The sequence below is a fragment of the Lactuca sativa genome, chromosome 2 (assembly GCF_002870075.4).
Source record: "Lactuca sativa cultivar Salinas chromosome 2, Lsat_Salinas_v11, whole genome shotgun sequence".
NCBI classification, from domain to species: domain Eukaryota; kingdom Viridiplantae; phylum Streptophyta; class Magnoliopsida; order Asterales; family Asteraceae; genus Lactuca; species Lactuca sativa.
The window spans coordinates 32,142,676-32,214,764 of NC_056624.2; the positions used below are offsets into that span (position 1 = coordinate 32,142,676).

General features: G+C 38.3%; 2 protein-coding genes across 2 annotated transcripts; one reads left to right on the forward strand and one right to left on the reverse strand.

Moving 5' to 3' along the window:
- Nucleotides 1-16,187: 16,187 nt before the first annotated feature.
- On the reverse strand, nucleotides 16,188-16,676 carry LOC111909018 (pathogenesis-related protein 1B). Its single transcript, XM_023904814.2, has one exon. The coding sequence runs from the start codon at nucleotides 16,674-16,676 to the stop codon at nucleotides 16,188-16,190; it is 489 nt and encodes a 162-aa protein (XP_023760582.1).
- A 26,926-nt stretch (nucleotides 16,677-43,602) lies between these two features.
- LOC111909020 (VQ motif-containing protein 20) lies at nucleotides 43,603-44,262 on the forward strand. The gene has a single exon (XM_023904815.1). The coding sequence runs from the start codon at nucleotides 43,603-43,605 to the stop codon at nucleotides 44,260-44,262; it is 660 nt and encodes a 219-aa protein (XP_023760583.1).
- Nucleotides 44,263-72,089: the final 27,827 nt, after the last annotated feature.

Consider the following 72,089-nt stretch of genomic DNA (forward strand, 5'->3'; position numbering starts at 1 on the left):
TTTTATGAAATGCTTCGGTAAACATTGTTTTATCATGTTTTGTTTTTGGGAACAAATTCCGCAACTCTTTCAAATCAAAAGGATTTACTCTGAAAATATTTAAAAGCATAAATGAAAATCGGTCTTTTCTGGCCGAGATTTTGGGGATGTCACACGCCTTACATCTCCCACGAATGTCATTGTTGGAAATCCTAGTCGGTTCACTTTGTTGCCTACTCCACAACTGCCATTCTCCACCATATCTACCTCAACTATGGCCTCCCTCCATTCTAATTTTCCTGCTTTCTTTGAAGAATGTACGCCTTAATCTTTTTGGTATTAATCTAGGAATTAAATCCATTTTTCTTATGGGAGCAAAACAGGGTAGGTTTCAACACACCATTTGTAGGTTGCATAAAATGCCTATTGTGAATCAAGTATCAACACACTACCATGTCCATTGTAGGTTGCATAAATTCTAGAAAATGTTTGCTTTTAAATCCAACTTATGTTTCTGGTCTATTATTACTAAAGTTAATTTTTTTTTCTGCAAGTTTATGCTTATGGAATAGTTCGGGTTCCATGTATAGGTACAATATATATTGTTTCACATATAACCAATTTAGTATCTTGCAACTAAATTTGCTTAAGTGGTTGGAAAGAAAAGCTTAATCCAAGGATTCTATTTGCATTTGGGTAAGATCAAGTAAACTTTTTTGTAACTCCTATGCATCTATGAGTTAGATTTTCAGTAATGTATTGGTCAATAGCCTTAGGTCATGCTATTATTTTATGATTTCTGTAATTACCATGAACTATTTTAAATTCAGTATATTTTGCCTCTCAAATGCAAGATATACATGTTTATTATAACATCTTACTTATAGCGTTGTACTTTCAAAATTGTTCCCAATTATGTAGGGATGTCAACGGGGGCAAACGGGGCGGGGATTGCATTCCCCACCCCCACCCCCGAAATTTTCCTGTTCCCCACCCCCGCCCCCGCCCCCGAAATTTCTAGCCTCCCCATCCCCGCCCCCGCCCTCGAATCCCAAGATTACCCCCGCCCCCGCCCCCGTTTCCCCGCCCCCGTTTGGGTTGATTTTTTTTTTGGCGAATGAAGGTGTTGTTTATGCTAAAAGAAGTTATTTTTTGAGCTAAAAGAAACCATTTTGGATAAAAATAGTTATGTATAGCATAAGTTTATATATTTAAAATAAAAATATTATAACATCTTAAAAATGTTATACTATAAGCTTAAAAACATGATATTTAATTGAATTTTGGAAGTTCAAAATCATTACTATTATTTATTATATTTTTATAATTAATATATATTAATATAAATAATCTATTAACGGGATCCCCATTGGGGGTTCGGGACGGGACTACCCACCCCCGCCCCGCCCCCGAAACTAAAACGGGGGTTAACATTGCCCCCACCCCCGCCCCCGTCCCCGGTTTTTTAAACAAATATTCCTCATTCGGAATCGGGGCCGCACGGGTTCGGGGTCCCACGGGACTTTTTGACATCCCTACAATTATGGCTATAATAAACAAATAAATAAAAGTACATTGCTATATTTGTATTTTTTTGTGATCACTTATAATGATGTGTTGAAACAGGAACAATTGGTGGCCTTTGATTAAAAGCTCAAATTGAAGAACCCTTGTCAGCCTTTATCGATAATTTAATCCACCAAGTAATTCTCAATTTTATGTTTGTAAGCACTTAGTTAAACATTTGTAGTTGACATTTTTAATGTGTATTATAAGACATATTTAATGTATTATTAGACAATGTTTATTAGTAATATGTTTTGTATTTGATACTTTTTTAGGTTTATTAGTTTTATTATAGTGTTATTTGTTTTGTAGTTGAATTTCAATATTATTATAAATTTAATGTAATGGGTTTTTTTCAATATTTTCGATAAAAAAACTGGATTTTTTTTATAATTTTTTACTGTTTTTTTTAAAATAAAAAGTAATTAGCTACGGATTACCTACAGAAAATCCGTAGCTATTCTGTAGCTATCTACTTCTATAGCTATTCCGTAGCTATTAAGTTCCGTAGCTATTCTGTAAGAAATCCATAGCTATTTATTTCCGTAGCTATTCCGTAGCGATTCCATAGCTAATATGTAGCTATAATTTAGCCATGGGCCATTATGCTACATGCATTTTTCCGTAGCAGTTATGTAGCTATAAGCTTATAGCTACGGATTGTGTTGTAGATATTGCACCAATTTTCTAGTAGTATAACAAGTAGAGCGATAGATAAACCCCGTTAAGAAACTATTTGCCGCCCCACATTAGGTCACTACGGACCTACCTATAAACTGTCCGCTTAAGGAAGTATTAGGAACACAAAAGTCCGCCAACAGGTCGAAACCAAAAGAAAACTAATTGTGCATGGAAGCTGTTAACAAAAAAAAAACAATATGTCGTCGCTGCATCACATACAAAATGATAATCAATATCAATGTATTTAACTTGTGTATGTGAAATTTGATTTTGACTTGGAAAAAGAACACTAAGATTGTCACATATATACTACACAATAGACCTTCACCCACGAAAATTACCCACTGACCAAATCTGTGGGTAATTACCCACACATTTGCCACCGATTTTCCACGACTTAAAAAACCATAATTTATAAACTACTTCTCACGAATTACATACAGATTATCCACAGAAAGAAATCTGTGGAAAATCCGTGGGAACAATATTGCCATCACCCATGTCTTACCCACGTATTTTGGAAAATGGGACACATTTCTGGTCTGCGGGTAAAGTGTGGGTGATTTTCCACAGATTACCCACAGAAAAAGACTGTTTTTTTCATTTTCATCCCTTAAACGTTGTTTTTTAGTTCCATATTTCTATCGTTTTACTAAATCAATGATTTCTTTATTAAAACAAATAAATACATTGATTTATTAAACATTATAAATGATAAAACAAAGACAATAGCGTTAATTGGTCAAAAATGGAAACATTATTTATTGTTGTGGGAAATATGTGGGTAATCATCCACAGATTAGCCACATATCATAATCGTTTTTTTTTTCCGACCCTCAAGCATTGTATTTTCGTTCTATGTTTAACATAACTTAATACATCATTGTATTTCTTTATTTGTTCAATTTATTAGATACATATCATACACATGAATGTATCGGTTTACTAAGTTGATGAAAAAAAGAAGTATATTGAAATATGAAGTATGTATGCATGTATAAAAGTATTTATGTATGTTTAATTTTATTTGTGAAATAAGTTGAACAAACAAGTCAATACATCAATTGATTATGTTTTGTAAAAGATTGGACGAATATAACAATATTTAATGGTCAAAAATTGAAAAAATGATTCTGGTCTGTGGATAATCTGTGGGTGATTTGCCACGGATTACCCACAAAACAAAATCATTTTTCCATTTTCGATCCTTCAACGTTGTTTTTTCGTTCCATATTTATATCAATTTACTAAATAATTGCATTTCTTTGTTTCATCAACTTCTTATACCCATACTCGTACATATGTATGTGAATAATAAGTTGATAAAACAAAAAATACATTTATATATTAAGTATGTATGCATGTATGTTTGTAATATGGTGATAAAACAAATAAATACATCGATTTATTATACATTATAAAGGATAAAAACAAATACAACAACGTTAAATGGTCAAAAATGGAAAAATTCTTCATTGATGTGAGAAATCTGTGGGTAATCATTACCCACACACCAAAATTGTTTTTTCATTTTTTGACCATTAAACATTTTTTTTTTCGTTTCATGCTTAACATAACTTAATAAATCATTGTATTTCTTTGTTTTATCAATTTAATAGATACATATACATACACATGCATGTATGAGTTTACTAAGTTGACAAATTAATGGAGTGTACTGAATTAACTGTTATGTATACATGTATAAAGGTATTTTTGTATGCTTAAGTGTATTTGTGAAATAAGTTGAACAAACAAGTCAACACATTAATTTATTAAGTTTTGTAAAAGATTAGATGAATAGAACAACATTTAATGGTCAAAAATTGAAAAAAAGTTTCTGGTCCGTGGATAATCGGTGGGTGATTTGCCACGGATTACCCACAAAACAAAATCGTTTTTCCATTTTCGATCCTTCAATGTTATTTTTTCGTTCAATATTTATATCAATTTTACTAAATCAATGCATTTCTTTGTTTCGTCAACTTATTATACCCATAAACATACATATGTACATGAATAATAAGTTAATAAAATAGAAGATTCATTTTATATTAAGTATCTATGCATGTATCTTTGTAATATGGTGATAAAACAAAGAAATACATCGATTTATTATATATCATAAATGATAAAACAAAGACAACAACGTTAAATGGTCAAAAATAGAAAAACTTTTCACTATTGTGGGAAATCTATGGGTGATTATCCACAGATTACCCACATACCAAAAAAAATTTTCATTTTTTTTGACCCTTAAACGTTGTTTTTTCGTTTCATGCTTAACATAACTTAATAAATCATTGTATTTCTTTGTTATATCAATTTAGTAGATACATATACATACACATGCATGTATGAGTTTACTAAGTTGATAAATTAAAGGAGTATAGTGGATTATCTGGTATTTATACATGTATAAAAGTATTTTTATATGTTTAAGTGTATTTGTGAAATAAGTTGAACAAACAAGTCAACACATTAATTGATTAAGTTTTGTAAAAGATTAGATGAATACAACAACATTTAATGGTCAAAAATTGAAAAAAAAGTTTCTGGTCCGTGGATAATCGGTGGGTGATTTGCCACAGATTACCCACAAAACAAAATCGTTTTTCCATTTTCGATCCTTCAATGTTGTTTTTTCGTTCCATATTTATATCAATTTATTAAATCAATGCATTTTTTTGTTTCATCAACTTCTTATACCTATAAATGTATATATGTATGTGAGTAATAAGTTGATAAAACAAAAGATACTTTTATATATTAAGTATGTATGCATGTATGTTTGTAATATGGTGATAAAACGAAGAATACATTGATTTATTATACATTATAAAGGATAAAACAAAGACAACAATGTTAAAAATTATCAAAAAAAAATGAAAATTATATTTATGATATTAATAATGCATCGTTTTCTTTTATATTTATGATATTAAATAATGAATTGTTTTCTTTTAAATCAAAATGAAAATTAAAGGCTCATATCTAATCAAATAATAATAAAAAAACATAAAACAATAATTGAAGTATATGGTGAAGTTGATTAAACGGACAAAACAAAAAAAAAACAAAAAAAAAAAAAACAGCTGCACATTTTACTCTTTTATTTCCGATCAATAAAAAAGGATAAAAAAGAAAAAAAGAAAATTAAATAGCCACAGAATATTTTTACTTATATATGTAAAGTATTAAATGTAATAAATATGACAGTAAACTGCAATTAATATTTGTTCATTCCTTATTTCAAAATTTTATTTTAAAAAATACATTCTATTTAAATTTTAATATTTAATTTTTTTAATCAACCCGTATAATATACGAGTCTTACACCTACTATATATATATATATATATATATATATATATATATATATATATATATATATATTCCTGTGTATTAAGTAAAAAGAGTAAACCTTATTGCTCCTAAGGATAAAAATACATATTGGTATTATGGTTAGAAAATGTAAGTATGGTGCTATTAGGGTGATATGTTTTGTTTAGTTAAAATTTTAAATTTGTATGTCTAGAGTTTATTAAGTTATTAAAGTGGTACATTTTTATTTGTTATTATATTGTTCATATATATGTTTTGGTTGTTTAAATAGTTATAGTGGTATGTTTAGGATTTGTGAAATTGTTAACGTGGTTGAAATTAATATGTTTAGCTTTGTTAAATTAACTTGGTGATGTGTTATGAGAAAAGTATGTTGTTAGATATAAGTAGGTAGTTATTACTGATAGAAAATGTAAATATGTTGTCATTATGGATAATAAAGGTAAATATGTTTCCTATATTTGGTAAAAATAGTAAACTATGTTGCTATTATGGATAATATTGTTTGATTTACCATTTTTTTAAATACGGGACTTGCAAACCCGACTCGATGAGTCCAAAGCCCGCCATCAACAAGAGTTGGAACAATTTCGGAAAGAACGTGAGGAATCCAAAGCACGTCAAGAAACTATGGAAAAACGTATGGAAGAACTTTGGAGTAAATTCATGCCAAACAATTAGTGTGTAGGGTTTAGTATTTGTAGGTCTTGGTATTTGAAACTGTTGGATTAATGTCTAAGTCCATAACTATAACTGGTAAGACTTGACCCGACCCGGCATGGTCCATTTGGGTTGCAAACCTTCATGCACTTGGATAGACTATAATGAGAGAAATAAGACACTTATGGTTATTAATATATTATAAGTTCTAGTATATTAATAATAAGAATAATAAGATTGTTTAATTAGTATTGATCAAGAATTAATCTAGGATTAATTAAGTGATCAAAAGAAGACTAATTAAATATATGGGTTGATTGTGTAAATCATCCATACTTATATAGTGGGCTAATGCTCCATGGATAATCAAGTTGGGCTAAAACCCATAGGATGGTCCATGGATGCTCCATGGTGTATTTGAACCCATGGATCCATGGAAATGGAAAGCCATGACAATTAAGGATTTACCCTAATTGCAACACTATATAAAGATCTTATTCTTGACAAAAATCGGCCACTAGTGAGAGAAACAAAGGGCTAGCCGATTTCATGAAGTGTAGAACTCTCTCAAGTTATTCTAAGTGTTTTGATAACTGTGATTCCATTTGAGGCTTCCACACTATTGGGGCTAGGCACTCAAACTTCATGAAGACTTTCTACATCAAAGAGGTATGTATTCTATCTTGTTACACTCATTGTTTTGTATGCTAGATTAGGATAATACCTTGGATATTCTTATTTGCATGTATAATAGAGAAAACATAGATCCAAGGTATTTAGGGTTGCATGTACACTTAGGAGTGTTAGAATGCTCAAAACCCAACAGTGGTATCAGAGCCTAGGCTTGTTTTCTTGTTATACTTGCAAATGGAGCTGAAAAATCGAGTTTTGATGCTGTCAGCCCAGCAGACTCGCCGAGTCCATGAAGGGACTCGATGAGTCCAAGGCAAAATGCATCTAACTCGCCGAGTTTTGTTCATGCACTCGACGAGTTGGATCCCAGACAGCATATTTTCGAGGTTTTTGGCTAGAAATGGACTAGGAACATTACCCTAAGTTGTTTTTGAACTTATAAACTTGTTTTTTTAATGTGGTAATGTTCATGCTAATCCATTTTCAAAGATAATTGTCAATAGATTCATGTTTTGTGTTAGTTTAAGGTTTAGACTAATTACATGAGAAAGTTTGATTTGAATTATCTTGTTCTTATGAGTTGCTTAGATTAAAAAGAAAAGTTAATTGAAATAGTTGTTTTCAATCCATTTTAATCTAAAAGTTGAGTATAAAATGTGTTTGTGTAACTTGTCCTCAAGTTACATGAAGAGTCACATTAAAGACTCATAAAACTCATAAAAGTTGGTAATGGTTACAAAATGAAGAGTCTTGTGTCATTGAATATTTTTTTATGACTCCATAACTTGTCCTCAAGTTATGGAAATTCAAGAATCACTTCATTAATAAATAAATAAATAAAGTGTAACCTTAATTAATTCCATAAGTTATAAAAATAAAGAAAAGTTAATTCTTTTATTAGTTTAAAGTCTTCCATAAGTTATGGAACTTGAAGAGTTTTTTGGATTAAAACTACTTTAAACACATAAGTTATGGAATTAATTAGTTTTGAATAGTTTCAAAACTTACCCTCAAGTTTTGGAATTTGAAAAGTTTTCTCTTATGAATACTTTAATTCCAAGTTAGCCCTTAGAATTCTAAAGAGTTAAAATTCAACACTTATACTATTTATAACATTAACGGTTAATTATTATATATATGTATAAGAACAAGTCATTTTACCGTTAGTAGGCCTCATTCACGAAACCGGTCTATAAGGTGGGTATAAGGTTGTTGCCTATAAAATGGCGACTTAATGGGTGTATACTCTCACCCACCGCTTGCTTGATCGGTGGAGGGTCGTTAGCCGAACGGGTAGGACAATGACTTTAAATTCTCCCTTCATTAAAAGTATTAATGATAAATACTAAGTAACTAAAATCTTAATAATTCCCAATCTTAATTACTTTAGGAAAAATGTGAATTTGGTGCTAGCCCATGGAATTCACACTTTGTACCTTACCAATTCGTTGGTGGAGCGTGTGTAGTTAACCGGCACACTAACTTGGACTAGTAAGGACCACGAAGGGTGACTTAATGTTTGTCATAGATCAATGGAGCGTGTGTGGTTAACCGGCACATTGATTAGGTGATAATATTAAGGGTACCAAGTGAATTGGTATGGTTATTCACACCTTGTTTTGTGATCCTCGGCATCCCAGTCACAAAATTTGAGAGGGCACACTCGAGATTGAAACATGCCATTGAAAAGTTCAATGAATCTCAAAAGATCTAGGAATTTCAAATCCAATTAAAACCTAATAAATTATTTCGTTTTTCATGGTGGAAATTGGTGAATCGTCATTCGCCTACCTTCAAATATTTTATAGCTTGGATTACAGCATCCCTCTTCCAAATTATAAAATATTGTGTTGGGTCCTAGCCTTAATATTTCATATTGGGTGTCATATTAAGGACTTTAAATCAACTATCTTGAATATCTCCCAAAACATGTCTGGTTTAGACATTTACGATCTTCCCAAATCTCTTGAAGATGATGTTCCTCAACATCATGCTTCACTTCCTCTATCTCCTCCAATTATTCTCCCTCACCCACAAGTTCTTGAAAAGTTTAAAGTCACTCGAGCCCTATTGGCAAGGCAAGGTCTAGGTGTGGTCACATCTTGGAGATGTAGTCACATATTGACAAGCCGGGAGAGTTGGGTGTCAAAGTCTTGAGAAAGTTGGTGGTTCAATCACTTTCTAAGTCACATAGTGAGTTCCTTTGGGACACCTATGAAACAGACTATGACATGATCCTTAATGATCTTATCTATTTGTTAAGATCAACTTCCTTAAAACTTGATGGACATTGACAATAGGGACACAGGAAATCCAAAAAAAAAAGCATTCTCTTCCCAATGGAAAGGGATCGACTATAGTCAATTCGGTTGACCAAATGGTAAAGAGAAAAACTAAGTCTATGATAGTCCCGTGTACCATTATCAAAGGGTCCATATGTTTATATTGCCAAAGAAAGGGGCATTGGTTGCAAAGCTGCCATAATTTACCTAAGGATGTAAAAGTCGATAAGTTTGACTCCACTTCAGGTAAAGTCCACTATCTAACTCTGCTAAGTTTCTATTTGGAGATTCTTATTACATAATGTGAATGGGTCACATGCTGATGTCTTTTAAGAGTCAAAGAAAAGGTAAAGAAACTTAGAATATGCCGAATCTGATCGCGTAGATGGATTTCTATCGCGTAGTTTGAAGATCGGATTCTTGAGCTACTTCTTAGGAGTTATAATATATTGCTTGTGAATAAATAACAACAAGGTTTTCATGTGGATTGTAAGGATAAGTTTTTCCGCAAAGTTTTAAAAAAAAAAGAAAAAAAAAGGGTTTTAATTTTATTTATTTTAAAAAAATATCCTTACAATGGCATCTATGGAAAATTGTTTCTTATATGTTTCCAGTAATAGCAATATTAGAAAGTGGATTTGATTCTTTCATTTGTGGTAGTGTCTGAATTTACCAAATGAAGAAAGTTTTTCATCACCCAAGTTTCAATTGGACAGAAACTTGGAATCATACAAGTTGTATTGTATGATGAATGAGAATTTTCATCTTTGAAAATTAAGACTAATTCTTTGATCACATGTATATGTGAGTCAATTGAAGGACTACGAAATTAGGTACACTAGGTGTGCGCTGGTGAAGGTCCACCACAAAGATTGATTTTTCATGATTTACTAAAGATTAGTAAATATGATTATACTTATAAGGTTAAGTATAACTCTGTAACATTGAAAAGGTTCCAATGTATGGCAGAGCGAATAAGAAGAATCAAATTAGGCAGTAGGATAAAAGTTTCTCAAATCTGAAAAGATGGGAGAGTACTTTAGTATCAGTTTTATGATCATCTTAATGATTTAGAAACCATATCAAAAATTCATACTCTAAGGACGTCTTAGTGCATTGTTATGGCTAAGAAGAGAGGTCATGAATTGTTGGATTGGTTCAAATCAAGAAGATGACTCATACTTCGTTCCAAAACAATTCTTAGAGCCATACTCCAAGATTGTAACATTGAGTGACATAAAGTAAGGTTTAAAACACTTATCAAATGTAGTGTGAAATGTTTCTACTCTTGTACATTTGAGATTGGTAAGTTGTGATGTCTTGGATGAGACAAAGACCAACTAAGACCAATTGTGTGAGGTGTTAGTCTTGATAAGAATCCGCACTATCCCTTGAATATTTGTTTTGTCAAGGAATGGTTCTTGACTGGGGAAACTTATATGTCAAGAGGACAGTGGGAGCCTTAAAGATCCTGAAAGAGTTTCAAGATTTAATCAAGAGTAAAACCTGTAATTTATCACTAGCACACGACTTAAGGTTTGCAACCTATCGTGTTGACATGATTCTTATTTCTGTACCTACTTCAAATAAGTTGAGTTTGCATGTGAGTTATCGGAGTTCAACTTGGAAGCATTGGTGGGCCTTGTGCTACCAAGGTGACAAGAAACTAAGATTCAACAAGTTTAATCCATGTAAGGCTGAATTTGTCACTAACCTTATCTTGTGATTATGGTTTTGACATATTCACATGGATAGGAACTCATACACTATAAAATCTAAGTTTCATAAGGTTTCTCTCCGATTCATGAAAATGATGGTGAGGAAACGCTTTCACTAAGTAGATTTTACATAGATAGCAATTGTGTTATTTGCATTTTCAAAAGTCGTTAGTGGAGCGCGTGTGGTTAACCGGCACACTAACATGGACTTGTGAGAAATGACAAATGCCTAAGCAATTGAGACTATGATTACGGCATCCCTTTTCATAGTTCTTGAAATTGCTTAGACACACAGCTGAGCTATCTACGGAAAGGTGTATGAATCTAAATTTCAGAAGTCCAGCAGATTTCTAAAAATATGTCAGAGCTAGTGGGAGCATAAGTCTTATGCTGATAATCATCATGTTAGTGGGAGCATGATTATTATGATTAGTGTTGCAAGCTAGAAATGTTAATTATAGAAAACAAAGTTTCAATTCGTGAAGTTGTAGGGGTTAAAAAGTTGTTTTGCTATAATTAAGGGAGAGGAAATTATACTTCATTTCAATTCTAAAGCTTAGATTGAGATTTTAATCATCTTTAGTCAAGAATATATATGAATTTTGTGTTGGAATGGTTCAACTTGAAGAAATTCTATATATATTGCGTTTTCAAATTTGATTATGATTATGGCATCCCTATTCATAGTTAAATTTTGAAAAACATGGCAAATAAAAATATTGTAGCAAAAGACTGGTCTAGTATCATGCCTTTATGTCAAACATCATGAATTGTATCCCATATGCTTCGGATATAGGATCGATTTCATGTGCTATAATATTCATCATTTCTAAATTTTCCAAATGCTCAGGGCATTTAGAAGGGAAAAGTCTAGAACTGGATATGACTAAAGTGATTAAGCAATTGTCGAGGAAAATCTGAGGTTTGCCAAAGATTGGTTGCTCAAGGACATTTGGAAGTATAATGTTAATTTTAGCAGGACCATATTGACATTTTCTGAAAAGAAGTAACTCTTGTTCGGAAGTGATACTCAAAATGGGACTATGGAAATGTCTCCATAGGTGGAAGTTATTCAATCTTTGTTAGATTAGAAAACCTTAATGCAAGAAGGATGTTCAAAGCAATGTACTTTGAATATGAGACTTTCGTTCCATAGAAGTTGACCTTCTTTGGAATACTCTGTAATGACTAGTGACAAGGTTTTGGTGACTTTGTGAATAATCATTACAAGAGGAACATTGCATATAAGTTTAAAGTCTAACAGATTTTTGGTAAATGGTAGAAACTAGAAATTCTTACATTTACAATAAGGATTTGGGATTGTGAAATGAGTATCATTGGAATCATATTCAATTGATCTACATCACAATGTAAGGATCATAGACAAACATAGTGGGCATACTTGGGGTATGACATAACTATTGTTTAGAAAACAAAGTGTACATGCTAGGAGCATGGGACGACTGTTGTTTTTTTATTCAAGTCTTAAGTTGATTATTTGAAACATTGAATAATGTGTAATCAATATGGTGATAAATAAAAGGTGGTTTTATTTATATTATAAAGGGTTCTGAGACCATATTGGATTCGATTATTATTGAGTTTCACTTTGCATGTTTTGACTTCCAAAATAGCTAGGTTATTCTTTCTGAATGACTAAGTTATTTAAACACTCCACAGTCGTTCATATGTTGGAAGTAGGTATGAATCAAGACTGTCATGAATCGGGTTTGTAGATGGCTAAATGGGTTTAGTCATGGCAATGGTTGCTACAACATTTATGAGTGCTCATAAGTTATGAGTATTGGAATAAACCCACGCTCACTTGTATCACTTCATGGAATTTATCTCGAGTGATCGTGAGACGGTAATATCATATAAATCTTCAAACCTAGAGATATGAGTTGTTACCTATGAGTTGGTTGTGCATTGATTGCACGTAAACACATCAGTAACTTGATGTTATAAAACGTGCCTTTGTGTACAATTCAACAAGTGGTAGAACAAGCATATGAGTCGAAGTTTATCTGTTCCTTCTAGAAATAGAAGCGATATCTGGGCCCCTCGATGATTTTGTTGTGACCTATGTACCGGCCGGTCAGAACTGAATTGATGTGTTCGATTAAGTTCTTTGTCAAACAAATCGAAAATCGGGAAACAAACTGCTGGACAATAAGTATGACGTTGTTCCATGTATTTGTCCGGCTAATATCATGAGAACAGAGGATTATATGATCCCTTATCTAATGGACAAGTCATTGATAAGGTCAGAGTTCATCTACAAGGTCAGAGTTCGACAGAAGCTTTTGAGAGCTACGATTGCCAGTTGGTTCCTGAAGTCATACGCAATAATAGTTTTAGACTTATCCAAGTGGGAGACTGTTGGATTAATGTCTAAGTCCATAACTATAATTGGTAAGACTTGACCCGACCCGGCATGGTCCATTTAGGTTGCAAACCTTCATGCACTTGGATAGACTATAATGAGAGAAATAAGACACTTATGGTTATTAATATATTATAAGTTCTAGTATATTAATAATAAGAATAATAAGATTGTTTAATTAGTATTGATCAAGAATTAATCTAGGATTAATTAAGTGATCAAAAGAAGACTAATTAAATATATGGGTTGATTGTGTAAATCATCCATACTTATATAGTGGGCTAATGCTCCATGGATAATCAAGTTGGGCTAAAACCCATAGGATGGTCCATGGATGCTCCATGGTGTATTTGAACCCATGGATCCATGGAAATGGAAAGCCATGACAATTAAGGATTTACCCTAATTGCAACACTATATAAAGATCTTATTCTTGACAAAAATCGGCCACTAGTGAGAGAAACAAAGGGCTAGCCGATTTCATGAAGTGTAGAACTCTCTCAAGTTATTCTAAGTGTTTTGATAACTGTGATTCCATTTGAGGCTTCCACACTATTGGGGCTAGGCACTCAAGCTTCATGAAGACTTTCTACATCAAAGAGGTATGTATTCTATCTTGTTACACTCATTGTTTTGTATGCTAGATTAGGATAATACCTTGGATATTCTTATTTGCATGTATAATAGAGAAAACATAGATCCAAGGTATTTAGGGTTGCATGTACACTTAGGAGTGTTAGAATGCTCAAAACCCAACAGAAACTTCCCATAGATCAAGTTTATGAATTTGGGAATAGAAACTTTTGTGGATTTTATATTTGAAACTTTCTAGATTAAGTTTATGAATTTGTTTGAAACTTTGTTGGTCATATTATATTTTTTCAAATTAGCTGCAAAAATTTGGATTTTATGCAATTTGTAAATATATAACATTTGAAATCTATTATGTTACCCACAGACTATCCACGGAATCACCCAAAAAGAATATTTGTGGAAAATCCGTGGGTAAACAATTATGTGGAAAATCTGTGGGTAAACATCCGTGGAAAATCTGTGGGTAATAGAGCCGTGGAAAACCCGTGGGTAATCAGGTTGTAGATAAGTTGTGGGTAACTTTGCTCGTGGATACTCAGTGGGTAATGTAGTCGTGGATAAGTTGTGGGTAACTTTGCTCCTGGATAAACTGTGGGTAAACTGTCTGTGGTAAATCTGTGGGTAAATTTGTTCGTGGATAATCTGTGGGTAATTCTGAGGGTAATCCGTGGGAAAACATTACCCACGAGCTTTTTCCCACCAATCTGGTTTCGTGGACAATCCGTGGATAAAGACCATTACGCACTGATTACACACAAATAGGGTCGTGGGTGAAGGTCTGTTTTGTTGTATATAAGAGAGTAAGATGTCTCGAACATAGGATATGAAGTTCTCTAAGAAGATGGGTAATTAATCATGCTATCTCGAAAGCAATATTTGCTAAGGCCTTGTATTTTGACTGACTAAGAAAAATACCCGAGTTAAGATAGAAAACTTCGAGTCCGAGAAAATAATTTAATTTTCCAAGTTCAGTAATTGAAAACTCTTTGTTAAGATGAGTAATGAAGCTTTTGATCAAAGTATCATTGTTCCCAGTCAAGATGATATCATCAACGTACACCAATAGATAAACAATCGAAGATTCATTCTTGAATACAAACGACATATCGGCACGATTGCAAGTAAAACCAAGGCTAACAAGGAATGAGTTTAAACGTCAAAACCAAGCCCGTTGAGCTTGTTTAAGTCCATAAAAAGCTTTCTTTAGAATACAAGCTTGATTCGGAAATCTTAGTCAACAAATACCTGTGGTTGCTTGATATATGTTGTATTGGATATATTTTCATTTAGGAAAGTATTATTGACATCTAGTTGATGGAGAGACCATTTGTTTAGAACGACAAGAGAAGAAAATGATCCAAATTGTTGATGCTTGAACAACCGGGCTAAAACTAGCAGAGTAGTCAATACCTTGTATTTGAATGAAGTCATGAGTAACAAGATGAGCTTTAAATTTCCAATAATATCATCAGCACGAAATTTCGTTCGAAATACCCATTTTAATCCAACAACATTTGAGCAGGTGGGATGAGGTAGCCAATATATATTTGCTCTATGAGAACTAGGGCTAATCACCACAATTGAGTGAGATATGTATCGAAATATATATATATATATATATATATATATATATATATATATATATATATATATATATATATATATATATATATATATATATATATATATATATATATATATATATATATATATATATATATATATATATATACCAAGAGATTACAACAAACTAATCTAAAATACAGGAAATAAAAATATATCATTTACACTAGGATATACATAAATAATCGGTCCTATTAAAGAAAGAGAGAAGAAAGGCGTTTAGGGATGTTGCGGTGGCAACACACAATCACAACGCATTATAGGGGTCGGTGTTCATTCCTTCTTAACGGTGTTAATGGAGGCTACATAGGCCTCAACATAGTTGAGTGACCAATACCGATCGGTCTAATGAATTATATTTCATTGCTCTATAAAAAAACTATTGCCTCGTATTAAATGAATTAATAAGATATGACCATACATGCATGGACGATAGCGTTTGGATCGTGACATGTATGTATATCAATATAATACAACTCTATTTGCAATATCTCGTGATATTATGACCAAAATTCTTGATTACTTCTGTATGTCCTTCGTGTATACCTATGTACGTGTCCTAAATATACATTTTAGAAAAATTACATTGGTCATGATGAATGATGATGTAATCAAAAGACATCTAAATTAATTTCAATATCAGTTTACTCTTTATTGCACCAAAGAAATGCATGTTTATTCATATACTATACAGATAACCAACAACATATTTCAAGTTCCCTAAAAAGGAGATTGGCCAAGGATGTTTCCAGGAGGATAATAGCTACAAATAACGAACCACCCACCATTATTGGTGCACTGAACCCTAGCACATCCAAGTTGATCAGAATTACGCCACACAACTTGAGTATAGTGTCCACAAACCTGACCACTAGCACATGTATTAGTGGAATGATCATAATTGGTCTTCTCAGCTACCCATAAATTCACTGCCGTAGTACCTGTGAAGTCACCAGTACCTTCAGCGAGATTCTCACCATAAGGTCCTTGAGAATGTATAAGATTGCAATCCCCTATTCTCTGGTTAGCGTAGTTTTGAGCATAGGTAGCAACAGTCGCATTCCATACCATGTTCCCCACACTCACTTGAGCACGAGCTGTATTGTGAGCATCCAAGTAATCCTGTTGAGAGTTTTGGGAATGGTTGGTGTGAACAGTTCCTAGAATTAAGAAACAAAGCAGTGTAAATGAGAGTTTGAATGACCCCATGATTATAGTTCCTTTGGTGGTTGATGGAGAGAAATGAATTATAATATAGGGTATTTATAAAATGTTATGTGATATTGGAATGACAATTTGACATGTGAAAAGAATGAATAGTGAAAGCATATACAAATCTAAGCGATCAAGTCAACAACATTTTCCTTCTGGACATAAAGGCCGTTGCCTCAAATCTTGAAATTACCCAAGTGACGTTTAAATTTTGATGGTAATGCATGGATAAGATGATCGTTTAAAAAAATGTTAATAAAAATTTTCAGGTTGGGTTAACAAGTTAGGTTAGTTACTTAGTTTAATGATTCAATTGTGTTTTTTCTACTTTCTGGATTTTATATATAAATATTATTATCAAATATGATTATTATAAAACATATTTTTAAGCTAATGATAAAAATTTTATATGTTTTAGGGGACCCTATAGTGCATACACTACTGATGCACAACATGCGACTTTATAGCGGCCTGTATTTGAGCGATGCTTTTTAATTTTGTGTATATTTTTAATTCAAAAGATGTTTTTGTTTATAAATGTTACTGTTATTTGCATGTAGCTTGGGTCGAACTATATAAACTACATATAAAACACACGTTACCGGTCATAATCGTGTTCTTTAAATATAAAAAAATAAGCTCATTGTGAAAATTAAGTTCGTTAAAAAATAAATTACCAACCACATTAACTATAGTAAATAAAAAAATATTATTGTTAGCATTCAAACTTTATTTTCACTTAATACTTCAATATTTTTAAAACTTTCATTTGATGTTAAAAAAATAGTGTTATTATAACCATTCATACAATTTTTAAAAAAAATAGGAAATATACATTATAGTGTTGTTATATCAACTCATACGATATCTAAAAATAGAAAATATAATGTCATTTTTACAGGTATATAGTTCAACAAATGCCATAATCTTATTGTATATACACGCGAATGAGATCCAAAACTCGAACATGATGCTAACCATTTGTCCATAATCTCAAAAGTTTAGGAACAAATACTTTTCTCTCAGAATTGTGTGTTCCACATAAATATACGTTCATTTTTAAAATCTTAAAAATATCAAAGTTTTGAATGAAGATGAAATTTGGATGCTAACCAGAATACGTTTTTACTCTAACTAACATGGTTGGTAATTTACTTTTTAATGTTTAATTATTTTTGATAAAAATATCAAGTGTTTTACGTTTCTATCACATGTTATTTTATTAATTTTTCTATTTTAATAAATTTTACATTATATTTTAATGTAATAATTACAATAAATATAATAATAAATGAATATCAATTGACTTACATTCTTATTTCAAAATTCTCAAATTAAAGTTCATTAGTTTATTTATTTGAATTTAAAAGAAAAAAAAATCAATTTTAATAATTCATTATTTTTCTTATTTTTTATAAATCTAAAGTTCTTAAATATTTAGATATTTATATTTAATTTTTTTAATTAACTTATGTAATACATGAATCTTACACCTAGTTAAATACAAACATAAGTGAAAATTCGTTATCTTCATAAATCTTTATCTCTTTTATATAATATATTGCGTAAAATATGTCAATTTCTCTCCATTAACAACTTAATTAATTTGTGTCAAATGTATTGATGTCAAATGTTGTTGTATACGTAACTTATATTAAAACGTTGATTGTCGAAATAAAATTTTGAAAAACACATAGTCACATACCAATCTAACTAAGTGGAACTATGTGAAAAGGGATTACTATTTACGTATCCCCTTCACAACTGCTTGCTATATATGGTCTGAATCTTACTGTGATGCACATGCACTCATCATGTCCACATACAGGACATAGAGTGTGTATGTAATATGTCTATAATGTTTTTCAAAACACAAAACAAGTTCATATGTGTATAATGTTTTTCAAACACAAAACAAGTTTGCTGGTAAATAATGTTAAAAAATAAAATGTTCCTTTCTAAGTTACTATATAATCATCTTAATATATGAAATATTTTTATCTTTTACTTACTAAAAAAAACTCTTCTAACTTATTAAACATTCATATTTATAATCCTTTAAACCTCCTTCTTACACTACAAGAAAAAAGAGAATCTAGAGGCGATAAAAGTCGCCGGTAAAGAGTAGAAATGTCACCGGTAAAATGTTGTTGGTACTGCTATTTCACTATTGCTCAAAATATGGTCGGTAAAGATTTTTGTCGCCGCTAAAAACCTTATCGTCGTTAATTCTTTCTGGTGCTAGTAATATCAGTGTTCATTGTTTTTTTTTAAATCAACATTTTTTGATGCAAAAAACAAATACGTAACGACATTAAATACAAAAAAAAAAAAAAAAAAAAAAAAAAAACCCCGACATCCGATTATGTACCAAGTAGTGTTATAATTTCATACCAAAATAAACAACCAAAGTGTTATAATTCCAAGAAGCACCAAAGTGACACAACAAGTCTAACATACAAAACACATACTAATTATCCAACAAACCATCATCTCCAATCCCCTTGTTTCCTCCATGATCTTTACCCAATTGAAAAAAACGCAAAAAATTCCCCCTATACTTTTCGTATCGTTGAGCATTTCCTGAAGATTATCCAATTACATAATAAATAACAACATATATAAACTTATAAGTTAAAATATCAAACATAAACAAAAACTATAAAAGTACATTGTTGTTTCTTGCACTTAAATACAAGAAATACCAAAAGTACATTGCTATTTCTTGCAATTGGGTCAAAAACACAATTAACGTACCAACATGCATTTATTGATGCCAAATTGCATTGTTATTTTAAACTAGAGACAAAAAACAAAAGAAAATTGTTATTTCTTACAGTTAAAACATAAACACAATTACCAAATCAACATGCATTTATTGATAATTATATAGATATATGAGACTTTGAAATTAAATAAACCACACTTTTTTGTGCTAAAGAACCTTAAATAAAAGAAATACCAATGTACATTGCTATTTTTTGCACTTGGGACAAAAACACAATTACCAAGTCAACATGCATTTATTGATGCCAAAGTACATTACTATATATTGATCGCCGGACGTTGAAGGTTGACAAGGAAGAAGTGACTCAAGAGGGAACAACAACAAGTAGGAACGAAAGAAAATGAGACCATATGGGGTCTTATTTCGTCCATTTTTACCGGCGACACTAGTGTCGACTCGAGGTTATTACCGACAACAATTAGCAATAGCGGCATAAACATAAGAGGGAACTTATCCCGCTTCTTTTTTTTCAAGACCTTTAGCGGCGACCAAATGTTTTTGGTATTGAGTTTGTGCGAGAAGGGCCCCCAACCATTGTATTAAAACGTTGATCAGATGGTTAGGATTTACTAGAACGGGTCAATACATAGTTAGTTCTTATTGCATTACCAACAACGCTATTAACGGTGACACAGAGCATTAGCGACACCTCAAGCTTGAGTCACCACTAAAGCTTCATGTCGCCGCTAAAAGTGTCGCTGGTAATGACGTTCTTTCTTGTAATGCTATGATGATCAAAATAAGTTAAACTTTAAAAAGTAAATTATTAGCCATCGTAAGTAAAATGTATTAGCATTCGAACTTGATCTTCACTTAAAACTTCAAAAACATGTTTAAGCTTTCATATGATTTTTAAAAAGTAGTGTTATTATAACCACTCATTGTTATTTTAAAAATTAAGAACTAGGCATTATAGTGTTGTTATAACAACTTATATGTAGTTTAAAAATAGAAAACATACATTATAGTGTTATTTTGTGATATATGGTTCTATAAATGCTATAATCTTACGGTATCTAAACCAAAAGGACATCCAAAACTCAAACCGGATACTCGTTATTTCCATGTAATCTTAAAGGTTTATGAGCAAATATTTCTGTCAGATCAGCATAACACACTCAAATTTGTCATTTCCATATAATCTTAAAGGTTTTTGAACAAATATTTCTTAGCATGACACACTCAAATTTTGGTATAAGTGTTTTATGTTCCAATCAACTTCATATTCTCTATTGAGAAATCTTAATATATATTGACCTATTAACAAAATATGATGTTAGGATTAAATATCCTTGAATGATCGATTAGACTCAAATAGATTAAAGCAAGAACATGGCAATGACTCGAAATATGCTGAATGATTCAAAAGTCACGCCTCAGAAGAACTCGATGAAGAATGGCTACGGTAGAGGCGTGATTAGGGTTACAAGATGATAATCAGAGTTGCCAAAATACGATGCATGCATGCATCTTAAATACTCTAACCCTAGAAAATAAATATGGGAGGACAGACCCAACCCGTTTACAAAGCATACTATACATAAGGCCCAATGACGCAACATAATAATCCTAACAATCTCCTCCTTTGCATCAATTGAGTGAGAGTCCTACAAGCCTAAATTCGCTTCTAAACTTCGTATACTTTCGAAATGAAGCTCAATAAAGTCTTGCGAACTTGAATGTACCATAAAATCATATTAGAGAAGCATTTTCAAATCTCCTTTGCTATTGCCCTTGAACTTCTTGACCATGTCCAAAATATACTCAAGACAAGAGGTAGAGTACAAGTGTTTATCAGGGAAATGAAAACAAGGCTTGTGAAACTCTGCATTACATCGTTCTCTAGCCTGAAATACCACATACCATCCTTCTTTGTAAGTCTTCCTAATTTTCAATTTCTCAAACCCTTCAGGAGATTCTTTAAGGAGAACATTGGGCTTCTTTCGCAACACAACAGCTACTTCCACATCCATATTACCAACTTCCCGAATGTTGAAAGTTATCATTAATTTAAGATGAGAAATAGCAGGCTCATACTTCTGTTCATCTCTAATCAGCAGGTTGTAGAGCATGATCCAATCGTACAGGTTGAGACATGGCAGGTCTGCGAGAGTGAACTCATGAACTTGACTTACAAAACCTCTAATGTAACACTGTAGATTTTCAAACAATTTTTTCACATTTTTAAAAACATACTTTCATTCATAAATATTATAAAAATCTCATTGTATCACACATCAATCCATAGAAACACAACCCAATATCATAATGTATGTACTGATCATGTCGGCACCTTCCCGCGATCCTCACTGGTACCTAAAACACATAACACAACACTGTAAGCATAAATGCTTAGTGACTTCCCCAAAATACCACATATAACACATAATAGTCACTCGAGGATATAACTCTGTGGGCCCTCTGGCCCTAACTCTGTGGACCCTCTGGTCCTAACTCTGTGTACCTACCGGTCCTAACTCTGTAAACTCTGATATACACGCAACATAAATCACATAGAAATAATGTGGTGCAACACATCAAATAAATAGCATACAAGATACTATATCACATAACTCTAATTACCACTCAAGGTAAAGTATAGTGAGAAGACTCACCTCAGGAAATCTCGAAGAATCTCGAACTCGGAAATACTGAACTAGTCTCTGCCTAATCACATAAATAATTACTCTAATCAATATAACTTTCAAAGGCTACACTAATTCCCCTCTAAGTACTCTAAGAAGGGTAAAAGATCATTCTACCCCTATAATGGCTCAAAAGTCCAAGCATTGACTAATCCCTAAAAGTCAACGAAGTCAACGGTCAAACTTTGACCAGACTCATCGAGTGCACTCAGGAGACTCGGCAAGTCCACACTGGTCCTCTGAATCCTTCTAAGCCTCACTTGGCACAACGAGTTCCCTTTCCACTCGTCGGGCTACTCAGCAACGAATCACGGGGCAACCCCGAATCGACTCGTCGAGTCCACTTATGAACTCGACAAGTTGCTCCCATGACAACACTCATCTGACCTCCTGAGGTTTGATCTGCTTCTCTAATCTATAGATCTGACTTCCCCATGACTAATAACCACGTAAAGGTCGAATCTTGATACACATGCATTGCACCCAAGGCTTATTTTGGTGAAATCCCTTCTAACATGGCAACCTACGTCCATTTCCTCCATAGAACCACAAAAAGCAGAATGGTTCAGGCTCTCTGGACCTCAAAAGGTACAGATCTAGAGTTTAGCACTCAATGGGATACTATACTCAACTAAACAAGCCATAAAAGGGTATAGAAAACCCTAGATTCAATGCCCTTAAGCAAAACAGAAGAATAGGATCGAATAACTACCTCAAAACTGAAGATCCAAGCTGAAAACCCATTGAAATGCAATCCTCTTGACCTCCTCTTGTTGGAAACACTTTCTCCTTTGCAAAATCATACCAAAAATGATCAAAGAGGCTCAAACTCTCTCACAACTCGCTCAAGATCAATAGGGTATCTCTCTCTGGACTGGTAGCCGCAAATGAGGGCTATAAGGTCCTTTAAATAGGGCACATGCCCGGGGATTTAGGGTTTCAGTCATCATCACGGACTCGCAAGTCCACCCTTTACCGACTCGTCGAGTCCCTTCATTTATCTAGTCAGCAAATCACGATCCTACTCGACGAGTCTTGGCGTCAACTCGTCGAGTCCCTCTCTTAACTCCAAAAAAATGATAAAATATAATACCTGTAAATCCAGATGTTACATCTGACAACTTTAAATTTTGCATTTGGGAAACTGTCAGTTTCAATTGGTCCAAAAACCTTCACTATTGTTATCTTGCTCGCATTCCACATTTCTTACTGTGGCTTCATGTGCTTGAGATTGAATGAGAATAGGAGATGGTCAGCTCCGCTGTCAGTAGATGGTGCTTTCGCAACTTTCACAAAAGAGCGAAACTTGAAGGCCTTGGGATTTATTGGAAGATCCATTTACGAATCTTGTGTGTTCTAAAGTTCAGACGACACAACTGACTCTAACCAATATTGACTTGGTAGATCAACAGCTTCACTTTGAATAGGTTTCAAAGTCCATTCAGGAAACAAGAGCTTCCTGCTTTCAAGTGTGACCTGAGCTTCTTGTTCTGCTCTCTTTTTGTTCAGCTTCACGAAAAATTCGTTTTTGCTCATCCAGTTCAGTTTCGCGAGCCTTTCGCCTTTTGATTTCATCTTCATCAGGTTCTTCATCTTTATTGTTGTCAACGATGGGCTCATCGCTGAAAAGTTTCTCTTTACCCTTAGGCTCAATCTCGCTTTTCACAATGTGCTTGGCTGAAGGTTTGGGTTCGCCCTTTCTTAGAATCTGCTTCTCCCCTTTGTTTCGGAATGACGGGAGTCTCTGAAACAATCTCAATCCTACTAAGCTTAGCAATAGCAGGACGAAACTTGTCAACTAGATGCCTGCGAATGGAAATGGTGAGAATAGGATCATGAGAATCAAGAATGCTGGAGAGCAAAGTATTCACATCCCTAACACAGCTTTTGACCACAGTACGCTCAGACTAAAGATCTTGGATTTCTTTGTTGGCTTGATGAACTTTGACTATAGTGTTGTGAGCAACAAGCTGATCCATAAGGTTGTTTTCAGCTAAGAGAGACTCTGAAATCTTTGTCAGCTTCGTAGAGATAGAAGCTTTGAAGTCGACATTCTCATCTTGTAACTCTGTACACACCCATGCCAGCGCCTCCTTATCCTTTCATAGGGTTGTCTTCAAACCAGTTGTAGCCTCATTAGCCAAACATGTGTTAGACTCAGCAGATAATTGGAAGGAAGCCATAAAAGCCTTAGCATCAGAAATAAGGTTTTCCATTTTGCTAGCCATTTCACCGCATAAAGCTGCAGAATCTGAAACAACCTTATTGGCCTTATCCAAGTTGGCCTAATGTTTTTTGGTAAGTGATAAGAAAAAGGCTTCAACGGCAGCCTTAGAGTAAGCATCAGAAGAAGAATCACGAGAAGATCTGATCAATGAATCAAGCTTCTCAGTGATGATCTTCAATTGGTGTTGAGTAACAGGAGCATCATCATCACTTTCAGTCTTGATGTTGAATGGACTAAAGGTAAAACCTGCTAAGTCATCGTCAGCATCCCCATAAATCATGTCCGAGTCATTCTGGGGAAGAGGAGAGATTGGTGGTGTATTGTGACTAGTTGCAAAATCTGAAGTTTTAGCCCCCGCATCAGATGCGTTGACCGAAATCGGAGGTTCAACTAATGTTTTTGGAGTTGTGGTTGACTCAGTAAATAAAGGGGTAGAGAGAGGAATAGAATTTTTAGGTTGAGATGAAACAGGTAGAAGACAGGGTGCAATAGTGATTGGTATGGAAGTGGTTGTAGTTTTGGGTGAAGGAGGAGGAGATGGAATGAAATCATTGTGAGTAGGAGTTACCTCAGGATTAGATGTGACATCTAGATTGCGAACAGTTTCCTCCTCTTCATTACGAACATGTTCTTCCACCTCGTTGCGAACAGGTTCTTCATCCTCGTTGTGAATAGTATCGTCCTCTTTACTGTGAATATCTGACTGAGTGTTAGATTCCGAATGTTCTCTTTCAGATGGAGTGGGGGACTTGGTCTTGCGAGCAACCCTCTTTAACTTTCGCCTTTTAGGAGAAACTCAGATAGAGCAGCCTTCACTTTACGATAGGCTTCAAGAATTTTGCTGGTAGTTGGCACATCACGAAGCATGGCTTTAAGAATTGAACCAAAAAAAGGGTACTTAGAGGTTTCTGCAACAATGATGCTAGTGGTGTGGAGGCTTGAAACATTGGACATCAGTATATCTTTCATAAATGGAATCTTCAACTTGTTGATGGCCCTTTGAACTATGATAGACCAGAAACGTGCACAAGAAATTTCCCTATGACGAGTTGTTGAAAGTGTGCTTTGAATCACTTGGTTCCATAGAACAGCACCATAGTCTATGTTCAGCCCGGTATAAACACCGTAAACGATTGCCATAAAGAGCTTGCTAGCACAATCTGATCCAATGACTCTTTCTGAAAAGGCATTGAACAACAAAGTAAAGAGGCCATTCCATTGTGGTGGCAGGTTTGGTTTCCTGAACTTGGATACGGCGGTTAGGGTTTCTTTGTATCCCATTTGGTAAAACATCTCCAATAGGGCAGCGTTGGACATAGAGCCAGGGTTAATCATGTCGTCCGATTGAGGAAGCCCTAGAACAAAGCAGAATCGAGATTTAAGATGGAGGTTTTTTGCTTGAGGATCTCAAATGTAATCATTTTTTCTTCTTTTATGTAGCATGTAGAAGAATAAGCTTTGGATAGTAGTGACATCGGAACACTTTCATTCTTGGTTAGGGTTGTGATCAATGGAGAGTACTTCAGGAATTCGATGATCACAAGCAAGTGGCTTTCATATTTGCAGGGATTAAGATCAATAATCAGGTTTTGATACGGTTTAATGGTAAGAAGTTGAGATTGCCCTGTTTGTTCTTGAACAGATGGAGTTTCAGAAGAGCCCGCCATTGTTGAGTTCTTTAGGAAGAAGATGATGAACAGTAGAGATCTTTTGAATTGCTGGAAATCTTTGAGAGAATTGTGAGATGAAGCGCCAAAAACCTTTTATACCATTGGTTAGGTGAGAGATCTAGAGAGCTATTGCATCGATTAATGAAACGTCACATGAAAAAGAACGATTTGAAAACTATTTATGTCAGAGATATACGTCATACGACGATAACGTAGACGTCCGTTAAAAATTTCACGCGCCCTTTTCAATTCTTATCCTCATGAAATTGCTGCGTCAGCTTTTCCCTTTTGCAGTAAGTGTGATTCCCTTTGTCTCATATGAAAGCGGCATTCGTTTTAAGAGAACATTAGGTGAACTGCGAACCTGAAATTGAATGTAAGAACCATGAACTAGACTTTTGAAAATCACTAGGATTTTCATGCAAGAGTGAGCCAAAGATACAGACGTAAATCAATAAATTCTAAAGGAATCTATTGATGTCTAATAAGACACGAAACTGTGGATCCCGAGCATAGATCTCTTTCTTCAAAGTCAAGAGAGACTAAGAAGTGTCGGTGTGGTTTCCCGTTGAAATATGATCAATTTTTTATTAAGAAACATTGAATAACATCTTTTCTTTAGGCAAAATGGGTGGTTTTATCTTCAACGAAACTTCGAAACTTGATATAAGTACAAATGTTCGGATAAAGTACTCGTGTGACCGATGTAGTCTGTTGAACGAGTAGGTTGGGAAATATTTGAGTGGTCAGGAAAGTTTTAGAAATCTCAAAAAAAAAAAAAAAAAACTGGATCTTATGGGAAGATATGTCTTGGGACAAGAGCACTTTATAAAGATCTCGCAAAAGAAAAAGAGATTTCTTGGTACAGACCACAAATGTACCATTCGTTAATTCTTTGGTGATAATCTTAAACATTTAATTGTTCACTGTGAATTCATTTAAGTGTGTTGAATTTTGGGTTTCACTCATTCGTGGTGGAACGAAACTAAGATCATTAACACAGATGTTATGCAACCATAAACCTCAGTGGTAATTGCTGAGAGTCTTAAGGGTTACTTGTATGGAAGCGAATGTGATGGAGAATAGTGTAAGGTGGTTTAAGGAAACGAAAGTAGCTCTGCTATGTGAAAGTGACCAAGTAGACAACTCTTAACTCATTATGAGAAGAGTAAGGTAGCTCATGAATTATGTGAAATCATAGCCTAATTGGGAAGAAACGATTGGTGTTATCGATTCATTAAGGTTTTAACATAAGGTTGTGGAGGCTTTAGACAACATGCAGGAGCATGCGTCTGAGGACACTTAGCTACTACATAGATGTAAAGATGTATACCTGCCCCATCATTAAAAATTTACCCTCAAACCCTGCACAAATTGTTAGTTAACAAAAGAAGAATAATATTTTTGATGTTTTATGATTTGTGATTTGTGATTTGTGATTTGTGAAAATAAATATAAACAAAAATAAAATATTTTTGTATTTAAAAAAATAGAAACAGAAATAAACAAATTATTTTTGAAATTTTTTTTGAAAAATTCAGAAAAAAGAATTAAATTAGAAAATATTGAAAAATAAAACAAAGATAAGAAACACTATACATAATGTAAGAAAGGATATTGAAAAACCAAACCACTAATGAACAGTGTTCTGCGAATTACTACGAACGTTCGCACTGATTCGCAGTGTTAAAGTAGATTGCGAATAAACAGTGGACCACGAACTACTGCGAGCGTTCGCACCGATTTGCAGTGATGAAGTTGACTGCGAATGAACAGTAGACTGCGAATTACTGTGAGCGTTCGCACCGATTCGCAGTGGTGAAGTTTATTGATGCGAAAGTGGTTTTGGCACAGATTCAACTTCCATCATTCCTAGGCGTTGAAAAATTCTATTGAAGATTGTTTCAGGAAAGGCTTTTATGAATATGTCAGCCAATTGATCAGCGGATCCTACGAAGTAAATTTCAACGTTGCCATCTTTTACGTGATCCTTAATGAAATGATACCTCAACGCTATATGTTTCGTCTTTGAGTGTTGCACTGGGTTGTGACAAATGCGAATAGCACTTTCAAAGTCACAATATATTGAGATTCTCTTCATACTTAAGCCATAATCATGAAGCTGACTTTGAATCCAAATAACCTGGGAAGTGCATGAGGCAACAACTATATACTCAGCTTTAGCTGTTGATAGGGACACATAGGTTTGCTTCTTGGATTGACAAATGTCAAGTTTTCCATTAAGAAATTGGCATCCTTCAGTTGTAATTTTGTTATCTAATCCACATCCTCTGAGATCAGCATCTGGAAATGCTTGTACAAAGAACCCAGAATGCGAAGGGTACCAGATTCCAAGTGAGGACGTTCGCTTTAGATACATGAAAATGTTCTTGACTGTCGTCATGTGAGGTTCTCGAGGATTAGCTTGGAAACTAGCGCAATTGCAAACACAAAACATAATATTTAGACGAATCGCAGTTAGATACATTAAGGAACGTATCATTCGACAATAGAGTGTCATGTCTGCAGCTGTTTTATCCAAAGAAGGAGTAAGTTTCATTCCTAACGTCATTGGAACCTTCGCTTTTGAGTCTCCTACCATCCCAAACTTTGCAAGTAGATTCTTCATGTAAGCCTCCTGGTTAATAAAGATTCCTACCTGACTCTGTCTAATATTCAGTCCAAGGAAAAAGTTAATAGGACCCATGGAGCTCATCTCAAATTTAGTTTCCATCAACTTTCGGAATTCAGCTTTTAGGTTGGGATTAGAAGATCCGAAGATGATGTCATCAACATAAATTTGGAAAATCATCAATTGGTCACCCTCTTTCTTACAAAAGAAGTTAGGGTCAACCGAACCTTGTTTAAATTTATACATTTTTAATAATCTAGTAAGAGTTTCGTACCAGGCTCTTGGAGCTTGCTTCAAACCGTAGACGGCCTTGTCTAGGATGTAACAGAGATTAGATTACTTCTTGTTTACGAACCCAGGTGGTTGTTCCACATATATTGTCTCTTCAAGTTCGCCATTCAAGAATGCATATTTGACATCCATCTGAAATACTTCTAAGTTCTTGTGCGTTGCATATGCCAAGAAGATGCGAACGGATTCCAACCTTGCAGCTAGTGCGAAGGTTTCTTCATAGTCAATACCTTCTTCCTAGAAATATCCCTTGACGACAAGTCTTGCCTTGTTACTTATCATGTTTCCCTCTTTGTCCAGCTTATTTCAAAACACCCATTTTAAACCAACGACTGATACATTTGGTGGAGTGGGAATCAACCTCCAAACCTTGTTTCATTCAAACTCGTTGAGTTCATCTTGCATCGCTTTCACCCAATCAGAATGATCAAGAGCAGCGTTAACAGTTTTGGGTTCAACCTTGGAAACAAATGAATTAAACATAAAAAATTCCAATTTAGAGAATAATGCAGTTTGTTTCACTTTTTGTTGGGATCTGGTGAGCACTACTGCAGAAGACACTCCAATAACTTGGGTTTTCGATGATCTCTGGTCCATTTGGTTAGTGGAGGGAATTTGGATCATAATAAGGATCTAATTATGTATTTACCTCCTCAAACTCTGATTGTACATCCGAATCATCATTCGCATCTCTATTCTCCCCCTCGAATGATGATAGATCCTCTTCTTCGGGAATGGAATTGTCTCCTCCAAATGGAAGTTCGTTAGTCTCTGTTGGTGGGTCAATAGATGAAGTAAAACCCTCCCCCTACACTGGAGTGTTCGTATCTTGTGGAATGGATTTGCTCCCCCTGAAAGCTTGCACTTGTAGTTGAATCGGGATTCTCCCCTGGAGAGGTGTGCTAGTCGGTTGTGATTTCGAACTGTGAGGTTTGCTTTGTTGATCTTTAATAGCATCATCGATTATTTTCTTCAATTCATCCTATTTATTGCCTGCTGCTTTGGATTCTAATGAAATAGCTTTAGCTGGTTCATCAAATAAACGCATGAATTCTTCATAGAGATTAGCCAATGGTGTGGTTGCAGGATTTGCTTGTGGAAAGATCTCCTTTGATTGATTTGCAGTCTGTTGATTCCTCTTTAAATAGTTGTCATAGAATGTGAAATAATAGGTTTCTTTAATATTTTTGGATTTTTATTAAGAACCCTATATGCCTTGGAGGTCAGCGAAAATCCCAAGAAAATACCTTCTTCAGCCTTCACATCGAATTTGTTCCGTTGCTCCTTGGAGTTGAAAATAAAACAAAGAGAACCAAAAACATGGAAAACCCTAACATTCAGTTTGTGTTTATTTTGGATTTCATAGGGAGTAACTGCGAATCGCTTGTTAAGAATTGAGCGATTTTGTGTAAAGCACGTTGTTCCAATCGCATCAGCCCAGAAGTAGAGCGGCAGATTCGCAAATGAGAGCATGGTTCTATCAGCCTCATATAAAGACCAATTTCGTCTTTCAACAACCCCGTTCAGTTGTGAAGTATAAGGAACAGAGAAATTATGCGATACTCCTTTCATAGTTAGAAATTCTTCAAACACTTGGTTATTGAACTCCAACCATGATCGCTGTGAACGTTGTGAACCAGTTTTTGTAGTTGAAGCTCTATCTTCTTTATAAAGTCTTTAAGCTTGGAAGTGGCTTCAGAATTATGTTTAAGAAAGAAAACCCAAGTGAATCTAGAAAACTCGTCTACAATTACGAGAATATACTTATTACCACTAACACTTTCAATTGTAGAAGGACCACAAAGATCTATATGCAGAAGTTCAAGTGGTTCTATAACTTTCGTACTCATGATTGTAGGATAACTCTTTCTACTCTGCTTTCCCATTTCACAAGTTGCACAAAGATGTTCTTTGTCATGCTTTAAGAGGGGTAGTCCTTGCACATTAACATGAAGAACTAGCTTGTTGATATCTTTGAAGTTGAGGTGCGAAAATCTACGATGCCACAACCAACTTTCATCTGATGAAGCTTTTGCAAGCAGACATATAGCTGGCATCCCTATAATAGGTTTCAGATCAAGAGGGAACATCTCTCCTTTGAGTAAATTACACGAATGGTCCTTATGGTTTGGGTTAATTTGCACGCTTGGTCCCTAATTTATTTTTTTAACTCGGAAGGTCCCTATTGCTTGTTTTCGTTACACACTTGATCCCTAACGTTTGGCTTTGTTACGCGTTTGGTCCCTATCTTACGTAAAAAGACTATTATTTAAATAATGAAAAATGATGTGATAGGTAAGGTAAGGTTAGGGAGGTAAGGTTGGGGGTGTGTTTATTTAAATAAATTAAAAAATCAAGGGAAAAATAATCTTTTTAGGTAAGACAGGGACCAAGCATGTAACAAAAACAAACTTTAGGGACCTTCCGAGTTAAAAAAATAAGTTAGGGACGAAACGCGCAAATTACCCTAAACCATAGGGACCATTCGTGTAATTTACTCCTCTCCTTTTCGTTTTAATCTAATGAGAACGTTCTTTGTTTTCTTCTCAATATTTTTATATCCTTCATCATCAAACGAAACTTTTAGTCTGGTTCCAACCACTAGCTGTGAAAAATTGATTAAATTGTGTTGAAGTCCTTCCACATATACCACCTAGCGAATTGAGAATTCACCATTTGTGATCATTCTATAAACTCTGATCGTGCCAAGAGAAATGTTTCCAAATTTTACTCTCCCTCCATCTTTCAGTGCCCTAGATTCTCTCAGTTCCTCTTTCCTACCTGTCATGTGACGTGAGCAGCCACTATCAATATACCATTCTGAGTCAAACTGCTCTTCACGAATTACCTGCAAAACAAAATTAAGCAGACTTAGGAACCCAAAGTTGTTTGGGCCCTTGTGAGGTTTTCATGGAAGTAGGAAAATAAGTATATGGATCAAGAAAATACATTTGTTGTATTAATGTTGTGCTATCTTTCTTAGTAATTTGAAAAACAGTTACTCTTTTTTCTTTTAGATTTGTATATTTAGAAGACTTTTTTTGCTGTTGAATTTTATGTTTAACAAATTGCTTTTCTTCTTTCTTAGACCTAGTTTCAGACTCCTTGAAATGAGCTTTAGACTTCCAAACCATCTTACTTTTGTGCAACACCCCATTTTGATAAGTACTTCGGTTTTGGTTTCGGAGTTACAGGGTATAAGCGATTCAGTCTTTTATGGGGTCCCGGGTTTTATCTAGAAGGTTTTAGGCTTGGAGGTGTGGCTAGGAGCGTAGCGCTTCCCGCCACCTTTTCATGGATATCAAGTTCGTCAGAAACGGACTTAGACTAAAGGAGTTATGGCATTTTGAAGTTATTCTCAATTTTATCCCCTAATGGGAGTTTGTGACAAGGCAGCCCTTGCACGCAAGGAATGCATGCGTGTGTTTAGCTAGGTATGCCCATCATAAGATGGGTTACGCCCAACATATAAGGATTTATGATCGCGGGTGCGGAGAGGCGTATGCCCAACATACGCTTAAAGTCCCCAAACCCTATTTTTTAGGGTGTGTCACTATATAAAGAACATTATACCCTCAAGGACCAACCTCCTTCTCATATTTTGTCAGCCACAACGACACCCTAATCCTCCCTTGAGTGTTCTTGGAGGTTTGGAGGCCATTAGAGAGCATTTTGGTGTTGTGAATTCATTTTTCAAGCAAGTGAAGAATATAGCAAGGTAGTACATAAAAGGGGAAGCAGTAGATCCAAGATTGTGGTTCCATTTCTGACCATTTCAAGGTATAAAGATTTAAACTTGGTGATTATCTCTTTAGATCTCTTAGATTGATTTTTTGGACCATTTTGGTCCAAAGGTTGAAGCTTTGTGGTCCAATCTGATTTCTAGCACTTGGAGTTGCTACTCTCAGTTCTAAATGAGTCCCTAAGGCAGAAAGTTTCCATCTTGGATGTCCTACTGGGTTCATGCATGAGTTAAGACCATTTCCATGGAAGTTGGTTATCACATTTCAAGTTTGGGATCTAGTGGTGGGTTGCAATCCACCAAGTGAAGGACTTTATGGTTTAAGACGTTGAAAAGGACTTGGATCTGTGTTTGTGCATTCTGGAGTAGAGTATTAAGCAATTAATGGGAAGGTGACTTAACAGGGGAGTACGTTAAGCGTACATGCAGGTACGCCCAGCGTACGCACCATTTAGCCTGTATGCTTAGTGTATATAGGAGTACGCCCAACGTACTCATCAGATATGGATTTGGTTTGTTTTGGGCCTCAGTTTGGGCCATGCAAGGGATTTTGGTTCTTTGGGCCTTAATGGGCCATCAGAAGTCAGATAATATGGGCCAAGAAGATGTTTGGGCTTAGGGTAAGGCCCATTAGAAGGATTGGGCCCAATTTAGCAAATTGGGCCATTAGTGGGCCACTAGTGGGCTTGGGAAGCCTACTTGGTGTTGGGCCTTTGTAGATCACGATTTAGGCCTTAAAAAGGGATCAAGTTGGTCTAGGGGTAAAATGGTCATTTTACCCTAAGAAGGATTATTGTTCTGGACTAAGTGATGTTTTGGTATTGGTAGCTCGGGGAGCCGAAGGATCAACAGCTTGGGGAATTTCCAGATAGCAGCCAAAGGGATATCAGCAGGACTTCAGCAGTGCAAGGTGAGTCTCCTCACTGTGTGCATGGGTCTACAGCCAGAATGTCGCCCCACTATGTTTGTGTATAGTAGGAACACCCAGGGGTTAGCCCTAGGCATTTTTATGATATATGTTCCGGATTACGATATAATGTCAGGCGAGGCCTAAGGTATGTTAGTATGCTAGAGGCCTTTGTTATTCTTGCATGTGTCGAATTATGTTTCCAGACCAGGTTCTGATGTCGGGGTAAGCCCGATGAATGTTATATGTTGCATAGTAGAGTATACTTGTTGTCTTTGTGATACATTTATGTGCCTAGAAGGGGGGTGAGTGTGGGCGTGGTCCCCTATCTCACTACTGTCCGAGTGTGGATGGGGTTCCACAACTCACCCGTAGCAGAACAGGGGTGAGGCCCAAGATAGGCGTAGCCTTAGAACATGAGTATAGTAGAGTATGTTTCTTTATGTGCTAGTATGTTATATGTTTTTATGTGTATAGCGGGCGAGGCCTATGAGAGACAGATCTGTATACCGAGCGGGGCTCGATGGCGGGTGGGGCCTGATGCCGAGCGGGGCCCGATGCCGGAGCGAGTCTGATGCCAGGAAAGTCCCAATGCAGCGAATAGGGGCCTAGTATGTGGTTATATATCTGTTATGTGGTAGTATGGGGAACTCACTAAGCTTCGTGCTTACGGTTTTTAATTTGGGTTTTAGGTACTTCCAGTAGCGGAGGGAAGAGCTCGAGATGATTACATCGCCCACACCGTGATATTTTAGCCTAGGATATTTTACTCTGATATGATATGTTTAGACTTGATACTTTGATTAAATATGTTTTGAATGAATGGTTTGACAACTATGGTTTTTATTATTAAATTAATACGAAAATTTTGGACATGATTTTTGGGTCGTTTTTATTTTCGATTTCACTACTGGTTTAGCTGGATTTTAAAGCTTTGGTTTTGAAACCTCTGGCGTTTAAGATAGATTTTCTGAAAAAAAAAACCTTGAGGTTTTGCAGTTTGTGAGAGTTTCACATTTGGATTGAAACATAAGGATTTTTCTTTATGCATGTAATTGGGATTTCTAGATTGCTAGAATTACTTTCTTTCCCTGAGATTTTTGTTATATTTCACATTTCTTTGGCGTTACTGAGCCACGAATTGCAGGGATGATTTTTGGATATGTGCTTTGGGTTTCGCCTTTCTCACAGGTTGTTCACTTTTAGCTGATGAGGTTTCGCATGAAACATCCTTTGTCCCACTTGGACTTCCCTTTTCGTAGCTCGATGGATTATTGAGTGGTTCTGCTACATATCTGCCTTTTACGCACCTTGAAGTCTTTTCTGAGAGACCCACAGTTTCATCTTCGTTATCGATCGATGAAGACCATAAATGTTCATCACATCCACCTTTATTATCTTCATTTACAAGGTATGTTAATTCGATATTTTGGTTTTTATCCAGTCCTATGGTTGCAAAAACTTGATTTGGGACGGTTTGAACCTTTTGATAAACAACTTTTTCTTTTAAAGACTTTGGTTTATTTTGTGAAACACGTGCAAATTATACTAAATTTTCAGAAATTAGTACTTTCTCAGGTTCTGATTCGTTATTAACAAACACTGAACAATCAACCTCATCTTCTACTGAAATTTCACTCATGTCACTGTCATCGTCGAATTCATATGTGTTTTCACCATTGAGTTTATTATCTAAACTCAACTTTGAACTCAATCAGTCAAATTTTTGTACAGTTTCGGTTTTGATTTTCAGTTTATCATTTTCATCCAAAAGCTGCTTCAACATGTTCTTATGTTCTTTGGACTTGATGTATGTTTCAATTTTGTCCATTCCCACCCCGTAAGCATCTAAAATTTCATTGGAAGAGATGATTGACTCACACTTATAACAATTAGCATCGATTTCATCTTCCTTTAATTCAAGGAAAGGTAAGATCATTTTATGAATTTCCTTACCAATCTCACAATCAAGATGTAATTGTGTAATATTGAAATAAAGCTTTTTTCCAATTAAACAAAAAATGTTGCATTGTTTCAAAAGCATTAAATTGTATCGTTGCAAATAAATAACTTCATCCCTAGAGTTAGAAATATCGGACTCCAACTTTTCAATCTGATTGTGTCGTTCATCACTCTTTGACAAAACCCTGCTGATTTGATCGGTTAGGTTAGAATTTGTCAATCGAGTTTGTTTTAAACTGTTACTTATACTTGAAAATGTGAATTTAAATTCTTTTAGTTCTATTTCTTATTGTGACACAGGAATATTGAGTGATTCAAGAATAGTGTGTACCTTATTGATCATTTGATCACACTCGTTGATTTGTTTAAACAGTGGCTTCGCAACAAAACAGATATTACTCTCATTTCCATCATCAGTTACACATCGTGACACATCATTTGTCACCACAAAACATCTTCCTTCATGGTGTGAATCCTCCTCTTTCACAACAAATCTTTTCCCGTGAGTAGGCCTGCGAACCTCCTTGTCTTCCGAGTCTGTGGACCAGACATCTACCCCGCCAAATTTGTCATCAGCTTCATTTTCCTGCACAATCAAAGCAGGCATAGTGTTATCACTATTCTTTTTCTTTTTGATTTCTTCAAGCTTTCGCAGATGATAAACTTCTTTGTCTTCTCCTTCTTTCTTTTCGTTCAATCTTCGCAGCATACACTCCTTTGCCAAGTGGTTTTTTACATGGCAATAGTGGCAATCATATCTAGAGTCTAACACCGTAAGTTTTCAAACAAAATTTTTCATTTTAAATCATATAATTTTCATAACCCTTTTCAGAAAATCTCATTTGTTGAAATGACAAACGCACTATATGTTTAATTAGTTAATAATCCAGGATCCTCATTCATGACTCTTTTCTCATGTGTGTACAATCGAGCCACCACCTTCCACCAATCCTAATAGGAACCTGAAACACATAACACATAACGCAGTAAGCACGAAGCTTAGTGAGTTCCCCAAAATACCAAATACAACAAATTCGCCACTCGAGGCTATACTCTGTAAGACCCTCCGATCAATGTGTCTTAGCGGAACTCTCCAGTCCCATAGCTCGTAGGACCCTCAGGTCCGGTCTAGCTCGTTGGACCCTCCGGTCCGATCTGGTTGAGGACCCTCTGGCCTTATAAATCGTTGGACCCTCTGGTCCAATCTGTAAAACTCCGCATGGTATACATCACAAAGAAATAACGCACAACATAACATATAAGGCAGGATAACATAATACTCAATGTAAGCACATAAGACCTTCCGGTCACACATAACTACCACTCAAGGTAAAGTATAGTGAGAAGACTCACCTCATATGATGAACAACCTTTAGTAATGTTGTTGCTATACACTGGCCTCTAACTTTGTGCCAAAGCCCATAATTATCCCAATTAGGAACTAAGTCCAACTCTCACTCTTTAGGTCTAGAGGTAGTCCACTGACCAGCCCATTAATCACCTAAAACCCATTGGGCCCACCAAGGCCAAATTCTCAATCTAAATGGCAGGCCCAACTTTAGATAAACTCCCCAAGCCTACTAAAGGCCTACTTTGCTAAACTGCACCCACTCCCTCCAATGGCCTCACCCCAAGTCCAAGTATATCCTTGGCCCATATTTTCAGACTATTGATGGCCCAACAGCCCAAAGCATGGCCCAAAACACAAAGTCCAACATAGACAAGTTACTCGGGGCGTACACCTATGTACACTAAGCGCACCGACTCGATGGCATGTACGTTGGGCGTACCTGCGCGTACGCTCAGCGTAACCTTCCTTTTAAGCCCTTTTTCCATTAAGTGCTTATTACTTCATTCTAGAGGCTACAAATTCAGATCCAGGTCCTTGTTATCCTCTCAATCCTTAAAGTCATAATCTTGGTGACTTGCAATCCACCAAATAAGCTCAAACTCAAAAGGCAACAACATACTTCCATAACAAGGGCTAGATATCATGCATGAACTCATTAGGACCATAAAGATTGAAACTTTACTGCTTATGAGACCCTTTTAGCTATGAGGGTGGCAACCCTAAGCTCAAAAACGAGATTCCAACATAAAGGTCCAAACTTGGGACCAATACAACTCCAAAACTTCACTACACAAGATCTATGCATTCTTAAGTAAAGTTATGAACTTTATACCTTAGAAGAGCTCTAAATGGTGATGATATTCCAGATCTATGAGCTCCAAACTCCCAAGTTCTTCCTTGCCAACTTCATCTTTTGAAAAACCCAAGCGTACATCACCAAAATAACCCTCTTGAACACCAAATCACCCAAGGCTGAAGATATGAGATGTCCCAAGGCTTCTCTGAGGTTGGGTAACAAACATGGAGGCTAGGGTTTGAACTATAATGTTCTATAAATATCGGCACACCCTAAATTTAGGGTTTCTGGACTTTGGACATACGATGGGCGTACGCCAAGGAGCACCTGATGTCCGTTTTTCCCTTATAAGATAGGCATAACCCAGCCTTACATTGGGCGTACCCACGCGCTTCCATTTCACATGCATGGCCTTCCATGCCAAGTTTTCTCCTTAAGGGACCATTTATGCCAAAAAAATTCCAAGTGTCATATCTTCCTCACCCGATGTCCGTTTTTTACGAACTTTATATCCATGAAAAGGTAACGAGAAGCTCTACCCTTCTATCAGCTTTACATCCTAGAGCTCACTCGAGCTCAGATCCAAAATTCATGAAAAGCCCAAACCAATACCTTTACCGATAATCTTGGGACCTAAAGTACAACTCGGACCCTCTTCTCACACACGATCCACGTTATCCATATCCAACAAGGCCTAAACCTTTCTCCTTCAAAATCTCATAACCTTCTCATACTCAGGTTACGACCCCCGAGCCTGGAATTGTAAAGCAAATCCGAAACAGGATGTTACATGGAGTAACCCATGAGCTTCTTCTCTTTCTTGTCTTCATCCTTCTGCGAACCGTTCACATTTTCTTCTTTCAGCTTTTCAGAGCTATAACTGCCCTCTCAATATCGGTTCTTGTTCCGGTTGAAGTTCTTCTTTGCGAATCTCTTTGGATTCGACACCACCACTGCAAACTATTCTTTAGAGAGTTCGCAATCAGAAAGCTCAAAATCTGAATCATCCTCTTCATCCATCTTCTTACCCTTTGCAACAAGGGCCAATGAACCCATTCCTGAGATTACTTTCACTTCTTTAGTCACTTCATCTTCATGTGACCTCAGGATACCAACAAGCTTGGCAAGTGTATAGTTCTTGAACTGCTCATGTGCCTTAACTATAGACACCATTGCCTTCCACTCTGATCGAAGTACATTCATAAATGTGACTTTTTGTTCGATTAACTCACGTCCAATGCCATGTTTTGTGATTCTGCTTAAAAAATGATTACGTCGATTGAAGGTTTGACTTAAACTCTCTTCATCCTTTTGTGAAAAAGCACCAAAATCTGAAAGCAAGAGCGTTTGTGTTGAGTGCTCAAGATCCGCATCTGTTGAGTAAAGTTCCTTAAATCAATCCCAGATGGCTTTGGTAGTGTCACAGGAACTGACCAGACGAAAAGTATCAGCTTGCAAGGCAAATTGAATGATTCTCAATGGCTTAACATTGTTGATCAGTTTTTCCTTTTCATCTCGAGGAATGTCCTTAATATCAAGAAGGAGTTTGTTATAGTCGTTTTGAGTTTTGATAACTCTTTTGCTTTCAGTGTGAACAAACGGTCCAAGAGTTATAGCCTCCCATATCAGATATCCATTATCTTCTAGGCCAAGTACATAATATTCTAAGTGAAGCGCCCATACTTCATATTCATTTGGAAAGAGAATCAAGATCCTAGTGGTCGATCCAATGCTGCTTGAAAGATTGATAGAGTTAATGTGAGAATCGTCGTGCTGCATTATGATAAGATCATTAAAAACCTGTTAAGAATCAGACGTGTAAAACTAAAGCAGTTTTAGGGTAATATTGAGATTTCCAAACAACGTCAAGAACACAGTGATGATCGTTAAGCTAGATCCAACATTAACGGAAACCCTAAAAGCTTTTAAACATAAGAGATGAGTATTTATTACACAATCTCCTGCTCTAATACCAATTGTTAAGATTAAATATGATTGAATGATCGATTAGACTCAGACAAGTTAAAGCAAGAACACAACAATGACTCAAAATATGCTAAATGATTCAAAAGTCAAGCCTCAGAAGAACTCGATGAAGAATTGCTACTGTAGAGGCATGATTAAGGTTACAAGGTGATAATCAGAGTTGCCAAAATACGATGCATACATGCATCTTAAATACTCTAACCCTAGAAAGTAAATACAGGAGGATAGGCCCAACTCATTTACAAAGCGTATTATACTTAAGGCCCAATGATACAACATAATAATCCTAACATATGAAGTTTGAATGCAAACCATAATATTTTCTACTATAATTACTATGGTTAGTAATTTACTTTAAAAATTACTAGAGCTTTTTTAGTACGAACAAAATGAAAATATTTCATATATTAAATGGATCATGACTTTTTAGACGACTTTATATATTCACATTTAGTTACTTTCTTTTTTTACATCATAAATAGTAAACTTGAATTTGGTGTCCAAAAAATATCCTTCTTAAAAAAACAATCCCATTGCTATTTTGTATTAAGAAAAAACACAAGTTTACTAGTAAATAGTGTACCAAAAAAGGTAATTGACTATATGTAAACAAAAGTGAAATTTGTTACCCTCAAAAGTCATTATCTCTTTTATACAGTATGTTGCGTAAAATGTATCCATTTCTATTCATTAACAATTCAAGTGATTTGGGTCAAATGATTTGATGTTTCATGTTGTTATATACGTAACTTATACTAAAACGTTGATAGTTTTAATGATGATGGAAAATCATTAATTTATTCATTTAACAAAAGAAGTATAAAATTATAGTTTTATTCGTATAAGATACATAACAAAATATCATTTTGTTTTCCAGACACTTGAAATAAAATTCTGAACAACACATATCAATCTAGCTAAGAGTGAGTAAGGAGAAAGTGACTAATATTTATTTATCCCTTTGGTTGTTGGGTACATTTATATTATATACAATAATATTTTTCATATAACATATAAGGTCCTAAGATTTATTATTTTTAGTATGATATATATATATATATATATATATATATATATATATATATATATATATATATATATATATATATATATATATAATTTGAGGAAGTTAATTTGTCTGGTTCTAAAACTATCCCCTAAGATGTATTTGATTAATTAAAAGCATACACATAAGGGGACATACATAGGAGAAAAACATAATTGGTTCTTTTCTTTGATGATCTAAGACCTCTTTATAAAATAGTAGGATCATATAATCATGTGTGTGATTCATCCATAACTATCAATCACTTAGTCACTGTTATGAGAAGTGAAAGAATCATATTGGAGAATATCTTTAACATCAATGATATGTCTCCAAGTAAGTATTATTTAATTCACATAGGTTTTTTTTTCATGTTTACGTATAAATTGATCTTGGATTATTCTTTTAATTTAATACATGGTATTAGAGTATGGTTTAATTTTCATGCCCTATATTTAATTTTGATTCGCTCTTGAGAATTGTTCATCACAGATCTTCATACGTCTAAAATTTCAGAGATAACATGTTTTTGTTTGGAATTCAGAAAGGTTATATGCTGAAATGGTCCTTCATTCCAATTGTGTTGTCTGGCTGATCCTTATTTGATAAAATTCTCGGTATTCATTGGGGTTAGTGAAAGATCTAACTTTCACTACCAGATTATCATATGGATTAATAAGTTATAGCATTATAGGTTAATACTTGTTTGACGTGTTGCTCGCCGGTTGGATTGCTAGTAGGATCACCCTGATAGTTGCTAAATGTATGCGAAATTGTCCAAGTGCGTTTTTCCCACTATATTGTATACTCCAGTATGTATCATCTATATGTTAGGATAAAGTTGACATATAGTATGCTATTAGGCATATAGATTAGCTTAGATAGTTGTCACTATTTATCTGTTAGATAGGTATTGAGATATTATGTGGGGAGTTAAAGGTGACCCAACCTCATGCTGAAGGCTAATAGACTCGGGCGGACGAGCTTTACGCTAAAGGCCAAGGTGCATACCAACTTCATATTGTTGGAAAAAAGTGGCGGACCAGCTTCGTGCTAAAGGCCAAGGGACGGAATAGTTTTATGTTGAAGGTCATTATGTATATGTATTATATATGTATTGTGGTATATAGTATTTTGGGGAACTCATTAAGCTTCGTGCTTACCCAATTGATTATAAATTGGTTCGTGAGAAGGGCAAGTCTTAACTATGCATATGCGTATTCATATCATGTTTTCCGCATAATATAATTATACTCTAATATATTGGATAAATAAAAATGAAAATTTTGTGTTCAATATCGAGACGTTACACCTAGGGTTCAACCTCCTTTTCTTGGGTGTTAACAAACAACATTAATGCTCCTCCAACAAATTGGGTGATCGGAGTATTCATCAGAGGATTGTTGTTTCCTCATATTTCTAAGATTTACATGTAAGGTATGAGACTATGTCTGGAATTGGCTACACAATTGGTTTTAGTAGTAGCCGATCTGCATGTTGCCCCAGCGGATGGCGCCAAATTAATGATATTATCATCATTTTGTGAGGTGATTATGTTCGAGATTAATATGGCATTGCATTGATTCTTTGTACTTGAAACAACACCATGAATTGTTAGAAGAACCATGCGTAAATGACACAATAGATCACTCCAACGGTAAAGTTACTTCAAGAGTAAGGAAGTTATAATCAAAAGGTGTTTGGGGGAGATTTAGATATTCCATGATAGGAGTCATGGATTATGTTGCGACTGCCTTCGTAAACTTATGGTCTCTACATTAGATTGTTTGTTTTGTTCCCGGTGGTTATAGCGAACATCTCATCGACGCATCATCACTAATGTTTGATTGCTCGAACGTATCATTAGTTGTTGTATGCTCTTGTACGACTTAGCATAAATACACATACTAACAATTGTGAAAAGACCGGTCTATCTTTAGATGTGAAATTTCCTTTAGTGGCTGGTTTGATTTTCTGGACTAGCCCTTCAAAAGTACACCGAAGGCCCTAACCGAGTATGATTGTCGTGTGATGATTTTAACGATTACACCATGCATGGTTCGGTTCTATTGCAGTTACATATATGTTACTAAACTGGTCTTTTATCATGACTATGATAGTCTGATTTAAGAGTGCGGTGTATAGTTGGGATTGCTATTACTATACGTCATTAAAAATGAAATTTGAATTTAGATAAAACACATGGTTGACAAGAGTCTTCTATTAAAATTAAAAGCATACAAGATAAATTGTGTATAATGATTGAAACCATCCAACATGTATTTTCATCGACAAAATATAAAAACTATAAAATCAAGTTGAAAACTCATAATCTTGTTACATGAATTTGTAAAATGGTGAGGACACTCATAAATATTTCGCATACACTCTTAAAAGATCTCGATTTGGCATACGTTCCTGCAAATTCAGGCCAACAATCGTTCATTTGGCACGCCATATCGAAATATTTTGAAATTTCAAGAGTTCTTTGTGTTTTATTCCTATCTTGCATAAATCATCGTAAATTAGGGATTTATAATTGTACGTGTTATTTTAATAAGTGAATCTTGGTTGAAATATAATTCACTTTTTTTGTCAGAACCTACCAAAAATAATACCAAGTGTGTATAAGTAAATATAATTGTAAGTTGTAACAATGAAAGTTACTATGAAATAACATTAGCTCACTTAAACATTCTGATTAATTTATTTAATTTAGATAAACATGAACATAAACTCTTTTTCTATTCGTTCATTCTCTTAACAACCTACCCCACAACAAGGAAAACCCAAACTAACACTACCCCTCCCCTCATCCACACAGTTTACAAAAACACGTTTCAGGTTTTTAAAGTTCTCATCGTTTCTCATCTTTTCCAGCATGGGCCTATCGCAATTCCATGCAAAGGAAGAACAACATGATGGTGGCGCGTACGATCAAACGCCACTCAAGATCAACAAAGACTCCAATTTCATCACCCGTCTTCCTCCGTCCTCCTCCACCACATCATCCACCACCACCTCCGACGGCTTAACAAACAAACCCCAACAACAACAACCACAACCACCACCACGACGACCCGTCATCATATACACGCATTCTCCCAAAGTGATCCATACGCACCCTCGAGATTTCATGGCATTGGTTCAAAAACTCACCGGATACACCCCACCACCGGAGGACACACAACAGACACAAGATCGGAGACACCACCGAGGCCAAGGGAACACGGAGGATAATGAGTCAACCTCTGTTGTGACGGAGGAACATGGCAGTAGCGTGAATGATATACCTCAGGTGAATTCTTGTTTTGTTGATGGTGGGGTTGGGGTCGGGGTTACAGCACCACCTTACAGGGCGGCGGGATTTGATCCTTACTTTAATCCTACGCCTGTTTTTTCGGCCAACCCAACGGATTTCTTCTGTGGATCGACTCATCAGCTTCCATTTTACAATCCCGACTCGTTATTTTTGAATCGGAATTCCTTATCGTCTTCATCTTCATCATTGCGTGTTCTCAAAGAATATCCAGATATTTGATCTATTTAATTTATTCAGATCTTAAGTTTTCATTTTTGCAGATTCTAAATAATAACTCCACAATTTGTTTGTTTATTTCAAGTATTCTTTATGGAAATAAAAGGTTCAGTTTTTGCTTGTTTTCATTCACTTTTTGTTTAAGAATATGTATTTTCGTCATTTGTATATCTTATATGGATCTACGGTGATATGAACTCGAATTAGGACTTGATTTTAGAGTCGGGATTTGAAAGAACCGAACTTTGAACCAATCCTAATTCGATTTCTGGAACATGAACTACAAAAAATTAAAACATGGTAATAATTAGATACTCCAAGTTAATCCTGCTAATACTTCACCTTAATAGCAACATGAAAGATAGCAACCGAAGACACCCAAGGACAAGACTGAAGAAACCCAAAAGCAGCAATCAAGGGATGCAAACATTAAAACGGCAAACCCTACACCAAAGCCAACGATAAGAATTCGGGAGTTTGAAGACTCCATCAATTGAAGAAAAGATTCCAGACAGAGATATAGGTACATGTTAGTCAGAAAATGTGATTCGTGTCTTCTAGAACAACACCGGATCTACTGAGCAAGACTCTCCAATATATAGGTGATGTTAACTTTACATGCTAGGACACCACTTGAACTATGATACCCAGGTACATATTTTTTTTTATTATAAGTTGAGTGTATGTGACAGATAAGTGTTGATCTGTGGGGTGATTACCAAGTATTTGATTAATGGGAGGAAATGTTGTAACATAAAATAGTCAGCTTGGAGAAAATATGGAGTATGGTGACTACATGTGTAACATTATATTTTTTGTGTTTTTTTGTCTTGTCACTTGATAGAAAGGAAGGGAAAGTAAATTGTTTAAAATATATGTGGTTTTATTTATTTACTCTTCAAAGAACCCTTATAGAGAGAGGTATATTTCATCATCCTCTCTAATAAATGAAAATAATTTTATCACATGTCATTATCTTATTAACTTTGACACATGTCATTTTTTGATATTTTTGAATAAATGTTTTTTTCATTTGTCATTTTCTTATTTTTTAATTTTTTCTTAATTAACAATCATATTTACACTTCAATTAATAATTGCTTTAGTTGAAAATAACCAATAAATTACAATATTACAACTCATATAGTATGTTTCCTTTTAAATTCAAATTTTAAATTTTAAACTTCAAATCTAAATAAATTTTTGTTTAAACTTCATATTTATTTTTTGTTTTATCCAATCTGTATATTATACGGGTCTCACAACTAGTATATATATAAAGACATATGGGATCGAAGTCTAGCCAATATGTGACACACTAATTAATGAATTGAAGTTTTCATGCATCTTTTGTCATGATGTGTGTGTATGTGTGTGTTTTAGGAGATAAGGGTAACAACTTGAGAGTACTCCATTGTTGTCAATATCATCTATATCTTCAGGCAAAAATCCTAATGACTTCAGTTGCAATGGCAAGTGACCTGCTGGACTTGGAATGACGAATTTCATATTTGAGGAAAATTGAGGTTAGCATCTTCATTTATAGACCTAGTTTTGATTAGGTTGAAATCAAGCTTAAATGTGAGTTTGGCTCATGAACTGTGTTATATATTGGACTTAAAATAAATGTAGTGTTAACTGGGATTATAAGATCATTTGGTATTGAAAATGTGAGGTTTTGATGGTAAATCTATAAGGGTTGTTGAAGTTGGAAAAAAAGGGCAAAACTTGAAAGTTTTGTTAAAGATGAAAATGAATAGCATAAACGACGTGCACGTAGCTAGGCATAGCCATGGGTAGAAATTTAGGGTGAAATGTAGTGTGCCACATAACATGTGGCAAGGGGTGATATAGCCGTTGCCTTGCATACATTTGTGAGGATTAAGCTCCACATAGCCATGGAGTCTATATATTGTCCACGTGAAATTGGACTTGTAGTCTTATTAGGTTACTAATGTATTAGTGCCTTATGGGCCTGAATTAAACCTATGTTTGGGTAGGTTAGAACTAAGCTGAATCAAGAACAGATATGTTAATTTGGTATGAACGCGAAATTGCAAATAACCCCAGTGAGAAAAAAAGGTGTCGTCAGTATAATGTAGTATATGCTACGTTGATGAATATAAATTGTTATTACATGAAGGTTAGTGATAATGTTGGTGAACACATATGGACCCCAGCGATGATCATTTATTGACATCAAACTAAAAAAATTTGTGATCCGTGTACTAACACCGGTAATGTTGGAGATCATTTATCGATACCAAAAATGATAATCTTGGTGATTGGATGACACCAACACTGATGATGTTGGGATCAAATAGATCATAGGATCTAGGATTAAACGTCAAGGGTATGATCGTCATATGTCATTATATATTGTCATACCATGGCGTTGTATTGCATAGAATATATGCATTCTATACATATTCATCTTGTATAACAGTTTTATCATCTATTCCCCTAATATGAAGTAGTGTTATTAATTTTGGCGATTTATGTGTTACTAAGACCTGAGTAAGCTCTCAAGGTTGCTCATGATTATTTGTACATAAATTAAGGTGCATGTACTAGTCTTAAGGCCAAAGAGAAAGTATCAATCTATAAATTTTATTCGTGAAGCTAGGAAGACCTATATACAAGACTAGGTGTAAAACCCGTATATTATAAGGGTCGATTAAAAAATAAAATATTAAAATTTAAATAATATGTATTTTTTGAAATAAAGAATGAACAAACATATTAATTGCAATTTACTATCATATTTATTACATTTAATACTTTACATATATAAATAAAGTATCATGTGACCTTTTAATTTTTAAATTTGAAAAAACCTATAAATTAACATGTAGATATTATTTATTTAAAAAATATAACAAAATGACAAGTGTCAAAACTCATTGGAGATTGACATGTGGCAAATATTAATCTTCATTTCTTATAGTACATGCGTTAATAACATCCCCTATGTCATTTGTAAATTTTGTAATTAATGTAATTACCTGTTTCATTGGTACACTACTAGAAAAAGGGGTTTTAATAACAAACGAATTACGACGTACAAACATATCCTTGTTAAAATTCTGTCATGCTTTGTGATTTACGACAGACATACTATGTAACCATTTGCGAAAACTTACGATGTAGAAAATGTATATCATGTCTAAAATAGAAAACCCTCTCATCGTTCTCTTCTCTCCTATTTGTTTTTGCCTCCACCGAAACTTGATGTATAAGCATTCCACCATGCTCTCAAAAAAATTAACGAAACGAAATCCATGAAAATGGAAGCTTTTTGTAACATCCAAAAATCAGGTATAGCTATTTAATCCCTCTTCTTTTCCAAGTTGTCAAAACTAGCCCATGGAAGGAAATTGTAGCAAAGGAGTATGTTGGGCGTACTAAAGAGTACGTTGCGCATACTCATGAGCGTGATCTTGACGCGGATGCTACCCAGTATGTTGGGTGTACCATAGTGTACGTTGGGCGTACTGGACTCAGACATGAAACCCTAAATGAGACTTGAGCACTATAAAAGGAATGATACGGCCTCCATCCTAGCCACCATTCCCAGTGAGTGAAACCTTAAAAGAGCTAAACCTTCTTTCTAAACTTGTGTGTGTTTTTAAGCTTGAAAGTGTCTTTGTGTGCTTATGAAGAAGAAGAGAGGGCCTTGAAGAGGAAAGATTGGAGTCCAAGCTTTTAGATCTAAGCTAAGCTGAGTGGGGAGCTTCTCCCAAAGGTAAAAAGCTTCAAACTTTACCACTCTTTTGTTATGAACATCATATAGGAGCATTTTTAGGGTTTAAGTCCCAAAGGTGGAGACTTTTTTAGCAAAGAAACTCCATGGACCTTGATCTACCCCATTTCAGTGTATCTTGTGTTGTAGATCCATAAAAATCCAATCTTGGACGTTAAGATTAAGTCGTGCATGAGATTAGGGCTTAATGGGGAAAAAGGATATGTGTTTGAAGTGATGGTGACCTTTACAACCATGCAAAGGCTTAAAGGTTTCGACTTTATGGCTTAAGAGACAGTAGAGTGCCTGGATCTAAGACATGAGCTTATGTCTTAATCTATTCAGACCAAAAATCATGAAAGTATGAAACTGGGAATTACATTGGGCATAATCCCAGTATGTGTCGCGTAGGGGGTCGAACACCCCGATTCTGGATGACCACGGAGTACACCCCACGTACAGAGCCGGTATACTATGACCACGGATGACCATGGGGTCACTAAGCATTTATGCTTACCGTGTTATGTGTTTCAGGTACTAGCGAGGATCGCGGGAAGGCGTCAGCATGATTTGTACACACTGACGGAGGATTATGTATTTGAGATTCTGGGATATATTTCACCGTGATAACATTTGACACACTTGAGTTTTGAGATGATTTATATGAGATATGTTACGTTTGTAAAATGAAAAATTGTTTTAAATTTTCACGTCATTACAATTTGGTATCAGGGCCAAGGTTTGAGGGATTCGGATGCACCTTCGGGCGTATCTGAACTCAAAATGAGGATTTGAGAAAAAAAATCATAAAAGAAACAATTTTTTTTTGAAGAGTAAAATATTTTGAAAAAAGCAAAAAGGAGCAGTGTATACAATCAGCTAGTGCCCGAATGGTAAATTCCCAATATACCCTTACATTATGTGTCATGAGATATTATGTGATATGATATGCATGCTAGAGTAGGATACATAAATCATATCTTAGGACTAGGGTGGCTTGATATGTGATGCCTTAGCCTAGGAGTTTATGCTGCTGTAAGTTGCTTTGAGTACATGTACGTAGCAGAGAGTAGCTTGTGAGAAGTCTTCTTGAGAGTAGGCTGAATTCAGGGGGTATAGAGTACTTATGAATTGGGATCCTAGGAGGAGGACTTGGTGTGGACACGATTACAGTGTGGAAGGTAGTATTGGGTCCGTACTACTGAAAGCACCGGATCGGTAAACATCCCAAGGAAGAATCCTTAGGGTGCTAAGGAACAAGTAGGAACGGTTGATCGAGTGTGAGTAATCTCGGCCGAGTCTCTGATTATTTTATGTCATATTTCAGAGGCCATGGTGGGAATGTGCCACAACCTTGGAGGCATTGGTACCAGTGGTACTAGCGATGAGGAGATCCGTAGGATGATTCACGAGGAGGTGGCCGCAACCATTCGGGCTGAGATACCAGAGATGTTTATGTCTATGAAGACCATGCTGATTGAGACTTTCAACGAGCAATATGTTGCTCTAACTGAGGCTGCTACTGCTGCCACCGTAGCTGTCATCGCTGCTAGGCCGCAAGGGGGTGACTCGTTGCCGTACCGAGATTTTAGCAACACGAAGCCACCAGAGTTTGATGGGGAATAGGATCTGATAGTCGCGATGAGGTGGATCTATGGTGTTGAGGGGTGTTTCTACACTTGTTTCTATCTGGAACATTTGAGAGTACGGTTCGTGCTGAACCAGCTTCGCTTGGGAGCGAAGGACTGGTGGAAGTTTGTGACGACAGATTTTACTCCTGCAGAGCTTACCGCGGTGACCTAGGAGAGGTTCACCACTATGTTCAGATACGAGTATGTTCCCCCGGTGGAGAGGGAACGTTTGGCCTAGGAGTTCTTGTCCCTCAAGCAGGGGACGGAGTCTGTGACGATGATCACGCGTATGTTTCATAAGAGGGCATTGTTTTGCCCTAAGCAAATATCTACCGAGTAGGTACGCATGAGTTAATATTTGAGCATACTGAGGAGAGACATTTGGGAGTTAGTGGCGAACTCGACATACCGAACATTTTCCGAGCTCCAGGCAAATGCTCGGAAGAGGGAGATCGAGCTAGAGACTCAAGCCAGGGAGGAGGCCGAGTCTCAGAGAAGGGACAGGCAGCTGGTGCAGTCTCAGCCAGCAGCCAAGTGGGCAAAGCCCGCAAATACGAGATCTGGAGGCCAAAAGGGCTGCACTTGTAGGAAGTTCGGTAAGGGACATGATGGAGTTTTTCGAGCAGGTGCTTGCTACAAATGTGGCAAGGAGCGGCATATAGCCAAGGATTGCCCCAACGGATTCATGGTTTGCTTTCATTGCAACCAGACTAGCCATAAGAAGGCCGAGTGCCTGCAGTTGATTCAGGGATCAGCACAGGGATCTGCATCTTCTACCACTCGAGCTACAGAGAGTCAGCCCGTGAAGGCCGAGGCACCGAAGGCTTGCGGGAGAGCCTTCCAGTTGACCGTGGAGGAGGTCCACGCAGCACCTGATGTTGTGGCTGGTATGTGATCTTTTGCTTATTCTTTTGTTTATATTTATGGGGCTTATAGGTGATATGTTTAGGCACTTTTCTTGTGAATTCTATACCTACTTTGGTGTTATTTGACTCGGGTGCGAGTCGATCTTTTGTGTCATTAGCGTTTAGTCAGCACATCAATATCCGACGAGAGGCGTTGAGTCGACCTCTGCGAGTTTCTATAGCTGACGAGCGAGCATTTTTTGCTACTGATGAGATTCGAGGATGTGTACTCGAGATTTTTGGTGTTGAGTTCTTGATAGATTTGGTACCGATTGCGATGGGGGATGTCTATGTCATCGTAGGCATGGACTAGTTGAGCCGATTCAAAGTTGTTATCGACTATGAGCGTCAGTTGGTAACCATACGAGACTCTGGTGGGGGAGTACTTATGGTGTATGGCGAGGGTACCCGATCTGGATCAGCATTTTTCTCGGCTTCCTGAGCGAGACGAAGTCTACAGCAGGGTTGTAGAGGGTTTGTAGCCTATGTGATGGATACACGAGTTGCCACAGAGAGGCCGAGTTATGTCAGTGAGGTCCCGATAGTGCAAGAGTTTCTGGATGTTTTCCCCAAGGAGTTGTCGGGTGTGCCTCCCGAGAGATAGGTGGAGTTTCACATCGATTTGGTTCCAGGGGTGGCGCCTATTGCCAAGGAACCCTATCGCTTTGCGCCACCAGAGATGCAGGAGTTATCCTCGCAGCTGCAAGAGCTATTAGGGAAGGGATTCATCTGACCGAGTAGCTCGCCGTGGGGAGCGCCGATCCTTTTTGTCAAGAAAAAGGATGGTTCACACCGGATGTGCATCGATTACCAAGGGTTGAACAAGTTGACGGTCAAGAACCGTTATCCGCTACCGAGGATCGATGTTCTGTTCGATCAGTTGCAAGGAGCTTCTTGGTTATCCAAGATAGACTTGAGGTATGGATATCACCAGATGAGGGTGCGGGATAAGGATATCTAGAAGATGACATTTAGGACTCGTTATGGGCATTAGAAGTTTGTGGTGATGCCTTTTGGGCTCACCAATGCACCAACAGCGTTCATGGATCTCATGAACCGAGTATGCAGGTCGATGTTGGATCGATCGGTGATTGTGTTTATCGATGATATTCTACTGTATTCGAGATACAGAGAGCAACATGAGGAGCATCTGAGGGAGATTCTTGGAGTATTGAGATCGGAGATGCTTTATGCCAAATTCTCCAAGTGTGATTTTTGGTTACGAGAGGTCCAGTTCTTAGGACATCTCGTTAATCAGAATGCGATATTGGTCGATCCGGCCAAGATTGAGGTTGTTGTGAGTTGGGAGGCGTCAATATTCCCCAGCGAGATCAAGAGTTTTCTGGGGTTCGTCGGCTACTATCAGAGATTTATCAGGGATTTCTCCAAGATTGTCGTTCCCCTCACCAGACTGACCTAGAAGGGCGTTGCTTTTACTTGGGGTCCCGAGTAGCAGACCTAGTTTGAGACTCATCGCCAGAGATTATGCAACACCTAGGTGTTAGCCCTTCCGGAGGGAATGGTGGATTTTGTGGTATACTGTGACGCGTCTATATCAAGGTTGGGTGCGGTGCTTATACAGAGAGGGCACATGATAGCATACGTATCGAGGCAGCTGAAGCCCCATGAGATGAGGTATCCCACCCATGATTTGGAGTTGGGGGCAGTGGTGTTTGCCCTAAAGATATGGTGCCATTATTTGTATGGGGTTCGGTGTACCATATACACAGACCACAAGATTTTGAAGTATCTGATAGATCAGCCCAACCTGAATATGCACCAGAGGAGATGGTTGGATGTGGTAAAGGATTATGTCTGTGAGATCCTATACCACCCGGGCAAGGCTAACGTTGTAGCCGATGCCCTGAGCCGCAGGGCGGAGAGTGCCCCGATTCGAGATACATGTATGAGGATGATGGTGATGACTACGGTATTGGATGCCATCCGAGAGGCCCAGGCAGAGGCTATGACACCGAAGAACTGCAAGAGAGAGCGGGTGATCGGGTAGGTATTGGAGTTTGTTACTGATAGTTGAGGGCTTATGACCTTTCACGATCGGATTTGGATGCCTTTTATGGGCGGGGCACGTAGCATATTGATGGAGGAGGCTCACAAATCGAGATTCTCGATCCATCTCGGGGCCACTAAGATGTATTTGGACCTGAAGAGAGATTATTGGTGGCCCTATATGAAGAGGGATGTCGCCTAGGTAGTAGAGAGGTGCTTGACCTGTCTTCGGGTTAAGGCCGAGCACCAGCATCCGCATGGCAAGTTGCAGCCACTAGAGGTTCCTCAGTGGAAGTGGGAACATATTTCTATCGATTTTATCACCAAAATTTCCAAGGACCGCGAGGGATGTTGACGCAATTTGGGTGATTGTGGATCGGCTGACGAAGAGCGCTCACTTCCTTGCTATCTGTGAGAGCTCTTCTGTAGAGAGGCTAGCAAAGATATATGTGAGAGAGGTGGTGTCTCGACATGGAGTGCCAATTTCGATTATGTCAGACTGAGATGTACGTTTCACTTCCAGGTTCTGGAAGAAGTTTCATGAGGAGTTGGGTATGAGATTGCATTTCAGTACTGCCTATCACCCACAAACAGACGGGCATAGTGAGCGGACGATACAGACACTTGAGGAAATGCTTCGAGCATGTGTCATGGACTTCGGTGGAAGTTGGGATACATATCTACTCTGGGCTGAGTTTTCTTACAGCAACAGCTACCATTCGAGTATTGGTATGCCTCCCTTCGAGCTTTTAAATAGGAGGAGGTGTTGGACCCCCATCTGTTGGGGAGAGGTGTAACAACGCAAATTTTCAAACAAAATTTTCATTTTAAAAATAAAGTATTTTCATTCAAAACAAGGCATAAATAATTTAAGTGTCATGTCAAATACAAATTGTCTAAATCCCAAGATCATAAAAACATCCTTCAGTGTGTATCGATCACGCCGACGCCTTCCCACGGCCCTCGCTAGTACCTGAAACACATACATAACAACTGTAAGCATAAATGCTTAGTGAGTTCCCCAACATACAACTTACGCACATACGCCTTTCCAGGCCCGGACCTATCGGTCCATGTGTCTCAGGGGACTTCCGTCCCTGCTGGGTAAACCTTCCGGTCCTACCCACGCCGACCTTCCGGTCCATCACACAACATATTGCCTTCCGACCCATAACATATCGCCTTCCGGCCCATAACATATTCGCCTTCCGGCCCATAACATACATAGCACATATAACAAACAGCTTACCACATATAGCATACATATCACATATCATATATGACCTTCCGGTCACACAGTCAAACCCTTCCGGGTACAGTATAGTGAGATGACTCACCTCGTAAATGCTGAAAGCTAGCAAATCCTGAAATCACTCGTGCACAATCCGACGAGCTACAACCTCCCTATAACATCACATATCTCTCATTAACACTTATATCTTCTAAGTGTGACTATCCCTAAGAAGTCAGACTTAGGTCAACTCTGGTCAACGGTCAACGGTCAACGATCAACTCGACCGGACTCGACGAGTGCCATGGCGACTCGGCGAGTCTAGACGTCCTCCAACTCTCTAAGATTCCCTATCTACTCGTCGAGTATCCTCCTTGACCCGACGAGTTACTCCTGGAAGAATCGCGGGGCCACCCCGACTCAACTCGCCGATTCTGAAGAACAACTCGACGAGTCCCAGTTAATCTTCAAGCTACTCGCCAAGTCTGTTCGTCGAACTCGGCGAGTCCATGCCATGCAACTGCTCAAACTGCATCATAAGGTCAGAACTGCTCCGACCATTCCTAGGTCTGGCCTTCCTAGGCTGATCCATCACGTAAAGTCCTCATTTCAGTGCTCATGATACACCCTATGATTCATAATTTACATTTTGATCTAAGGCATAAGGATTCCAATCCAAAACCTTCATCAATTCCCGAAATGCACAGACATGGGACATTATGGACCTCCAAAGGTCCCAATACAGGGTTACAATCGATTAGGGGACTAGGGTAACATTCAATCTATTCACAAAAGGGTTCCATAAACCCTAATTCCATAATCACATCAACATAGCAGAGTATACTCGAATTCTTACCTGGATGATGTATTCTCTGTGTCCCCAATCCTCAGAATGTGACTCCCTTGCTGTTCCTTTAGCCAATCCCTTCTCTTCCTTGCACAACCACTCTTGTATAATCAACAATGGCCTATAATCCTTGCTCCAGATGCACACAATCGATTTAGGGTTCTTCTCAGAAGGCTAAAATGAACAACGATGGCCAATGAGTCCTTTTTATACGTCCCAAACCTGAACGGTTAGGGTTTTCGCTAAACAGCGTAGACTCGCCGAGTCCATATCTGGACTCGTCGAGTCCAGTCGTGATCCCGCGACCAAGTCTGCGATCCTACTCGGCGAGTCTAGGCTCCAACTCGCCGAGTCCCCTCTTAAATCACCCCAAAAACATAATTTAACAATACCTGAGATTCCAGGCTGTTACAACTCTCCCCCACTAGGATTAGACTTCGCCCTCGAAGTCTCACTCTGAAAATAGTTCCGGATGCTGCTCCCGCATCTCACGTTCCGGCTCCCAAGTCATTTCCGATCCCTTACAGTGTTGCCACTGAACCAACACCAGAGGTACCTCCTTGTTCCTCAGAACCTTGATCTTCCGATCCCTGATGGCCACTGGTCTCTCGACATAATTCAGGCTCGCATCCACCTGAATGTCCTCTAATGGACCACTGCCGACTCATCGGCTATGCACTTCCTCAATTGCGACACATGGAAGGTGTCGTGGATCTGTCCCAACTCTGCTGGCAACTCCAAACGATAGGCTACCCGGCCTATCCTTGCAATCACACGAAATGGCCCAATATACCGGGGCCCCAACTTGCCCCTCTTCCTAAATCGAATCACTCCTTTCCAAGGAGAGACCTTCAGGAGAACGAAGTCGCCGACTTGAAAGTCAAGCTCGGATCGGCGCCTGTCTGCATAACTCTTCTGTCGGCTCTGGGCGGTCAATAACCTCTGTCTAACTTGCTGAATCTGCTCTGTCGTCTGAAGCACGATCTTTGTGCTGCCCATCACCCTCTGTCCCACCTCTCCCCAGCAAATGGGGGTCCGACATCTCCTACCATACAACAGCTCAAAAGGTGGCATACCAATGCTCGAATGATGGTTGTTGTTGTAGGAAAACTCTGCCAAGGGTAAATACGCATCCCAGCTACCCCCGAAGTCTAACACACACGCTCGAAGCATGTCCTCCAGCGTCTGAATCGTCTGCTCGCTCTGACCGTCTGTCTGGGGATGGTATGCGGTACTAAAATGCAATTTAGTACCCAGCTCCTCATGGAATTTCTTCCAGAACCTGGAAGTGAAGCGCACATCACGGTCTGAAACAATCGAGATCGGCACTCCATGCCAAGATACCACTTCTCTCACATATATCACCGCCAACTTCTCCGCTGAAGAACTCTCGCTGATGGCAAGGAAGTGTGCACTCTTTGTCAACCTATCCACAATCACCCAAATTGCATCAACTCCCCTGGCAGTCCTCGGCAATTTGGTGATGAAATCCATAGTGATCTGTTCCCACTTCCACTCGGGGATCTCCAATGGCTGTAACTTGCCATGCGGTCTCTGGTGCTCGTCCTTAACCCTACGGCAGGTCAAGCACCTCTCAACGAACCATGCAACGTCCCTCTTCATACAGGGCCACCAATACTCTTTCCTCAAATCCAAATACATCTTCGTAGCACCAGGATGGATCGAGAATTTTGATCTATGAGCCTCTTCCATCAAGGTAATACGTGTACCGCCCACGAATGGTACCCAAATCCGACCCTGAAACGTCAGAAGCCCTCGTCCATCCTTAACGAACTCTGAAATTAACCCAACAACCCGCTCTTTCTTCTGCATCTCTGGTCGCACAGCCTCGGCCTGTGCCCCACGAATAGCATCCAATACTGGAGTCATCACAGTCAGTCTCAAGCATACATCTCGCAATGGAGTGCTCTCCGCCCTGCGGCTCAACGCGTCGGCTACCACATTAGCCTTGCCTGGGTGGTACAGGATCTCACAATCATAATCCTTGACCACATCCAACCACCTCCTCTGACGCATATTTAGGTTGGGCTGATCCATCAAATACTTCAAGCTCTTATGGTCCGTGTATATCGTACATCGAACCCCATACAGGTAGTGACGCCAAATCTTGAGAGCAAACACTACTGCCCCCAACTCTAAATCATGCGTGGGATATCTCGCCTCATGAGGCTTCAGCTGCCTCGACGCATAAGCTATCACATGACCCCTCTGCATCAACACTGCACCCAGTCCCGAAATCGATGCGTCGCAATATACTACAAAATCTTCCATCCCTTCCGGGAGAGCTAATACCGGGGCTTCGCACAACCTCTGGCGAAGTGTCTCAAAGGAGGTCTGCTGCTCGGGCCCCCATGAGAATGCAACACCCTTCCGGGTCAATCTGGTGAGCGGCACTACGATCTTGGAGAAATCCTTAATGAATCTCCGATAATACCCTGCCAACCCAAGGAAGCTCCTAATCTCAGAGGGTGACTTCGGCACCTCCCAACTCATCACCGCCTCAACCTTGGCCGGATCGACCAATATCCCTTTCTGATTAACAACATGTCCTAGAAATTGGACCTCCGGCAACCAGAAGTCACATTTGGAGAACTTTGCATAAAGTTTCTCCGACCTCAATACCTCAAGGACCTCCCTCAAATGCTCCTCATGTTGCTCTCTAGACCTCGAATAGACCAGAATGTCGTCGATAAATACAATCACGGACCGATCCAACATCGGCCTGCATACCCTGTTCATGAGATCCATGAACACAGCCGGGGCATTGGTGAGCCCGAAAGGCATCACCACAAACTCATAATGCCCATATCGCGTCCTAAACGCTGTCTTCTGAACATCCTCATCCCGCACTCTCACCTGATGGTACCCCGACCTCAGATCGATCTTGGAAAACCAAGATGCTCCCTACAACTGATCGAATAAATCATCGATCCTCGGTAACGGGTAACGGTTCTTGACCGTCAACTTGTTCAACTCCCGGTAATCAATGCACATCCGGTGTGAACCATCCTTCTTCTTGACGAACAGAATAGGTGCTCCCCACGGCGAGCTGCTCGGCCGAATGAATCCCTTTCCCAGCAACTCCTGGAGTTGCGAAGACAACTCTTGCATCTCTGGAGGTGCAAGACGATAGGGCACTTTAGCAATAGTATGGTAAGTGGAGTTTGACACAAACTCCCGGATCTCCCTCCTCAGAACGCCCAAGTACCGGCTCATCCGAGCCTGCTCTGTGGCCACTAGCTCGGGGCAAAACATCGCCCTCTCGTGGAACTTCCGCGTGATCGCCGCCACCGAATCAGTACCCTGTTTGAGGGCTAAGAACTCCTGAACCAATCGTTCCCGCTCCACCGGGGGAACATACTCCTCCCTGAACATGGTAGTGAACCCCTCCCATGTCACTGCCGCAGTCTCTGCTAAAGTGAAGTTCGCCGTCACGAACTTCCACCAGTCCTTGGCTCCCAGACGGAGCTGGTTCAAAGCGAACCGTACCCTCAGGTGCTCCGGGCAAGAACAAGTGTAGAAGCACCCCTCTATATCCGCGATCCACCTCATCGCAGCAGTCGGATCCTGCGTCCCATCGAACTCTGGTGGCTTCGTGTTGCTGAACTCTCGGAACAGCAACGAGTCACCCCCCTGTGGCCTAGCAGCGGCCACAGCTGCGGTAGCTGCAGCGGCTGCAGCTTCAGTCAGTGCGGCGTACCGCTCATCAAACGTCTCCATCAGGGTGGTCTTAATAGACCCAAACATCTCCGGGATCTCAGCCCGGATCTCCGCAGCTACCTCCTCGTGAATCATCTGACGAATCTCCTCGTCACTCACACCGCTCGAACTCGCTCCGTGGCGTGGTCTAACCATGATGTCTCTGAAATACAACATAAAACTATCAGAGACTCCATCGAGTATAATCGTACTCGATAATGCAACCCTACTCAGTCTCCGATATCCAGGGATTCTTACTTGGGTCTCCCACTGACCCGGTGTCTTCGGTAGTACGGGCCCAATACTACCGACCACACCACATCGGCATTCATCCCAAGTCTTCCTCCCCAAACCCCGGATAGTGAGTACTCTACTTCTGTTATGCACTATCTACCCGCACCCTAGCAAAGCATCTCATGTCGGCAAACTTCCCTAGACTAAGGCATCACAAATCAGGCCACTCTAGTCCTATCATGAATACCTAGTCTTCTATCATGCATAACAATTCATATCATATAATATTGTAAGGTATTTTGGGGATCTTTACCGTTTGGGCGCTGACTGATCGTACACACTGCTTCTTTCTTGCTTACCACAAAACCATTTACAAAAGTTTATGCCTTTATTTAAAAAGTTTTCCTCAAATCCTCGGTTTGAGTTCAGTTACTCCCGAAGGTGCACCCGAATCCCTCAAACCAAGGCTCTGATACCAATTGTAACAACTCAAATTTTCAAACAAATTTTTCATTTTAAAAATAAAGTATTTTCATTCAAAACAAGGCATAAATAATTTAAGTGTCATGTCAAATACAAATTGTCTAAATCCCAAGATCATAAAAACATCCTTCAGTGTGTATCGATCACGCTGGCGCCTTCCCACGGCCCTCGCTAGTACCTGAAACACATACATAACAACTGTAAGCATAAATGCTTAGTGAGTTCCCCAACATACAACTTACGCACATACGCCTTTCCAGGCCCGGACCTATCGGTCCATGTGTCTCAGGGGACTTCCGTCCCTGCTGGGTAAACCTTCCGATCCTACCCACGCCGACCTTCCGGTCCATCACACAACATATTGCCTTCCGGCCCATAACATATCGCCTTCCGGCCCATAACATATCGCCTTCCGGCCCATAACATATTCGCCTTCCGGCCCATAACATACATAGCACATATAACAAACAGCTTACCACATATAGCATACATATCACATATCATATCTGACCTTCCGGTCACACAGTCAAACCCTTCCGGGTACAGTATAGTGAGAAGACTCACCTCGTGAATGCTGAAAGCTAGCAAATCCTGAAATCACTCGTGCACAATCCGACGAGCTACAACCTCCCTATAACATCACATATCTCTCATTAACACTTATATCTTCTAAGTGTGACTATCCCTAAGAAGTCAGACTTAGGTCAACTCTGGTCAACGGTCAACGGTCAACAGTCAACGGTCAACTCGACCGGACTCGACGAGTGCCATGGCGACTCGGCGAGTCTAGACGTCCTCCAACTCTCTGAGATTCCCTATCTACTCGTCGAGTATCCTCCTTGACCCGACGAGTTACTCCTGGAAGAATCGCGGGGCCACCCCGACTCAACTCGCCGAGTCTGAAGAACAACTCGACGAGTCCCATTTAATCTTCAAGCTACTCGCCGAGTCTGTTCGTCGAACTCGGCGAGTCCATGCCATGCAACTGCTCAAACTGCATCATAAGGTCAGAACTGCTCCGACCATTCCTAGGTCTGGCCTTCCTAGGCTGATCCATCACGTAAAGTCCTCATTTCAGTGCTCATGATACACCTTATGATTCATAATTTACATTTTGATCTAAGGCATAAGGATTCCAATCCAAAACCTTCATCAATTCCCGAAATGCACAGACATGGGACATTATGGACCTCCAAAGGTCCCAATACAGGGTTACAATCGATTAGGGGACTAGGGTAACATTGAATCTATTCACAAAAGGGTTCCATAAACCCTAATTCCATAATCACATCAACATAGCAGAGTATACTCAAATTCTTACCTGGATGATGTATTCTTTGTGTCCCCAATCCTCAGAATGTGACTCCCTTGTTGTTCCTTTAGCCAATCCCTTCTCTTCCTTGCACAACCACTCTTGTATAATCAACAATGGCCTATAATCCTTGCTCCAGATGCACACAATCGATTTAGGGTTCTTCTCAGAAGGCTAAAATGAACAATGACGGCCAATGAGTCCTTTTTATACGTCCCAAACCTGAACGGTTAGGGTTTTCGCTAAACAGCGTAGACTCACCGAGTCCATATCTGGACTCGTCGAGTCCAGTCGCGATCCCGCGACCAAGTCTGCGATCCTACTCGGCGAGTCTAGGCTCCAACTCGTCGAGTCCCCTCTTAAATCACCCCAAAAACATAATTTAACAATACCTGAGATTCCAGGCTGTTACAAGAGGTAGGGCAACGAGTGATGGGTAGCACTGAGATAGTGCATAAGACGATAGAGTAGATTCAGCAGGCCAGACAAAGGTTACTGATAGCCCAGAGTCACCAGAAGAGTTATGCGGATAGGCGACGATCCGAGCTCGAGTTCCAGGTTGGAGACTTCGTACTCCTGAAGGTATCTCCTTCGAAAGGAGTGATCCAGTTCAGGAAGAGGGGCAAGTTGGGGCCCCGATACATTGGTCCTTTCAGGGTAATTGCTAGAGTATGCAAGGTAGCATACCGTTTAGAGCTACCCGAGGAGTTGAGTCAGATCCATGATACCTCCACGTATCCCAGTTGAGGAAGTGTATAGCCGATGAGACGATGGTAGTTTCGCTAGAGGATAGTCAGGTGGATGCGATCCTGAATTACATTGAGAGCCTGATATTTCTACCCTATGCCTAGGTTACAAGAAATTTAGCTTAGGATAATCCAAGTGGACGCTTACGTTTCTAGGCACATAAAATGTAAGCCAGTATGCTACAGAATTCTGTGAAAGTATGATGAAAAACGAGAGCTTAAGATCGTGACCCTCTTTTGAAGAGGAAGAGTTGTTTATATATTAAACGAGATTAGGGTAGGGCCATCATTAGTTGCTTTGGAAGCAAGTCATGATAATTCGGATTTAATGAGGATTTAGAGTTACCAAAACTAACAAGTTCCATTAGTTTTACCATAATCACCTTCAATAAATTGAATTTTCCACTATGTTCCCATATGTAAAATTCTATGAGGTTTTGGAACCCTAGCTAGGGCTCTGCCCCTTGGACCCCGCTAGGGGCACTGCCCCTAGACCCCGCCACAGGGGCACTGGACCCCCTACTAGTTGTCGAACCGACTTCTAATTCGATCTTATACATGCATGCACTCCGCACAACCCCATACTTGTATTAGAATACAAATTATGAAGCCCCTTAGCTCACATCTTAGTTCCAGTTACTTTAAATGACATGGTGATACTAAAATCACCAAAAATCCTCCCCCATTTTAGTGTAACCCTTGTACAAACATAACTTTATCAAACAAACCAAACTAATACATAATGAAAATATCGCAATGACTGGATTTCCACTTAGTACCATACATTTTCAAATACTCGAGAATCAGGGTGTTCTATGAATTGAACCCATCAAACCATTTGAATACCAGAAAGTAAAATACATACTAGTTTATTGAGTTTCTAGCATAATACAACTTGACACTATTATAAAGCCGTGTGTTCCAATCCTCTCATGATTGTATCAAGGTTAAGTCCACAACCTCTTGAAATGCGAATACACTTCACAATCACGTAGGTAAATCCTTTCCATGTATCTGCACATACATATATTAAAGGAATTATTAAGAAGTTAAACTTCGACCTGGCTAACTTGCAACTTGCAGAACCGAACACACACCTGGGATGAATACTTCATGTGTTCCGATATATAAGTATGAGCTTTCGACATTGAATTCAACTCCTAACATTATATTAGTAAGGAATTGGGTGTCTCATCATTATAGAATTAAATGACTTTAATCCCATCCCGATTATAGACTTGTGCACTAAGTCTCTTGTCAGACCTTTAGTCAAGTGATCTGCCAAATTTTGTTGTGATATCACAAACTCAACCGAAATCACACCATTCATGATTCTAATCATACTATGTCTAACACCTATGTGTCTAGACTTGCCATTATAAACCTGGCTATATGCCTTAGCCAAAGCGGCAGCACTATCACAAAGGATAGAAATAGGTGGTTATCAGTTTAGACCACAAAGGAATCTCATAGACTAAATTCCTTAGCCACTTTTCTTCTTACCAGCAATTACTAACGCAACAAACTCAGGTTCCATTGTTCAGTTTGTAATGCAAGATTGCTTCTTGGAAGCCCAAGAAATGGCACCTCCCCCAAGCAAGAATACCTAACCATAAGTTAAGGAATGGTCCTCCATGTTGGTTATCCAACTTGCATCTAAATGAACTTCTAAAACTGAAGGACTCCCAAAATAACTCAAACCATAATTCATTGTTCCCTTGAGATACTTAAACACTCTATTCACTGCTTGCCAATGTTGAGCACTAGGATTGCTAGTGTACCTGCTCAACTTACCCACAACAAAAGCAATATCAGGTCTGGTACTTGTCATAGCATACATCAAGCTACCAATAGTCTTAGAGTATTCCAATTGTGAAATGGGAACGCCATTTTTTCGCATTAGTTTCACACTTGGGACCATAGGAGTACTCATCGGAGAACAATCGGTAAAATTAAACTGCTTGAGAATTTTCTCAATATAATGACTTTGAGTCATTACCAATCCTTTGTTCATCCTCTTAATTCTTATTCTAAGAATTACATTAGCCTCTCCTAAATCTTTCATGGAAAACTTGGATGATAACAATTTCTTTGTTTCATCCACTTGATTTTGGTCAATACCAAAAATCAACATGTCATCTACATATAAGCAAATGATCACTCCAGCTCTAATAGCATCATCAAATCTACTATAAACACATTTTTCACATTAGTTTGTCTTGAAATCAAAAGACAAAATCACCTCATCAAATTTTTGATGCCATTGTTTAGGCGCTTGTTTCAGCCCATACAAAGATTTGACAAGTTTACAAACCATATGCTCTTTACCGGGCATAATGAAACCTTCAAGTTGTTTCATGTAAACTTCCTCGTCAAGATCACCATTTAAAAAGGTTGTTTTCACATCCATTTGGTGAATAACCAGATTGCGGATACTTTCCAAGGCAACCAACAATCTAATAATAGAAATACGTGCAACTGGAGCATACGTATCAAAATAGTCAACACCAGGTTTTTGTCTAAAACCTTGAATGACTAATCGTGCTTTGAATTTGTCAATAGTCCCATTAACATTCATTTTCTTTTTGAAAATCCATTTGCAACCAAGAGATTTAGAACCTGGAGGCAAATCAGACAACACCCATGTGTTGTTCTCAAGAATTGATGACATTTCATCATCAATTGCTTCCTTCCAAAAGGAACTATCTCGAGACTCCATGGTCTCTTGATAAGTCTTAGGGTCATCTTCAATACTATAGCAATAAGAGTATTCAAAATTAATTTCATTCTTTGAACTTTCCAGCAAGTACAATTGGAAGTCGGATCCGAAATTTCTCGCAATTTGGCCTCTTTTGCTTCTACGAATATCTTGTGGTTCTTGCACGATACCACCATCTTGACTTTCTGAATTTTGCTCTTTATTAGCACCAAAAGTCAGATCCTTGGGCCTTTGAATCGATGAAGACCTCATCTTATCAAAAATTGCATCCCGCGATTCGATAATAGTGTTAATTGAAACTGAATCATTAGGTTCTATTACATAAAACCTATATGTCTTGGAATGTTCAGCATATCCAATGAATATGCAATCAATTCCATGTTCTCCCAAATTTTTCTTTTTGGGCTCGGTAAGTTTTATAACTGCCTGATATCCCCAAACCCGAAAATAACTCAAATTCGGTTTTTTCTTGAACCAAAGTTCATATGGGACTGTTTTGTTCCTTTTACTTGGAACCCTATTTAACAAATAGCAGGCCGTTAACATAGCCTCTCCCCATAATCCTTCACTCAATCCCGAGTATGATAACATCGAGTTTACTATTTCCGTTAAAACTCGATTTTTGCGTTCAGCAATACCATTCTGTTGGGGCGTGTAAGGTGTCGTGGTCTCATGAATGATACCCACTGATTGCAATTCCACCTCGGTTTTGTATATTTTGAATTTATCTAAGGCTTCATCCTTATAATATAACAAATACACATAGCAAAACTGAGTGCAGTCATCAATAAAGGTGACTACATACCTTTTATTTCCAAAGAAGGAGTGGAATGAAAATCACACAGGTCACTGTGTACAAGTTCTAAAACAACTGAATTTCTAGTGACACTAGGAAAGGGTTGTTTTGTCACTTTTGTAAGCATGCATGTTTTACATTTATCAGATGTCATATCAAAGGCTGGAATTAATCTATTTTTTGACATCTCATGCATCCTTCTAAAGTTGACATGATCTAATCTTACATGCCAAAGCATAGATTTATCAACATTAGAAGTAGAAGATACAAATGCGGAATTCTGAACAGATAATAATTTGTCAACAAGATTTAAATGAAACATTCTATTATTTAAATATTCAAACCCAATAAACATTCAACCCTTAGACAAAACAAACTTATCTGACTCAATAACTTGTTTAAAACCAGCTGAATTTAAACAACTAGAGCTAACAAGATTCTTGCGAATCTTGGGAACAAACAAAACATCAAATAACTTAATTGTCTTTCCAAAAGTAAATTCAAGACACACGAAACCTAAACCACAAATAGGAATAAAAGAATCGTCTCTCATATTCAGCACCAACCCATCTTCAAGCGGAGTTAATGTTTCAAACATCCGTTTATCCTTGCATACATGGTTCGTTGCTCCAGATTCGATCCACCAAGCAACATCATCATCATGCACATAGAATGATTCAGGGATAAATTAAACATAATACACATAATTCTGATTAGAATTATCAAAGTTAGTAAAAAACTGACCTCCCTCAACTTGGGCCGAAGACCCGTTCACTTTCCCATTGGTTCCACTGTTTCCAGCACCATTGTTGCCCAAATTCACACGACAATCATGCTTGTAATGCCCAACTTGATTGCACCTCCAACAAACCAAATCCTTTCTCTTTTTGTTGGAATTGCTTGGGACATGTTCCTGATTACGTTTGCCATGTCCTTTGTGGTTCTGGTTCCTTGGTTTGTTTTCAACCATCACTTTCCTTCGCACGAAGAGATTCTTCAATACGAATGTGACTAGCAAGTTGAACCAATGGTAGTTCCTCCTTTTGATGTTTCAAGTTATGTTTGAAGTCTTTCCAGGATGGAGGCAGTTTGTCAATGATAGTGGACACAATAATGGATTCATCCATATTCATACGATGCAGTTAAGCTGACTGTATATGCCAAGGAGTTCATTGTATTGTTTAGTGACAAACCTTGAATCTTCCATCTTATAATTATTAAAGTCACTGACCAGAAACTTCTTGCTAGAAGCATTCTCAGTAATGTATTTAAGTTTAAGGGTGTCGCACAACTCCTTGGCACACAAGGCTTTACTATAGGTATCAAATAAAGCATCAGATATATCGTTCAGAATGTGATCTTTGCAAATGTAGTCATCATTGTCCCACTTTTGTCTCCTTCTTGTCTCTTCAGTAGTCTTAACAACACCTTCCGCAGGCTCTGCTGGTCTTGGAGTAGTCAGCATGTGTGCTGCTTTCAAAGTGGTCAGCATGAAGTGCATCTTTTTCTTCCAATGCCTGAAGTCAACGCCTTCAATCTTTTCCAACTTGGCAAACTTAGTGGTCATCTCGCGGATTGAGTCACCCATCTCCTGAAATAGATAATATCAATTCGATTGTAGGGAAAAATAGGGTTTATGGTGGAGATCTGGATAACAACTTGGATCGTGATATCACTTTCCGAACTGATATTTCTACCCTATGCCTGGGTTACAAGAAACTCAGCCTAGGATAATCCAAGTGGACACTTACGTTTCTAGGCACAGAAAACGTAAGCCAATATGCTAGAGAATTCTGTGAAAGTATGATGAAAAACGAGAGCTTAAGATCGTAACCCTCTTCTGAAGAGGAAGATTTGTTTATATATTAAACGAGATTAGGGTTTCATTAGGGTTGGGCCGTCATTAGTTGCTTTGGAAGCAAGTCATGATAATCTGGAATTAATGAGGATTTAGGGTTACCAAAACTAACGAGTTTCGTTAGTTTTACCATAATCGCCCTCAAGAAATTGAATTTTCCACTATGTTCCCATATGTAAAATTCGATGAGGTTTTGGGACCCCAACCAGGGGCTCTGCCCCTTGGACCCTGCTAGGGGTGCTGCCCCTAGACCCCGCCAAAGGGGTGCTACCCCCGACTAGTCGTCGAACCGGCTTCTAATTCGATCTTATACATGTTTGTACTCCGCACAACCCTCGTACATATATTAAAATACAAATTATGAAGCCCCTTAGTTCACATGTTAGTTTCAGTTACTTAAAATGACATGGTGACACTAAAATCGCCAACAATAAGTTGGTTTTCATTGGCAGGGCCGGTCCAAAGCTATTGTGGGCCCAGGGCGAAAAGAAAAAATGGGCCCCCCAAATTCATAAATATAATAAAAATTAGTTCAAAATAAAACACTATAAAATTCACTATTAATATTAAAAAAACACAAATATTGTCACAACATTACAAAAACAAATAATTTAAAGGAAAATATTTCTCCTAGCTTTTCTTGATGCAAAATCATTAATAATAATACTATCCAAATCAATTTGATCTAACATGTCTTTCTCTATACATAACATTGTCAATCGGTTCAACCTTTCTTGCGACATTGACGATCTTAAATAATTCTACAATAACTTTAACTTTGAAAAACGTCTCTTTGCAGATGCAAGAGTGACATAAATGGTTAACATAATACTATATGCAATAAAAGTATTTGGGTAACAATCAACAGTTTTAACAAACTCCAAAATTTCAACAACAAAATTTATATCATTAGGAATGTCATATATCTGGTAGTGTAGTAATACTTTGAATGTTTGAACTTTGAAGCTAAAATTCTAAAAGAATAAAGTCAGAAGCAAAACATTAGAAATTTTGAAGACTGAAATCTAATATAGTAAAAAAAATAGAACAGATTGTCAAATGGGTAACCTGAAATTCAAAATATCTTTCATATTACTAAGCATAATGTAACAACGCAAATTTTCAAACAAATTTTTCATTTTAAAAATAAAGTATTTTCATTCAAAACAAGGCATAAATAATTTAAGTGTCATGTCAAATACAAATTGTCTAAATCCCAAGATCATAAAAACATCCTTCAGTGTATATCGATCACACCGGCGCCTTCCCACGGCCCTCGCTAATACCTGAAACACATACATAACAACTGTAAGCATAAATGCTTAGTGAGTTCCCCAACATACAACTTACGCACATACGCCTTTCCAGGCCCGGACCTATCGGTCCATGTGTCTCAGGGGACTTTCATCCCTGCTGGGTAAACCTTCCGGTCCTACCCACGCCGACCTTCCGGTCCATCACACAACATATTGCCTTCCGGCCCATAACATATCGCCTTCCGGCCCATAACATATTCGCCTTCCGGCCCATAACATACATAGCACATATAACAAATAGCTTACCACATATAGCATACATATCACATATCATATCTGACCTTCCGGTCACACAGTCAAACCCTTCCGGGTACAGTATAGTGAGAAGACTCACCTCGTGAATGCTGAAAGCTAGCAAATCCTGAAATCACTCGTGCACAATCCGACAAGCTACAACCTCCCTATAACATCACATATCTCTCGTTAACACTTATATCTTCTAAGTGTGACTATCCCTAAAAATTCAGACTTAGGTCAACTCTGGTCAACGGTCAACGGTCAACGGTCAACGGTCAACTCGACCGGACTCGGCGAGTGCCATGGCGACTCGGCGAGTCTAGACGTCCTCCAACTCTCTGAGATTCCCTATCTACTCGTCGAGTATCCTCCTTGACCCGACGAGTTACTCCTGGAAGAATCGCGGGGCCACCCCGACTCAACTCGCCGAGTCTGAAGAACAACTCGACGAGTCCCAGTTAATCTTCAAGCTACTCGCTGAGTCTGTTCGTCGAACTCGGCGAGTCCATGCCATGCAACTGCTCAAACTGCATCATAAGGTCAGAACTGCTCCGACCATTCCTAGGTCTGGCCTTCCTAGGCTGATCCATCACGTAAAGTCCTCATTTCAGTGCTCATGATACACCCTATGATTCATAATTTACATTTTGATCTAAGGCATAAGGATTCCAATCCAAAACCTTCATCAATTCCCAAAATGCACAGACATAGGACATTCTGGACCTCCAAAGGTCCCAATACAGGGTTACAATCGATTAGGGGACTAGGGTAACATTCAATCTATTCACAAAAGGGTTCCATAAACCCTAATTCCATAATCACATCAACATAGCAGAGTATACTCGAATTCTTACCTGGATGATGTATTCTCTGTGTCCCCAATCCTCAGAATGTGACTCCCTTGCTATTCCTTTAGCCAATCCCTTCTCTTCCTTGCACAACCACTCTTGTATAATCAACAATGGCCTATAATCCTTGCTCCAGATGCACACAATCGATTTAGGGTTCTTCTCAGAAGGCTAAAATGAACAATGACGGCCAATGAGTCCTTTTTATACGTCCCAAACCTGAACGGTTAGGGTTTTCGCTAAACAGCGTAGACTCGCCGAGTCCATATCTGGACTCGTCGAGTCCAGTCGCGATCCCGCGACCAAGTCTGCGATCCTACTCGGCGAGTCTAGTCTCCAACTCGCCAAGTCCCCTCTTAAATCACCCTAAAAACATAATTTAACAATACCTGAGATTCCGGGCTGTTACAACTCTCCCCCACTAGGATTAGACTTCGCCCTCGAAGTCTCACTCTGAAAATAGTTCCGGATGCTGCTCCCGCATATCACGTTCCGGCTCCCAAGTCATTTCCGATCCCTTACGGTGTTGTCACTGAACCAACACCAGAGGTACCTCCTTGTTCCTCAGAACCTTGATCTTCCGATCCCTAATGGCCACTGGTCTCTCGGCATAATTCAGGCTCGCATCCACCTGAATGTCCTCTAATGGAACCACTGCCGACTCATCGGCTATGCACTTCCTCAATTGCGACACATGGAAGGTGTCGTGGATCTGTCCCAACTCTGCTGGCAACTCCAAACGATAGGCTACCCAGCCTATCCTTGCAATCACACGAAATGGCCCAATATACCGGGGCCCCAACTTGCCCCTCTTCCTGAATCGAATCACTCCTTTCCAAGGAGAGACCTTCAGGAGAACGAAGTCGCCGACTTGAAAGTCAAGCTCGGATCGGCGCCTGTCTGCATAACTCTTCTGTCAGCTCTGGGCGGTCAATAACCTCTGTCTAACTTGCTGAATCTGCTCTGTCGTCTGAAGCACGATCTCTGTGCTGCCCATCACCCTCTGTCCCACCTCTCCCCAGCAAATGGGGGTCCGACATCTCCTACCATACAACAGCTCAAAAGGTGGCATACCAATGCTCGAATGATGGCTGTTGTTGTAGAAAAACTCTGCCAAGGGTAAATATGCATCCCAGCTACCCCCGAAGTCTAACACACACGCTCGAAGCATGTCCTCCAACGTCAGAATCGTCCGCTCGCTCTGACCGTCTGTCTGGGGATGGTATGCGGTACTAAAATGCAATTTAGTACCCAGCTCCTCATGGAATTTCTTCCAGAACCTGGAAGTGAAGCACACATCATGGTCTGAAACAATCGAGATCGGCACTCCATGCCGAGATACCACTTCTCTCACATATATCTCCGCCAACTTCTCCGCTGAAGAACTCTCGCTGATGGCAAGGAAGTGTGCACTCTTTGTCAACCTATCCACAATCACCCAAATTGCATCAACTCCCCTGGCAGTCCTCGGCAATTTGGTGATGAAATCCATAGTGATCTGTTCCCACTTCCACTCGGGGATCTCCAATGGCTGTAACTTGCCATGCGGTCTCTGGTGCTCGTCCTTAACCCTACGGCAGGTCAAGCACCTCTCAACAAACCATGCAACGTCCCTCTTCATACAGGGCCACCAATACTCTTTCCTCAAATCCAAATACATCTTCGTAGCACCAGGATGGATCGAGAATTTTGATCTATGAGCCTCTTCCATCAAGGTAATACGTGTACCGCCCACGAATGGTACCCAAATCCGACCCTGAAACGTCAGAAGCCCTCGTCCATCCTTAACGAACTCTGAAATTAACCCAACAACCCGCTCTTTCTTCTGCATCTCTGGTCGCACAGCCTCGGCCTGTGCCCCACGAATAGCATCCAATACTGGAGTCATCACAGTCAGTCTCAAGCATACATCTCGCAATGGAGTGCTCTCCGCCCTGCGGCTCAACGCGTCGGCTACCACATTAGCCTTGCCTGGGTGGTACAGGATCTCACAATCATAATCCTTGACCACATCCAACCACCTCCTCTGACGCATATTTAGGTTGGGCTGATCCATCAAATACTTCAAGCTCTTATGGTCCGTGTATATCGTACATCGAACCCCATACAGGTAGTGACGCCAAATCTTGAGAGCAAACACTACTGCCCCCAACTCTAAATCATGTGTGGGATATCTCGCCTCATGAGGCTTCAGCTGCCTCGACGCATAAGCTATCACATGACCCCTCTGTATCAACACTGCACCCAGTCCCGAAATCGATGCGTCGCAATATACTACAAAATCTTCCATCCCTTCCGGGAGAGCTAATACCGGGGCTTCGCACAACCTCTGGCGAAGTGTCTCAAAGGAGGTCTGCTGCTCGGGCCCCCATGAGAATGCAACACCCTTCCGGGTCAATCTGGTGAGCGGCACTACGATCTTGGAGAAATCCTTAATGAATCTCCGATAATACCCTGCCAACCCAAGGAAGCTCCTAATCTCAGAGGGTGACTTCGACACCTCCCAACTCATCACCGCCTCAACCTTGGCCAGATCGACCAATATCCCTTTCTGATTAACAACATGTCCTAGAAATTGGACCTCCCGCAACCAGAAGTCACATTTGGAGAACTTTGCATAAAGCTTCTCCGACCTCAATACCTCAAGGACCTCCCTCAAATGCTCCTCATGCTGCTCTCTAGACCTCGAATACACCAAAATGTCGTCGATAAATACAATCACTGACCGATCCAACATCGGCCTGCATACCCTGTTCATGAGATCCATGAACACAGTCGGGGCATTGGTGAGCCCGAAAGGCATCACCACAAACTCATAATGCCCATATCGCGTCCTAAACGTTGTCTTCTGGACATCCTCATCCCGCACTCTCACCTGATGGTACCCTGACCTCAGATCGATCTTGGAAAACCAAGATGCTCCCTGCAACTGATCGAATAAATCATCGATCCTCGGTAACGGGTAACGGTTCTTGACCGTCAACTTGTTCAACTCCCGGTAATCAATGCACATCCGGTGTGAACCATCCTTCTTCTTGACGAACAGAATAGGTGCTCCCCACGGCGAGCTGCTCGGCCGAATGAATCCCTTCCCCAGCAACTCCTGGAGCTGCAAGGACAACTCTTGCATCTCTGGAGGTGCAAGACGATAAGGCACCTTAGCAATAGGCGCGGCCCCCGGAACCAGATCGATACCAA

Bases quoted from the DNA above. Each gene is read 5' to 3' on its own strand.
- LOC111909018 (XM_023904814.2), bottom strand. From the start codon at position 16,676: ATGGGGTCATTCAAACTCTCATTTACACTGCTTTGTTTCTTAATTCTA.
- LOC111909020 (XM_023904815.1), top strand. From the start codon at position 43,603: ATGGGCCTATCGCAATTCCATGCAAAGGAAGAACAACATGATGGTGGC.